Below are 60,948 nucleotides of genomic sequence, written 5' to 3'. Positions count from 1 at the left end.
ACTTTTGTGTGAGCATGAATGTGTACTTTTGTGTGTGTGAGCATGGATGTGTACTTTTGTGTGTGAACATGGATGTGTTATTGTGTGTATGTGTGAGTATGGATGTGTAATTGTGTGTGAACATGGATGTATGGTTTTGTGTGTGAGCATGGATGTGTACCTGTGTGTGAGCATGGATGTGTAATTGTGTAAGTGGGGTGAGATGGAGTATGTGTTAGTGAGTATGAGTAAGTGTGGGCAAAAAAGGCACAGACTAGCTGTTCAAGCTGGGGTGACCCAGAGTGAATTTTTGCATCAGGGCCCGGTGGTTTCTAGTTACGCCCCTGATTGAAGTTGCTGTTGACTGCTGGATTTAACATTTCCTAACTAATTGCTGCATCATGGTTCAATGATTCAAGGCCCCAAACAATTATTTAATTTGGCAAAATATTTTTGACAGGAAAACATCCCATACGACAAATGGGCACTGATGAAGTGTTGCCATAGAAATTGAGTATGTTTCTTAAGTTTTTGAATTGATTTTATATAATGAAACATTCAGAGGAAAGAATAAACTAACAGATATACTAAATGTTTTTGTTTAGCATACAGGACAACATAACTAAATATAAATGGGCATTTATACACAGTACGTTAAAAACAATTACGAAGGCTATTTTATTTCAGAAGACTATTATTAACCCATTCATGACCTAGGGTGTTTTGCACATCGAGGATCAGACCGAGACACAACATTTCTCTTTTTCTCATTGAGTGGTGTTATCTTTATACATTTTCCCTGTTTTGGTAATGTTTATGTGTAGTGGACATTGGGACTCCAGGGAAGGTGACAAGTTGCCATCTACTATAGACCTAGATAATGGTTAATGAGCTTGACAAAAGACATCAAGTCTGTCCTTACCAAGACATCCCCATGTATGTTAATCTGGTTAAAGGCAAGGAAAATCTACTTAAGATAATACCTTCTAATCAGGGCCGGCCGAAGACTTAACGCCGCCTGGGGCGAAGTTTAAAACGCCGCCCCCCCCCCCGGCGTCGGCGGGGGGGGGCGGCATTTTAAACTTCGCCGACGCCATAATCTACGATCCCCCCCCGGTACTTACCTTTAAACAGTCCTGCGGCGAGTCTCCCTGCTCTGCCACGGTGCCGGCTTGTAATGCTGAGCGCCGGAAATTGACGTCAAGGAGAGAGAGAGAGGCGCCGAGCGGGTAAGCGAAAACCACTCGGTGCCCCTCTCTCTCTCCTCCGCTTCAAAAAAAACAACAAAAAAAAAGCGCTTGGGGCGGCAAAGTGCCGCCCCTTCTAAAGTGCCGCCTGGGGCAATTGCCCCAGTCTGCCCCATTATAGGGCCGGCCCTGCTTCTAATGCTTTAGAAAGTAAAAAATTAACCATGACTTCCATAGGCAATCAGATTTTTAAAAAAGTGTGCTGAATGAATCCATCTCTTTGTAAGCATTCACATTATCTATATAACCACATCTCTATGTAGGCATTCCAGAGCTTTCCTGCCCTCGCTGTAAAAAAATATTTTAAGATAGAAATGTTGCCATAACAGTCTCAGGTATTGGTCTCCTGCAATATGCTCAGTCTGTGAGATGATCAGTTCCTCTAAAAAGAAATTATACTGACCTACTACGCCCAAATCGTTATACAACGGGAATTCCCTTAATCTAACCTAATTTTGTTTATTCACAGCATTATGCTTTTGCTTTTCAAATGCCTTATTTCACATTTATCACAACTAGGCACCTTAAATTAACTTTACTGAGTGTATGGGATTGGACTAGTCCAACCATTATTTGGCTCCCAACTACATGCACATATTCGTAATTGTGGGATTTATACCTACCCCTTGGGTTGGATCATAAATGACAGCCTTACCCTTTCTATACATTTATGTTCGATAAGGTTATTATAGTCTATGCCTTTTTACTTTTGATTTCCTATTAGGTTACACTTGATTTAGCTTTCTATGGATCTCCTTGTTATTATGGCCATACTTGTTTCATTAATATTCTGATTAACTCTAGGGACCTTAGAGCTATGTCTGATGGGGTTACTGCCAGACCAGTTTGCACCCCAAGCTCTCCTGAAGCAGAGGCATGGTGCTCCTATTGGTTCAATGCAACCAATAATTTTACCCCAGGAGGTAAGACATTACATCTATAATGTATGGGTAATGTGCATAATATGCTGCCTCAGTGAATGAATACAACTGTAATTAGGTCACCACTATCATTTGCATAATCATATGCAAAGCGGATAATATAATTATTGTTTCAGAAATACACCAACATATTATGAGACTGCAGGGCATTTAAAACATTCAACAATCCAGTATTTTTTATTATATCCACTTACAGCCAGAGTGCTGTACCAATTATAATACATTTGTACGCAATTTGATTATAATGCTACCAACCTATTATATCAGGTTATTTTCCCTTGATCTAAAAAAAGGGTCTGAATAATTCATTTCAAGGTATTGATGATTATGCATTTATTTTCCTTGTATTAATTAGTTGTTTCAGCCAGGTGATCACGTGCAAATCCAAATCAAAAGCACTACAGCAAAAATGATTCCCAGGATGAATATCACCGGCACCAGCATTTCAAATGGCTAAAGGGATTCTTTGTATCAAGGATGTGATTTCTGCCAAAATCTGTTTTAGCCTGTTCATAGCAACTCGTGTAATTGTGTAAGGCGTCTAGAAGAACGATATGTTTTGGTTGCAAAATTTATACTACACACACAATTTCTCCTGCTGTGACTTTTAGGACTGAAGAAGACTGTGATACAGTCATACTCACCAAACATTCCGAGCTCCTAAAAGAGAATCATAGACCCCATGATGTGTATTTAGTGCATCTGGAAATATGAACACACTGAGAATAGCCTTCAAATATATGCAATCCTTTAGCATAGTAAGAGATGCTATTTCTTATAAAGTCAGGAGCTGTATTAGCCCCAGAGAAAATTAGTCTCCAATTGAAGTTGCTACCATAAATTGGGCTAACACAGAGAAAATTAACCTTTTAGGACCAAACTTCAAACTTTGACTCCATTAGTCAGGAAACAATATGCAGAACTAGTTTACTGGTTCCCTTGCCACTTTTATACAAGCGGGATCTGTATACTGGGGTAGAAAGCACACAACAGGCATCTAGCAAATGCCCGGGGCCATATGTAATGCTCCCAAAGGCTCCCTGTTTTGGCAGAACAGTCTCTTTTTGGAACCCCTTTTTTATCCCTTGGTAACCTACTTTTTAGGAGTCTAAATGTTTGCCAGGTCTGTGGGTATTAAAGAGCTCCACAGCAATAAAACTGATGTTACTATATATGTTACTGAATATAGTATTAAGTGAGTTAATTGAGACTTACTACACCCTCCCACCCAACCTACTTTTTGGTGACTTTATACGGAGGGGGTATGCTACCTAGTATCAAAATAACTGTGATATACATTTTAGGGAAATCTCCCATGCTACATTTCAATTTCTAAACACCGTTGACAAACTGTGTCCATATCTGAATAGTCTTTAGCCACGCGATGCAAGTAGTTGGTAGAAAGAATGGCTGTGCTGTTTTAGCTATAGAAAAAGCCATACAAACGTTAATGGGCTTTTTTTTTACTCGATCTTCTTTGTTTAGCAAACTAAAGCACTTAGATCCTAATTTATGTAGGTGACAAAGTACTTTGTAAGCCTTTATTAGTAATATAAAGTTTTGTTTCAATCAATAGCAATCAAAGCAAGATTTGATCAATATATCTGAAATGTAAGCTATGTTATACAGATTTATTGACAAAAAAATAACTGCTGTTAAAGTTTACTTTTATCGTGTATCCAAGATTTGGTTTTCTTTAGGATGCATAACATTTCATGCTATAATGTACACTTATAAAAATGGTTTCTGATTTGAAGGGTTAACATTTGTATTTTACATGCATAATTTAAAATATTTAGAATTTACAAATAAAAATGCCAATTCTTATTTCAGTAAGTGATCTCCCAGGCATGGGAATATAACCCAGGAGCCGGAAACAATATTGACAAAAAAGAATCCTTACTTCTCCTTTAAATTATGAAATTTATCATGGAGATGATGGAAATAAGAGTTCTTGTTGTGGTCACACTATATATAAGATATATATGACATATATATGTCCTCATCTTGCCTAAAAATATAAAGCCTGAAGGTAAACCATAAATCTTTTATTCATGCACAACATTACCATGATCTTTGACCATGCATAGTGTCAACTAAATCCAATTCTATACCTCCCATGAAGATAGCATTATGAAGGATGGACTGTTTTATGCTCATGCTGGCTCATTTTACCTCCTAAATCCTGCTTCATAACTAAAATAATGTGATCCTGGACATTGTGTGGTCCATTCATTAAAGCTTAGATCGTCAGTCAAATTTAAAGGTTAACTCAGCTAACATTATTCAACGCAATGTACGTGCATGCCACAACTTGACTTTCACTTGACTGCAACTTGACAGCAACCGGTGCTAATGAGTTCCTAAGCTACAGTTGTTTTTCTGATGAGTTCAAGTCAAGTGTGCAATTGACTTGACATTGGTGTATAGCCCTCCCAATTCTGTATGATTACTAAGGATAAAATGTTGAAAAAAAGGTGAGCAGTTCAAAGACTGCAGTTTTATTTTAGCTATTATATACTCATCAGCCCCACTTCAATATATTAAGAATCATTAGTTCTGCTTTTTATTTCCTTCTGTACCATGAGGTTTTAAGATGATCAAATCATGACATGGCCCTGGGACATGAGAACTCACTAAAGGATGTCAGGCAATCTTGCTACAAAACGTTGAGACATCATGTACTGGGGCTGATCTCCTTCTCAGGCACTCGTGCATGCCCCAATTGGCTGCAGGGTCGAAGGCAAGAAATAACAGATCTCTGGCATGAAAACTCAACTTTGTAACAGATAAATGTTCAAGAATGATAATGTATTAAGTCATTGATTCAATTCTTGGCATAGGAGAGGAGCTCATTTTGTTTAGGACACAATGCTAAAATTCTCAGTGAATTAAAGAAGGTAAAAGGGTGGCGAGGGTAAAAGGCTGAGGGGAGATTAAGGGAGAAGTTAAAGAGCTGTAGTAAATGAGAGGGTAGTGAGAAACATAAGAATGTGGGAAGACTATGAGAGCAGTAGAATGAAGCAAAATGATCCACAGAAAACATCCCTCTTGAAAGAAAAAAAAATGAAAATACTTCCTATGAATCATTTCATTTCAGCTAAATATGCTGTGGAAAGCATGACATTTTTTTTATTTGAATGCTAATAAAACTTGAAAGTTACAGCGAAAGTGCAGAATACCTAAGTGGTAACTTAGAATACAGTTGGCTAGCAGTGGGAATGTTTCTATGTTTCTTTGCCTGTAAACATCCTAATGACAATTAACTGAACGGTGTAGTAACACAAAAGTATGTTTTATGTGAATGCTCACTAGCGTAATGTGTCTAACTACAATAGATTTGCATACACAGTACGTATGTAAATTATTTTTGCATTAAAAGAGCTCATATCTATTCATAACTGCCTTTATGTATTTAGTAAAATGCAGAGTACAATAAGCAGGAGTTAACCAGAAAAGATATGCCAAGACCAGTACCTGTGTTTGTTAACTGACTGGTTCTTCTCTTCTCCTTTACTGTTTACCACATGTGTATACTGTGTATTTGACTGGCAAATCCTTGCTGGGAACCAGTTCTCTATAGAGCGTTTGTGTTGAGCTCAGCTGATGCACACTATATGACCAAACGTATGTGGACACCCCTCCTAATTGTTGAGATAGGTGTTTCAGCCAAACGCATCGCTAACAGGTATATAAAATCAAACAGAATTGGTCTTGCTGGAGAGGTCATTGACCTTAAATGTGGCACTGTCTTAGGATGCCTCCTTTGCCACGAGTCAATTTGTGAAACTTCTGCTCTGCCAGATCTGCCCCTGTAAGTGCTATTAATGTGAAGTGGAAGTGTCCAGAACTAATAACAGTTCGGTCACGAAGCGATAGACCACGCACAGAAAGGGGCCACCAAGTGCATAGCGTGTAAAAATTGCCTGTCACCTGACGCATCACTCACTACAGAGTTCCAAACTTCCTCTGGAAACAACATCAGTACACGCTCTATGCGTCAGGAGCCACACAGAAGCTGAAGATCACTATGCGCAATGCCAAGTCTTAACCCCATAGTGTATCTGAATTTTTCCATCTCCATTTGTGACATCTTTCCCCAAAGGTTCCAACCACTGTCTGGTGATAATTTGTATTCCTAGTAGCTACAGATACATTAATCTGATTAATGCATTCTATTGCATTTCACAATAATTAAGAGTGCTTAAAATATTTGCTTAGTTAATGATTGTTATTCCCTATAAAACCATAGACATTAGTTCGAAGGCAACCATAGGGTGCATTCTAACTTTATGCTCCAACCTAAAGCAAAATCCCCTGTGCTGTATAATTTTTTGATCACAGTAAAAAAAAAAAAACTTTCTGATTGTGAAGAAAATGTATCTAAGGGCAGAGTGAAACCCACTGGCTGTTGTTTTGTTTTTGCTTGTCAACAAATCAATGTTTCATATACATGTAGACATGTTTTTGTCAAACAGATAATATTGCAAAATGATATAATTCCATTCATGGCAAAACAGCACCATCTACCGTATAAAAAGTATTATCGGGGAAAAAAATTTTTTTTTGAAGCTATGCTGATACTTTCTAATGTCGCGGAGGTTTGTATTGCTTCGTAATATGTTTTTAATTCCTTATAGATGTAGAGTGTTTTACATTGCTTATATGTAAGAAAAGAACAATTCAAGCACTTTTGGTATTTGTTTGTTTAACCGTAATTTCACCCAATTATTTAGATTGCCTACATAAATAATATGTTCTTTTTTTGGACGACAAATAAAGCTTTCTTTAGAAACCTTATTTAGTATGAATAGCACATAAACAAATAAGGGAAAAAATAATAGTTTCTCATAAAAAAAATATACATTGCAAACAAAAATCCTAAAGTATATTCATGTGTTTGTCCTGACTTTGGAAACAAATTCTAAATCGGGGATTTTAACATATTCTGACAACTGCAATATAAAAATATTTGAAAGCTAAATTAAATTTTGATATAGTGGGGCATTAACTTTTGCACCATTCACAGTGAACAAAAGTAAAGTTTTTTTGAAAGCAGTCAACCCAATGCCCATATGAAACTTCTCTGTGTGTTTTACTACAGTTCCTACGCTATAGCATAGTTAGTATAACTGATGTTTCAAAACCAAAGTTGGAGGTGGGGGTAAAGAAGACCATTGCAATACATTTGTGAAAAACAGGAATCACAGAATATTGTTACAATGTTTGAGATTTGGGTTTATGCACTAATGAAAGAGTTGTCATTTGAGTAACAGGAGAGTTGTAATTCCAACTCCCTCACTTCAATGTGCATTCTGAAGGACCAGTACTGGCGGGTTTCAGCAAGGAGGGCTCAGCTGCCCTGTATAATGCATAATTAAATGTGACTTTGGAGAAACACTGCCACTACTGAAACCACAACTCTCCTGCAAGCTCTCCTGACAACTTACCCTTTGGCAAATAAACCCCTGGTGCACTGGTGCAAACTTTCATAGATCACTGCCATAGTTCAAAGAAATCATATCTATTTTCCTATGCAGATAATTCAGGGTAGTAAAGTAACCTGTGTTGTATAAATCTTTCATCACAAGAATCCTTTTTGTTTTGTGCAGAAAATGTATGAAAGGTCAGTGAAACCCATTGGCAGTTGTGTTGCTTTGCTTGTCAAAAAATCAATGTTCCTGTACATGTTTATGACAAACACTTATTATTTCAAAATTACATAATCCCATTCATGATGAAACAGCACCATCTACTGGTTCCAGTATTAACTATTCTGGAAAATATAATTATTATTATTATTCTTTATTTCTAAAGCGCCAACAGATTCTGCAGTGCTGTACAAGGTGAAAGGGTTACAGATAATGACAGGTAACAATACAACAATTGACATACAGATACAGGAGGAATGACGGGCCCTGTTCCCGTAGGAACTTACAATCTAGGTGGATAAGGGGGTGAGAAACAGGAGGCGAGGACTGCGTGGTAGTGAATGACGTTAATGTAGGGCGAGATAAGGGTTGTAAGTGGGTGAGAGAGAAGTTTTGATGTTTATGTCAGTGGTAGGCTTTCCTGAAGTGAAAGGTTTTTAGGGAGCGTTTGAAGGAGGGTAGAGTTGGTGAGAGTCGGACAGCACGGAGAAGAGAGTTTCAGAGGGTTGGTGCTGCGTGAGAGAAGTCCTGTAGGCGGGCGTGGGAGGAGGTGATGAGTGAAGATGCGAGGAGCAGGTCATTGTTGGATCTTAGAGGGCGGGCTGGAGTATATTTTTGCTTTTCTCAACTCCCATGAACTCGACTCGCTTGCAGTTGAGTGTATGTGACAAGTTAATTTCTGCAATTCCAAATGATCATTATTAATAGTGAATTTACAAGTTGGACTTAAGCCCAAATTGTACAAGTTAACTACTGCAAACTCACAATTTTGACATCTTGAATGCACTTGCTGTGTAGTAAATAGACCTGCCAATGTGTGGCATTTTCTGTATGTAAACCAACAGTTGTACTACTCAAAACTTCTTCAGTGGCGTAACTAGAGGTGTCGCAGCGGTATCAACTGCGATGGGGGATATGCAGAGCCTTCTGCCAATCAAGAAAACTGTTATGTGAGTTAGGAACATAGTTTAGTGCAGTAATGTCATCACACAAACCGGTATCCTTCTCAAATTCATGGACATTGAGGACATTGATGAATCAAATGACCATGTGAAACGGTTCAGAATGTTGGCAGAGGAGTCACATTAATCAGATGGGAAGGGCCATAGTAGTCCCTATAAATGTTTTTACTTCGTTAGGTTCCACTTGTGCAAAGGGAGTTTGAGGACCTATGCATAATGAATAGTGTAGTATAAAATAATAATGATAAAAACATTGACTGAACTCTATACCTCTCTACCCATGTCCACTTTTTCGAGGATCTGGGGATCTCCTTGGGTGCACTTAGCCCTTTATCTACCATCATAGGTTTTTTATGGAACTCATTGTTGAACCTATCTATAGACAAATTGCCCATAAGAACAAAGAGATACTGTCTAAAATGTGCAAGCTAGTCACTCTTTTAAATGTGAGTTATTTACGTAAGTAGTTTGTGCCCAATAGACAAACCACCAGTAAGAACAAAGACAGATTTAGTCGGTTATCCCAAGCAGAAGTATCCCAAGCAGAAGTATAAATAGACCCAGAAGAATAATTCAAGTAATTAAGAAGAGCACTGAAACAGAAAAAGAATTCAAACGGAAAAAATAAGGACATATGGCAATAACAGAGGAAAAGATATAAAGAGAATAGAGATTTGCTTAAACTGAAACCAAAGTAACTGTGTTATTATAACCAGGCATGAAAAACCAATAAAGCAGTAACAAGAACAATACTGGAAAGATATTTAGAGATAAAAGGAAATGTAATTTTGCATATTACGATTGAAATGAAAGAAGAATTTAACGAGTTTAAAAACAATGAATAAAATAAGCCATTTCTTCAACCAAAACATAAAAATGTAATTTTATTTTTAAACTTATATAATGGAAAGTAAAGAAATATGTACATATTTATAACATATATATATATATAGAGAGAGAGAGAGAGCATATAGAGTATGCTTAATACTTAGTCCTTCCCGTCACACATTCATGAAAATGTAATGCATATAAACTATAATAAAGTGGTACTGATTTGATCTGAAATTATATAAATGTCCCTGCTTTACTAGAGCTGGGCAAAAAGTGAGATTATGTTGCTACAGGCATGCCATTTCACCCTTTGATGCTATAATTGTGACTTCATGCAAGGGGGTGCAGAAACAAACGTGGGAAAATTGCTGAATTATTTACCAGGACACCTTCTGTACAATAGTAGAGACTTTTCCCATCCGGCATGGTGTATTGGCAGTGGACTAATTAATAGCCTGCCCTTACAACTACCACCTGTTTGTACCCAATGACTCATCTTCATGCACAATGTAGGCACCAGGCAAGCATTTTGGCAAGTATTGGTACAGGAAAAGTGGAATAGTGTTTGTATATGTTGTTAGTGGTGGAGTTGGTTGTACCGCAATTAGCAAAGCAATTTTAAGGCAAGACAGGAGGCTTCCTATTTTGCATATCTCCCTTTTTTTCACCAACAGCAGCAAAAAAGTTAACGTAGAGTGCAGAAACAACCAATAAAAACAAGAAACCAGTGGTATATAAACCCTTAGACATTCACCCTGTTCCTCTTTCTTTGCTGCTCATCGTAGCTACAGGTCAGACCTTTTTCTATTCATATATCTCCTCTGATATATATATATTATATATTCGTATTGATATTGACTTTATAATCGTTCCCCTATTTACCGTCGGTGGGTTTGTTGCTCCCTGCTTTCATCCCCGTGGGTCTTTGTGCCCTACCTTCCTCTCCCCCCTCCCTCCCTGTTTCGCCTTTCGTTTTTATTTTCTTGCCGTTCTTTTTCCCCTTTGTTCCGGTACTTTTGGCCTCCTACCTCTTTATTGTTTCTTCCCCGGGACTTCCCTTCGCTTCTGAGCGGCAGCGGCACGTTTCTTCTTTCTCCGGCAGCCATCTTTTGGCAAGGTAACTTAATTTACTGTGAATTAATAATATAAAACGATTACTAGAGGTTAAAACATTTATATTTGCATTAAATACATTACACATCACCGAGTGTCTCCAGCGAAGTTAAAATATTTTATAGAGATTTGGGTCTCTTGTTGAATATCTTCATTTACGTGGAATTGTCTTGGACATTAGTGGGGCAGACATGGGGTAGAAGAGGGTTTGGGCAAAAAAGTCAGTAAATTGTAAATTAGATAAATTACTTTGTGTTTCCAGTTTTGGATGGATTTGGGGAATTGGTTTCCCCCGTGCGAGTCGTGGTGCAGCAGCAATTAATAATTGAAATATTTAGTTATTAAGCTTTATCCATCGCCCACTATGATCTGATTCGTTCTCTGCTAATACTTTAATTCCCCCTCCTAATATTTACATATTTGTTAAGTTTTCTGACAAATAATACATTTATTCCCCATTTTCTTTTGTTTTCTCCCCAGTTATTTGGATCAAACGAGAAAACTGTTCCCCCCGAGCCGGAGGAAGAGGTGAGTTCAGATTAGAAACCTCTAAAAGGTTTCTCGGTTATCGGTTACGATTCTTTTTGAAAGAGAACGACCTCCTCTCTCAGCCCTTCCTCGTAGGATATCAGATTTTTGTTTCTCTCTATATTAAAATAAACATTTTTGTTTTGTTTTTTGTCTCCCAGGTAATTGTTCAGATTAGAAGCCGCTGAAACCCGGTTACTCCCCTCTCAGCCCTTCCACAATGTGATGAGTTTTTTTATAACTATATACTTGAAAATAACCATTTTATTTTTTTATTTATATATCCAATGACATCATATCCCAGACGAGGTGAGAACACTGTTCTGAGGTCAACACGTTTAATGGGATCTTGTTAGTTCATATAATTATTTTATATCATTTTAAAAAATAAGGTGATATGCTGGGAATATTTATTCTGGGAATATTTTCCCAGAATAAGCAGAAAAGTCACATTTCTTTCTATTTCAGATTGTTTTATGTAAGGCAGAATGGCTTGAGGTCTTGAGCCCGCAGGACACAGAGGAGGCCGTTGACTCGGAGGAAGAGGCTGCGGAGGGCACCACGTGCAGTTTTGCAACAGCCACAAAAAACCTCTGTATCTGGTTCTTCACCTAATAAAAAATGCTTATTATTCTCCAAGTGTCCTTGTAAATGAGACCAACATTTCCTCCTGTCTTTGTCATGAAGATGGGACACAAAATGACATCAAATCTATTGGTTCTTCTTCTACTGTTTTGGAAATCTTGTGGGAAAGTTGAGATATTTTGCATAATGAGAAATATGCTAAACTAGTGGGCGTGGTTTACCTGTAGCCTTACCCACATCAAATCCCACCCACACGGAACTATACCTCGCCTCAAATCTCTCCCTACTCTTGCCAATACCTCATCCACACAGCGGTTTCCAACCTTCTTTATAATTACATTACATTGACGGGTCACATCATAGAAACATATAAACATAGAAAGTGATGGCAGATAAGAACCATTCAGCCCATCCAGTCTGCCCAACCTCTGAATACAGATGACTGCATTGACCCATCGCGCCCAAAGATTGTGTGCAGGAGTTACGGTGTAGGAGTTACGGTGCAGTAGCGGAGTTGGAGAGTTGGAGAGGCCCTGGTGCAGGGCGACCGCACTCACCCGGTTGTTGAGCACCTAGGGTTGTGCAGCCACATACCAGCGCCCTGACATAGCAGCAGATGTAGTCCAAAATGAAAATGAAAATGAAAGTGATATCCTGCAGGCACCCTGGAACATGCACGAGACATAGCACTGGAATCATGTGCAGGATGCTGCAGGCTGAGAGTATGGAAGCTAAGCAGAGTACAGGAGAAACATAGCAAGCAAGGGTGACAGAGAAAGGAGCATAACCCGACAAGATATACATGATACAGGGCACAATAGGAAACAAGACAAGGAATACTCAAGATCTGACACGAACAGGACAGGACAGGACACCCCTCTACCGGGGTTACAAGACAGGACACCCCTCTACCGGGGTTACAAGACAGGACACCCCTCTACCGGGGATACAAGACAGGACAGGACACCCCACAGGTTACATCACAGACTGACACACATAAATACAGCCTAGGACTGTATGATTACTAATGGAAATTCCGTCACTTCTTACGGCCATATTATGCTTAGCCCACCACTACCCCAAAGTACTCCAAAGACGGTGGGTCCTAACGCTAATCCCTGCTGACAGTGGTACACCTTATAAAGGAAACAGAGCTAAATCAAAGAGCAGAACTAAAAGCAAGGAATGGAAGATCAGAACAAAGCATACGGAAATCCAGGAATGAAACTGAAGCAAGACAGATATGCAGCTCTGCAGCCTGGGTAGAATGTGACACACCCCATCAACTTAGTTGTCTTTACCTTAGACAACTGAAATAGAACCTCCACCTCGATAAACTCATATGTATCAAATGATTTTTTTCCTGAGGTACATTTCTCTCATTTTCATTTGAAAAAACTGAACAGAACTATTAATTGAGGCAGTCAGCTAGACCTTTATCCTCTTCTACATACATTCCTTCTTTTGTTTTTAATCGAACCAATCCTTGTTTTAAATTCCCTTTCTCATTTATATATCTAGAAAATGTTTTATCTCCCTTTTTTACTGACAGGGAAATTCTCTCTTCTGCATGTGATTTGGCAGCTCTTATAACTTGCTTTGCTTCTTTCTGGCTAATCTTATAGATCTGTCTATCTTCCTCACTTTGGGTACTTTTGTATTTACTAAGGGCTAACTTCTTGTTTTTTTTACGATTTTGGCCACTTCTGCAGAGTACCTCGGCGGTTTCTTTAATTGTTTACTCTTACTGAACAGCCTAATACAATTTTCTGTTATCTTCAATAATTCAACTTTTAAATAATCCAATTTCTCCTGGACTCCATTTAAATGGCCCCAGTCCGATAATGACTCCTCTACACATATTCTCATTATAGAAAAGTCAGCTTTTCTAAAATCTAACTTTTGTTCTTGCGTGGAGTCACTCTTCGTATATTAAACCACACAGACTGATGATCACTAGATCCCGAACTTTCACCTACAGAAATATCGACGACCAAAGACAGTGAACGACCCAACTGCCCAACCCGAAATAATTGGTTGTGGAGTGCCAATAAGAACTTGTGCTCACCTTATGAGCTACTTAACCTGGACAACATGAAATTTTAAAGGTAAAAAAATAAGAGCATTTCATTAAGAGCTGTATGTGTATGTTTATGTAAGTGTATATATCTGTAACTTTATGTAAAAGTGTGTGTATGCAGGTGTCTATATGTATGTATGTATGTTTATGGTGTTAGAGTGGCTGTATGTAAGTATGAGTCTAGAGCTGCCCCTGGCCATCATCATTTTCATATCACCTAACATCTTATTCCTCCACACCATCATTTCTATACCCTTACATTATCAACCCATATTGAGCCACAATCACCCTCCATCTTCATGCTCTCTAACATAACTTGTCATCATCTTTATACCCATTCTTTATTTCCCAATCCAGGGGCGTACCTAGAGTATTTGGCACCCGGGGCGGATCCTGTATGTGGCACCCCCCCCACACTTTAAAACTACCTGGCCGAAATTGAATATGACCCCCCCCCCCACACACACCATAAAAAAATCTAACACTTTTATTTAAAGTAAGTAACACACCAAAATAGGACAAAACAATTAAATAACAATATATATATATATATATATATATATATATATATATATATATATATATAATTGTTAACAGCAATCACATTCCTATCATGCCCAGGCATACCCAGATTCCAGGAGGCACTCGCAGACTTGGCATGATAGGAGTATGATTGCCCTATCTACCCCTTCTCCCTCCCTTCTGCCCTATCTACCCCTTCTCACTCCCTTCTCCCTATCTACCCCTCCTAACTATCTACCCTCTCCCTCTTTGAAGTTCACTTACCTTTCAGGAGTCCTGCAGTGGGGGTGCAAGGCCTCTGCCACTGTATGGAACAGCATAGAGTGATGGGAGTTATGGTGTACTTTAGAGCATAATTATATAATGAAAAATACATTGGAAATGGTACAGCATAACACCCATCACTCTCACACACTTACCAATCCACACATATACTAATCCACACATACCAATCCACACATATACCAATCCACACGCATACCAATCCACACATATACCAATCCACAAATACCAATCCACACATATACCAATCCACACATACCAATCCACACGCATACCAATCCACACACATACCAATCCACATGCATACCAATCCACACGCATACCAATCCACAAGCATACCAATCCACACACATACCATCCACACGCATACCAATCCACACATATACACTAATCCACACTTACCAATCCACACATAACAATCCACAAACACATACCAATCCACACACATACCAATCCACACACATATACTTATCCACACACATACCAATCCACACACACATACCAATCCACACATATACTAATCCACACACATACACCAATCCACACACATACACCAATCCACACATATACACCAATCCACAAACATACCAATCCACACATATACTAATCCACACACATATACTAATCCACACACATACCAATCCACACACACATACTTATCCACACACACATACCAATCTACACACATACCAATCCACACACATACACCAATCCACACACATACACCAATCCACACATATACCAATCCACACACATACCAATCCACACACATACACCAATCCACACACATACCAATCCACACACATATACTAATCCACACACATATACTAATCCACACACATATACTAATCCACACACATACCAATCCACACACATATACCAATCCACACACATACACCAATCCACACACATACACCAATCCACACACATACACCAATCCACACACATAACAATCCACACATATACTAATCCACACACATACCAATCCACACACATATACCAATCCACACATACCAATCCACACATATACTAATCCACACACATTCACCAATCCACACACATACACCAATCCACACACACATACCAATCCACACATATACCAATCCACACATATACCAATCCACACACATACCAATCCACACACATACACCAATCCACACACATACACCAATCCACACACATACACCAATCCACACACATACCAATCCACACATACACCAATCCACACACATACCAATCCACACACACACACCAATCCACACACAACACTCTCACTGTATGCTTTCCTACCTTTCCTCTTTTCTTCTTACAGCTCCTTTTCCTGCTCTTCGCTCCTCTTCTTCTTCAGTTCTTCTGTCTTCTTCCGAGGGCACGGGGTTCAGAGGGCACGGACAGCGGTGGGCGCGGCTTCAGTGTTGTGCGCCGGGATCTGACAACAAACCCCGGCGCACAACAGCTGTTGCCGCGCGGATCGCAAGGGAGCGGTATCGGAGGTCTTTAACAGACCTCCGGCTCCCTTGAGTGATTTTAAGCCGGGTTCAAGGGAAATCCTTGAACCGGCTTAAAATCACTCAAGGGAGCCGGTGGTCTGTTAAAGACCTCCGATACCGCTCCCTTGCGAGCCTGCTCCTCCAGCGGCGGACATTACTGTCCGTCTCTGGAGGGGTGCCGGCAAGTTGGCACCCCCCTGATGAGCGGCACCCGGTGCGGACCACCCCCCCCGCCCCCCGCTAGGTACTCTACTGTCCCAAACATCTAAATACCTTCCCTTAACCACCCCCCCCCTTCATATCCATACTATACTTAACAATACTTTTCATTAATTCATACCATTTTACACAGCGGTGTTGATAAAAAACACAGGGTCCTGGTGTGAAAATTGCCCCCTGGCATTACAGCAACATGTCCCATAGTGCCATCTTTGTCCCCAAACACCTGTGAGGGCTATCCCCATTGAAAAGGACATATATCCTTAAGTGTCAACTGACTGAATTTAGTAAGTTTCACATGTTTTTTCTACAATCTCACACACTCACACTCAATATACTCAGGTATAATACACACCACTCGCTTCAGGACTCTTGAAAAAGGAGCAAATTGTGCGTATTAATCCTGAGATTTTACAGTATTTGTAATTGTATGGTGTCTACATTTACTTTGGTCAGGTCCAGTGGAGGTTAGCCACACTGCTTGTACACACCATGCACCTTATTGAATAGCTGTAAAGGCTTTATGGTTTATACCATCAACTGTACGATTGTTCTATGAAGTTCTGACAACTTTGTTTTCCCAGCAACCATCAGCCTTCATTCTTTGGACCGTGAAACACCTGTCTAGGTTTTAAGAGGATATTTTCCTACTTGGAGCTGACATCACTCTCTCACTGGATCCCAAGCGTGCCACTCTTTAACAGCAAATCTGCTCTTGAGCAAGTTTAGGTTTACTGAGTAACTACACTTGGTTATCTATAGAGATTATCCGAATACCATTACACTAAGCTTAGCAAATTTTTGGGGCACAAGTGCCACAATATTGCCCTTGGTTGGTACTTTTGGTGACATCCTCTTCCCCGATTCGATTTTGGCGGAAGTTGCCAGGTTATGTCATCGGAGAATATGGAAGAAAATGCGGAAGCAAAAGTGGTTTGGCGGAAGCGGAAACAGTCAGCAAAGACGGTAGGGAAACTACGTGAGAGAGTGAGTGACAGTGTGAGTGAATGACGGTAATGTGGGCATCGGGCAGCTTATTTCATTCCCAAATTAAATATGCCCCTGAAACGTTGTGCAAACCAAATAGGCAGAGAACGAAATTCATTGCCTTAAAGTGAATGGGCCAAAAAGGAACTGAAAATGTGTGTGAATTCTGTTCCACAAGGGTAGGCTCCAGGTAGCTGGAGCCCAAAAGTTCCTAGGTATGAGCATTAAGGAGACAAACAAAACGATATGCAGGTTTCTTTTACTTCTCTCCCTATGTGGAACAGCACCTTTAAACATCCTCAGTAGGCATAACCAGTCGCCATGAAAACCTAACCTCCAGGAAGTAAAGAAAGAGCCAGAGCAAGACATATTGACAGTTTGTCACAAGGTCCACCCAGTGTGGGTAAACCACATGGAGTGTATCTTCTCCACAGTCTGTTTTCTTAAACGCCGCTCAGGACTACCGGAGAACCATCAGCCAATCACAGTAAGCTTGCGTCATTGCCCGTCGCTGTGCTGCAAATGTTTTGACCTTCTCAATATGGCGCCACGCTTGTAGCGTTTTTAGCCCTCAGTTGCCGTCTAGTAGGTTGGGTGCGATCTCGCGAGATGTGAGCTGTCATGCTGGTGACCGCTGTACGGTGTGTGTTCTGTAGTGCCCTAAGGTCTCCCCGAAACTTTGCGGGGAAACTGAATTCAGATGGTTTGCGTTTGGTTATAGCAGGGCGCAGGCCCTTGAGTAGCCATGTGGGCCCAGTCAGTGAAACACGTCGCGCGTCGAGCTTGGAGAAAGTAACTTGTAGCGAGTCATGGACGAATTATCTGAGGCACCTGGAGAAACGGGGTGCCGCCAATGGAGACCTAATGTCCTTAGCGGAGGCTCCGGGCTCTGACAGGATGAAGAGATGGGAACTGCATCGGGTCGTCCCTGTTATCCAGGAGCTTAGGGCCAAGGAGAAGGAGCTGGAAGACCTGCAGCAGCTCCTTGCAGGTGAGAGCTGGGGGGTGCAGGCAAGGACTCTATGCTGTTCTAATTAGTGCCGAGTAAAGCGGATATGTTAAAAATATCAATAATTAGGATATTATTTTTAGCAACTGAATACCCCATTCTCAATACAGAGTAATCTGGAGGTGTTAGGATCTTAGAGTTTGCATAAAAAATGTTATTAGTCACTATATGTATATAGTATATATGTATATGTACTTGGGCTCAAGGGCAATCTTTTGCGTTTGCCGATCTCCGGTACAATTAATGACAGGTAGTAAGAATGCAGTTAATTAAACATTATAGGAAGAAAATAGTAATGAGCAGAAAAATAGAAAATCTGGCATTAGGAAGTACGGATTTGTTATGGGAAGGTTTTCAGTGAAGGAGTGAGAAGATTTCCTGTTTAGCTCACTTACTGGTGCTTCTTTAAGGCGACCATCGGAAATCTTGCGGTACAGTACTAACCTAAAGCACCTGGCCCCAAGGGCCAGCGAGGAGGCTTGTTACAGATAAGGGAAGCCGGACCCCCTACATGAGCACTGGTTATACCCCATGATCGGCCGACTAGCTTTAAAAGGACCATATGGTCACGAATCGACTTTTTTACAGCAGCGATATAGAAAAAAGAGGGGGAAAGTTGTCCCAAAGCTTCCAAAGAAATTAGTAAAAGCCAGACCAAAATATATGAAGAATATGAAAATCTTCTTTATTATTACATGTGAAAATATGAAAAAATATTAAATGGAATGGAGGAAAATAATGATACCTTCCATGCTGGTTGGACGAAACACGTCAGGTGTGTTTTGTCCAACCAGTGCACCAGTCATAGGTGAACTACATTACCCATAATGCCTTTATATGCCCAAAAATACTTAAAATCAAATATACAATGCGTTAAAATCACTAACTTTAAGCTTTATTTATAATGCCCCTCTATTCATTTAATATATCTGCAGTTAATGTGAAGATGGTCTAGTTGGTCCATGAATCCATTTATTTTGTCTTAATATGAATACTTTTGTTTATATTTATAGATGAAAATGAAGATTTAAAGGCCCTTGTCAATACAGAAATAACATTGTGTCAAGATGAGATAAACCAACTAAAAAATAAGGTAGTTTTTTTGGAACCTGTATGTAAGTTGTAATGTTAAACTGTGGTGATTTATAATCTAAAACGATAGGGTTGGAGGTTTAGATGTAATGTAAGAGTTTGTTTTACTGAGGGATGGTAGATACGTGGAAATGGCTCTCAGCCAAAGTTACATAGTAAATAAGGTTGAAAAAAAAAACTAGGTCAATCAAGTTCAACCCTTCTACCTAACCTTCCCACTCTTAACCCAAAAGAAGGCAAAAACCTTGGCTAGAAGCTCTGCAGCCCTGTATTCCTGATCACATTATGATTGGAATATTTGTTATTCTGTTAACCGGTTAAGAATGTTCTTGTTTTATGACCCTATTATGGTTTACTTGTTCTTTGTTGCATAGAATTAGCTTTAGTGATATGTTTGGCCATTTAAACTGTTTGTTTTTCATTATTTCTGGACAAACTCTTTGGTATTTACACCCACTACTACGCGCAACTGTTGGTGTTACCCATGGAACGTGTTCTCTCAAAAGCATTGTCGCCAGAAAGAAAAAAAGTTTGTATTCCGTGTTTAAAATGAAATCGTGCAAATAAAAGTGGGGTTTAATTGTATTTACAACAGTCTTACTTTGGCTACTGATATTCTCTTCTCATCCAGTTCTGCTTTTTTGTAGATCGCCTGGCTTTTAATACAGAGCGAGGAAGTAGATGACGGCGACCTCATCATGGAAGTAACAGCAGGTGTAGGTGGACAGGAGGCCATGCTCTTTACTGCAGAGATCTTTGATATGTACCAGCGTTACGCCTGCCATAAGACGTGGAGCTTTGATATACTGGAATATTACACCAGTGATATAGGTGAGTAAAAACGCAATGTGTTACCCCCCCCCCTTTTTTAAATTATTTCTTGGTTAAATGAATGGGTGCATGCAGAGCAGAGCTCTTCTTTTCTGAGGTGTAGATGATGGTATCTTTACCCAAGCTGAGAGATTTATTCAATAAACGGAGTTCAGAAAGTCTAAAACCTAATTACCTGCCGACTTGTTTGTTTCTTTTGCACACTAAAAGTTTCCAATAAACCAGAAAATGGAATGTGTATATTGTTAGATACACCACATCTATCTGCCAACTATGGAACTATGTGACTTGTTAGCAGCTATGACAACAGCTGTTGGAAAATGTACATTTATGCTGTAACTTTGCTAAAGGAAAGGATATGGGACCCATACTTTATTCACAAATATAATTCATAAAAATATGCGTGACTGCTCCTTTAGAATTATTTATTGAAAAACAAAATTTAAGAAGGTTTGTGATGACCTATTGGATGATCAAATATGAAGTAGTCAATGTCCTAACCTGTTGCTTTATTTATAGCAGCAATTATATATTTAATGCTCATATTTAATGGTTTGTTTTGTTTCTTCTCTGACTGGGAACTTCAGGTTTGCATGAAAGATTATTACTGTTGGAGTTTGCTTGTAATCTTTATCTATTATTGTTTTGTAATCTTCCAATACCATGTTTACTTTCCAAGGTGGTCTGCGACATGCAACAGCCAGCATAAGAGGCCATGATGCCTACAAGCATTTGAAATTTGAAGGAGGGGTACATAGGGTCCAACGTGTGCCAAAGACTGAGAAACAAGGCCGAATTCATACAAGCACAATGACTGTCGCTATATTGCCTCAACCAAGTGAGGTAATCTGCATGTGCATGTTTTTAATGTTTGCGATGCCACCAATCTATATATGTCAGAAAACTGAAAATCAATTTCAAACAAACTTTTCTTCTACTTGGTGCTTATAGGTTCTATAGAATTTTTTTATTTTTTTTTTATGATTGTGTTCCAAAACCCGTGAAAAACCCACACATGTGTTTGTGTAATCTGGAGATGCAGCCAAATACATTTTGCTGGGTTTCTCTGCTGTTGCAGGTAATAAAAGCAATGAAAATGAAAGTTTGCCTTTGCCAGAGATTGGCGATCAAATAAATGCTCCTTGTGAAATACCATTAGTTGTCTTCTCTCCAAAAATATACACTGCTAAACAGCGTCAGTCAAAATGAAACTTAGAAAATGTTAAATTTGGAAACAGGGAAGGGCGTTTTCCGTTTTGTACCCCATAACGTCTTAAAAACCTGTACATGTTGGGTATTTTTAAAATCAAGATGCTTACATTAATATATTTTGTGGTTGTTTTCTAGTCAAATATTAAAATGTTTGTTTTTTTTGGAAATATTTTCATTATTTTAATGTATTATCCAAGCTCTATATGTTCATATCATGTGTGCGTGGAAAATTAAAAAGGTGAATCATGGTTACAATGTGGAAAAATTCACGGGTTTTTTTTTTTGGTGCAAAACATACTTGGTAGAGAGGGTTCATTTTAGTAATTTATTAAGAAAACAAACTACTTGATTTTGCAGAAATAAAGTATACTGACATGTTTGCATATATTAAATTGATGGCTATTGAACAAAATATTTGAATATTAAAAGAAGATGTTTCCCATTGTCTCTTCAGATCAGTTTAATAATTAATCCCAAAGATTTACGCATTGAAACAAAAAGAGCAAGTGGAGCCGGTGGACAGCATGTCAATACAACTGACAGTGCAGTACGGATTGTACACATACCAACAGGTAGGTACAGGAGATGCCTCGCAGGAAATGTGTTCGCCTTTAGTCAGCTCCGGTGCTGGATTGGTGAATGCTTTTGTACAGGGGTCTGTTAAGACCCCCATGTGCATGTGTGGAGAGTGCTGCCATTGATTACAATGGGAGCTCTTTGCCTCGGGCAGCCAATCAGTGGCAAGATTAGTTGGACCACAGATGAGGAGGGAAGCTGCTGCAGCAGGACTGCAACTTCTAGGTCAGGTAAGTGCTTTATGGGTTGTATGTATGTTAGCAATATGGCTAGCGTAGTGTATTAATCACAATGTAAACCTTTTAAGTGTATGGAGTCGACAGTAGCAAGTTTGGGTCCAATGAATGCATGCTTTGACTAATGCTGGATGGCCACCTCTTTCTTCTGTAAACAGGCGTAGTGTCTGAATGCCAGCAGGAGAGATCCCAACTCAAAAACCGAGAGAAAGCAATGCAGGTACTCCGTGCAAAATTATACAGCATGAAGCTGGAAGAAGAGACTAGTAAAAGATACAATGCAAGAAAAATCCAGGTCTGTGTGTACATTCTTAGATATCCCATTTGTTAATACAGTGATGTGGGTTAACACTGACAAAAGTCTCATTTTGTTCTAAGTGAATCAATGAAATAAAAAATTATAATTTAAATATCTAAGTTTAAAACACAAGAAATCAAGTAGCTAAACAGTGATAAGAATCACAGGAGAATGATAAGAATGCAGCTTCTAGCTTAAGTAACTTTGCCCTCTAGCGTAAAAAACTCAGAGTTTTTGGTCAATTGAGACCAAGATAAGGCTTTTTTGTCTTGTTAAAATTGATAGAGAAAGATACCAGGAAACACTGCAAAAGAACGTAGGGTTCACTAAAATAAGACCGAGAGAAAATGCAGGGTTCCCAAGCACAAGATCAAGTCAACATTACTGCGGCTGAAGAACAAAAAACGATTCCCAGTCAAAGTCCTAATTTCAGTCCCATTGAGAATCTTTTTTTTTTCTTCTTAATACATTTTCACCAAAATAGAAACCTAGAATTTGTTTTTGACAGGAGATAAGAATCATTGCCTGTATTCTCCTGATGCCTGCAACATCCAACATCACTCTACAATAACTGATTTAGTGTTTCAATCTTTTAACATTTCATATATATTTTCATTATCTTGCATATTTGTTTCTTTTTTCTGCTAAGGGTATTCTTTCTAGTTATTGGGGCCTTATCAATGGAATCACTGCCTTTTCTGGGTTTACCCGTTCTGTACAAAGGGGAGGGAATATTGCAAGGAGCCCAGAACAGGCAAACTGGGAATGGGACCAGACCAAGGAGGCGCTTTCCCAGCTGCTGTGTAAGGAGAGTTAGAAAAAAAGAATAGGATTCTTTCATGTCCCGGTCCAGCCCTTAGTGCCTAAGCAAACGCATAAACTGGCAGTTGACCAAGGCAAACACGGAAAATTGGTTGCCCAGTGCCCATGTTCACTCTCCCTCACGCTTTCTCAATGTTGCCCTACCTTCTCTGGCGACCGCTTCCGCATCTTCTCCCTTCTCTTTTCTATTCTATCCTTAAACTTCTTCTGCATCTATGCGGACATAATCCGGCAGCTTCAGCCAAAATGGCGGCGCTGTAGTGACGTCCTCTTCCCCGATCCTCTGAGGTGAACTGAGGGCAATATGGTGGCTGTTGCAGTTACGTTCTCTCAGGGACAAGGTCACCACACCACCGCCATTTTGACAGAAGTTGCCGGTTATGTCTGCGAAGATAGAAGATCCCAGATTAAGGACTGAAGATAGAATGGAGAAGGTAGGGAAACATTTCGTGAGAGAGAGTGACTTGAGTGAATGCGGACCCACAAATGTCAGAAGAAAATTCTGAGCTTTTTGCTTCGTTTTCATCCGATTTGGGGGAATCTGGCCTAATTTTTTCGGGGCTTTGTACCGATCTCTGAATATACTGTGAACTTGCAGTTCGTAAAATATCTGAATGCACGAGGTGATTATGGTCATAAGGTTGTGCTACAACACCAAAAGAAAAGACGCTGTGAGGCGAAAGATTTAGATCTCATGTGGTAATTGAGGAATCTTGCTTAAGGGTTTGTGGGGCTTTGTGGCATCATTTATATTTGTAAAATGAAACAAAATGTACCCTGGGGAGAGAAATATAACAATAGTTCAATGTACTATTTGTAATTCTGTAATCAGAACAGGTAATTGTTCACTTTCACATGTGAGATTTAGCTGCTTTTGGAAGATGCAGTTTGACCACATACTAAGGCAAACAATTACCTGAACAGGAGATCTGAAAGTACCTGTTGAATTACCACCTATTGTTCTCACACAAAAAACTTTGGACAGGACAGTGAGTTTTTATTGTGTAGCACAGTTGTTTGGTGTAAAGGAACTTTACTGTCTTAAGTGTCTCAAAAAGCTCATTTCGTTAAGGTTTAATGACTTGTACATCCTAACCAGTAGCCTTCAGAGGTTTAATAATTAACTCATTTGCATTTGCCCTAGGCAGGGACAAAAGGTGGCATGTCTAATTTGCTCCTGAATAGAATGCATGTACATTTTTCTCCAGTCTGTAGCTAAAAGACAGTACGGAGTATTTTAAATTTGGATATCATATAACTGACTGTGTAAGAAAGGAAGAGGAACACTTCTTTCATGGTTGGGTCCATATGTGGTGGATAGGTTGTGATACCAGTCTGGCTACATTTCCAGCATGTTCAGTATCCAGCCTGTTAATATTTCTTTTTTTATTTTAGTAATGTTGAGTTTATGGAAGCATTAAGTTAGTCTGAATCTGGCTCAACTCAGACATGCTTAAAACTGGCTAGTGGACCAAATAAATCCTCTGCAATTTGTTCCAGAAGGATACAATGTTATTTCTGATGTTTTAGTAGTACATCATGTCTGACTTTCCGCATTAATATGTTTTTACCTCCCTGTTTATAGATTGGTACTAGAGGAAGATCAGAGAAAATCCGTACATATAACTTTCCTCAAGACCGTGTTACAGACCATCGAATCGGCAAATCTTTACATGACATTGACGGATTTTTATTTGGTGAAGAACTTTTAGATGAAATGATTCTATCCCTCAGCGAGTTTTCAGACTGTGAATCTCTGCTTGAAATTATTGAAGACTCGTCTACAGATCATAAATAAATTCCCATGACTGGACTCCGTTTTTCCCTGTGCACAGTCCTTCTTTCTGTTGGTGGTATATTTATTTTGGATGTAGGGGTACCTGGTAACATGTACTATTCTTATTAGAAGAGCAGGAAAACAATATTTTCTATGGGTGTCCTTGCTTCCGGCGTTTCCCTGTGTGAATAGACTGCAGAATATCTATTCTTCAGTGCATTGTTAGAATTGCCAATCGTCAAACATTCACATGCAAAATAAATATAGAAAGATTTTACAACTGCCTGGTTAATTATGGGATATCTGCTTTGGCCTGGAACCTCAGATGAATGCTAGGCAGTCTTGCTATCCTCAGATCTGAACAAGCAGAAAGGACTGGTTCAGTTCAAGCAATTACCACATGCTGTCCATTGCAGCCTTACTAAGGAACAGTGTGAGGACTTTTAATATGCATTCTTCCACAAAAGGAAAAAATGTTTACCTGATGTAGAAGCTGTAGCCCTGCTGCCCTCCTCCGACGTAGTCTGGCTGGTCTTGACAATTATTGGCTGCTCTAAACAGACCACTGCCTGCAGCAGGCCGTCATACTAGCGGTAAAGTATGTCTCCTTTAAGATGGTTTGTTAACTGGGGGTTGGGAAAGGCAAATGCATATGGTGAAGTGCCCCCCCTCTGCCATTTGCCAAAAGGGCACAATGCGAGTTTAAAGGGATCTCCCAGCTATCACATGCATTCAAGTGCAAATGATGGGTGGAGTGTCTGTCTAATATTCTGTAAATATTCTTTAATATGGGAGGGTTGGTAGGGGGCTTGTGGTTTCTCTCACTTTACTATTCATTTAAACGACCAACAGATGCAGGTTTCTCCAGCATGAAGGGTTGAGTTGGCCGTGTATGATGCATATCAATGTGTAAGAAAAGTTTGAAGACATCTTCCACTATCATCATAACTATTATAGAAGGGCCAGCCAATCGCTTCACTGAGCAGAAAGTCATCGGTGTTGGCACTTTATAATGTGTAGTGAAGGAGCTGAAATTTAACTATCCCTTTAATATGTGCGTTTGAGTTTCTATGCAGCAGTGACTTGTCCAGTTTCAAATACTGTAAATATGACAAGCCGAGCAGCTTGGGCTCTTATTCTCCCATTTTTGTTTGTGAAAATCTGAATTCTTCAATGAATTGTTAAAAAATGCACCACCTATCAAAGCCATATTAAGCCCTGATGAGTCTTGGACAATGTATCTGTATAGAGAGTTCCCCAACTCCCACCTTCAGTTACTTCTTACTGAAGAGGTGGACTGTCTTTTGTAGAAGAGACATAGACATCATTAAGATATTTCATGTGCTTGCACTCCATAAACAGTGGGTGGTACAGAGAAGCACGTAAGATCACTTTGTTCGAGCACAAGGATTCCTATGATTATCAGGCAGCTTGCATCTATCTGGGATTTCCTGAAGGCTGATGAGATACATGTTGGCTGCTCAAGTGGTGTGCCTGAGCATATGCAGTGCCTACTTTGTATAGGTGGTAGAGGCTTTATGTAAGTAAAGCGCCATATCGCCATTTATTGTTGGCAGAGCGCTGTAGCCTTTTGTACCAATTAACCAAGACCGGAAAGTTGGTAAGTATGAGCATAGACTCTTCCATTGATGTGTACAGTGCACTGCCTAGTTTGTGAATGTCTACTAAAACTGATTTACAGAATTTCCAAGGTGAACATCAGTGGCTTGGTATTCTGGGACTGCAGCGTCTTACAAATTTGCCAGTACTACAGATGGAGGTACAGCCACAAGCCACCCTTATTAATAAAATGAACCTTACCAGATATTTTAACCCATTCCCTACCCTATATAGAACTACTGGCATACCCACGCCAGGTGAGGGGAAATGCATCTTAGAGCATACTGGTACATCATGACTTGGCACTTTATTCACTTTCTTCTCTGCCGCTACATGGCACATAAGGCTGGCTAATGAAAGCCTGGGGGGCCACCACCCGGTCAGCAGAAGCCAGCATCGTAGATAAAGTGTAACTGCCCTCAAAGCAAGTGCCGTACACTGCTACAATATGAATGTTAGGTGTTATATACCGGTATATATAATATATATATATAATATATATATATAAAGCAAAGCAAATCTGGTATATTGGTAGCTCAGTGATGTCGCTGTGAAATCACAGGTATTCATAAGCTACAAGAGAGATCCCCAAAAGGATCTCTATCTATTTTGCACTGGTACTGGAAGTAAAGAATTGTAATTAAAAAAAAAACAAAACACTACTCCCAGACCCACGCCCTTTTAGCCAGGTAAGAAGGGATGGATGTGGCGCTCTAAATTTTCGAATATGGAAGTAGGGTATTACTGTAATCAGGATCTGTTGAATATAAATTGGTTTAGTTTAGCGGTGGCATCTACTGTGTAGAGGAAATCCTAATTGATTCTATTTTAGTACCCCCTCTTACATATTAGCACATATTAAGGCATACTGATGCCTTTTTATGGACTGGTGGGCAAGTCAGGACAGCTGGCAAGTGGCAACTATGCTCGAAAATGTAAGACTGATTAATCATCATAACCCAGACACACTTTCGCTGTTACCAAGTACAAAAATAAATTCCACAGCATGTTTACGAAAACGATGAGATATGATATTCGATCTAAAAAAAACTTTTTATTTTTTGCCAGATTCCAAAATGGCCGTTTAAGCTTTCCTCTAGACCGACAGCTGATTTCCCTACCTTCCCTTTCTCTAAGACAAAGCAAGCTGTGGGCGAAGCCTTTTACGAAAGAAAAGAGGAGGCCCGCCGAATAATCACTTCAGGAACAGGACGCCTACTTATGACGCGTCTACTGAGCTTGATATTGATTGGGTAACCAGTTTTGGACACGAAATTTAAAGTGTCTTGAAAGTTGCTCGGGCAGATGCTGGCGCCATTTATTTGTATAGCAGCAGTCACTGCTTGCTGTCGCTTTATGCAGCCCCAAATGACCTTTGGGCATTGGGGGTTTTATTATTTTTACATGTTGAATTTATAGAGATTTTTTTAACCTCATTTTATGTATTAACGAAGAGTTTCTACGTGGAAGCGTTTTTATAAAAGCGATCCATATCCAGGAAGCGGGTACATTCCAGTCACACAGTAAGTATGCGGCCAAGTTTTAATTTACGTTTTTACGCTGAGGGCTCTGTATGGGCTTTTATTAGACGAAATAATACAATTTTTACTCCTTACGTATAGAGAATGAAAGCGAGTGCGCAGAAAAGGAGGGAAGAAACATTTGTTGTTTTTTATTATTGCTCGAAAAGCACCCAATCGCCGTATAAAATCACCAATAAACCACTTAGTTTTCATTATATTTATACCTATTTTATATTAGTTGGATTCTGGTGCTTTAGTGTATCTGTAGAGCTTGATAATCGGTGACCCCCCCCCCTATTCAGGGGCTCATACGACCCCTAAGGTGAAGATGGTGATCGGGAACTATTAACATAGCATTTTTGTTTTTGGGGTACCCTTCTTTAGCCCCTCGGTATAGCTGACCCTTTATCCAGCTTGTAAAACTTTATCGATTAGAAGTATCTCACCCGCCAAAACTTTCCCTCCTACTCCACCATATTGGAATGGGGGGGGGGAGGGTGATTAGCGGCTGCTCTTATAGTTATTCTCAGGAATAAATATAAATGTCTGGTCGGTATGCGTTTAGAATGAATCCATTATTTGTTTGTGACATTGTGTGCAGCTCCTGGAATTCAGTACATGGCAGATGGTTTTTACACAGGGGGCTGACAGAAAATGGCGCTGAAAGGGAAGGCTGTGGGGGTTGTGCACTGATACTTTGGGGGATTTATTGTACTTCTTCCCTTATTTATTCACTGATCATATATCATTTAATTGTGTGTATTTTTAGTTCATGCCCAATGTCTAGAAGACAAATAATTTGCAATATATATAGTGTCCTAGCCCTTCTGTGGTGGGATAATGTAGCTGCGGATAATGGGAGTTCAGCAGCTTGACATGTGCATTTCTTTCAGATCAACGTTTGCAGTATTTTAAATATTTGGGTTTTTTTTTTAAATATTTATGGTCTGTTTTCATTAATGGCTCTTGGTAGGTAAATATTTTTCTCCAAAATCCAGTGTACATTTTATAATCTTGTAACCCTATAAATTGCTTTTTTGTTTTTTTTTTCACCCTCTTCGCCAGTGTTTATTGCACTGTTTAAAAATGACTATATAATCAAGATATTGGGCTTTCTCACAAATTGCTCCTATTACTACCCCTTTACAAGATACTGAGTTGGTTAATTTAGTATTTTGGGGCAGAGGCATCAAATATTCATATATAATGTCTTAGCTTGATTTCTGCGCCTTTTGAGTCCCAGCCCTAATTTTTGGCGCACATGTCATAAGCAAGAAATCTGTCGCAAACTAAGTGGTTAGGGACGCAAACCACCAACACGTTGAAAACCTCACCGCCTCTCGATTTTCCAAAAGTGCCTTGGGAAAGCCAATGGCTAAACACACGTTGACTTTGGCAAAGTAAACTGTTAGTTTACCCACCAACCCCATCTGCAAATCTGCCCTGTTCCACAGCACCTTATCACCAGAGGGTGGCTGGTGTGGTCATTGTAAATAAGATATGGGTGTGGAAGGTGGTTCCTATACAATGATCACCCAGAGCTGGAGAAGTTATGGTGCTGCTTTTTAATTCAAGTATCTGTTATTTTGTGTTACCATGCTAGGTTCTGTTTATGTACATAATGGGGGTGGGGTAGTAATGCTTATGTGGGATCATTATCATAACTACTTGCTTCAAAGTTTACTAAAAGTTGCCTATGACTAAATGTTGCTGATTTATGCCCCTTTGATGTTTAACAATTTTTCTTTTTTCTCTCCCTGTAGGATACTAAAAACATCACCATCAAAATGAAGTGTGGGTTTAAGAGTAATCAAACTCCAACTAAGATGACCCCTAAGAAACTAAGCATGGAATATGCTAAAGTAGAAGGTAGCCCACTGAAGTATGACCAAGAGCCTTGCAAAAGCTGTGAAAAGGCACAAGAAGGTCACCATCGAGAAGATAGCATTAAGAAGTTGTCCCCAAAGCGGTTAGATTTTATTTCACAAGACAGACCTTTATACAACAAGGAAAATCTTTCTCATAGGTTTAAAGAGGCTGACCCTCATGATGGAGATACCAGCGTATTGCAAGACAGTGGTTATTCCTCGATTCTCCAAAGTGAATCACCATACCGAGATGATGAGGATGCAATCGCACTGGATCTTCTGGAATATGAAACCCCAAAACAGATCTCTGCACAAAACCAACCAAATAAACCTGCCACATCAGCAAGACTTTTTCCAGTTCTTCACTTTGAAGAAGTAGTTTGTTCAACTTTGAAGAAAAGTGCAAAAAGAAGTCCAAAAGTTGACTGGGACATAGTTGATGATGTGGTTTCCAAAGGAGCCTTTGGTCTTGAGAACCTGATCGGTAAAAAAATGGGTTTGGAGAGAATGGATATTCTTGGAGAGCTTTTCCAAAGGGACTTCAAACATCTGCTTGCTGAAATTCTAAGGCATCTCAGTGCAGTAGACTTAATAAAGTGAGTAATAGCACTTCTTGTACTAACACTGTAACCAATGCATTTGAGGATTAATGCTTGAGGGCTATTAGACTATCATGCATATGGTCTTTATTTGCCTATGAGATTGTTTTTTGTTTTTTAAACTAGGCATTCTGTAGCACTGTTATCACTGTTCTTAGTCTCACTCATTTTCTCCAACACTAGTTATTAAATGAGTTTTACGCATGGCAAAGCAGCCTGCTTTTATAAAAGTTACATTTTAACTTGTTTGGAGATCCTAAACATTGTTTCCAATTTTATCTTGCAGTGTCATATGTGTGAGCACAACCTGGAGAAAAATCTTGCAGGGGGATGATGCTTACAATGTTTATAAACTAGCTTGGAAAGAATGTTGTGTAAGTATCTATCTCTTTGTTACTCTTATGAATAAAGCATTTATTGCCTTGAGTTGCTTTGGTTCATGGGCCATAATACTTTACTGTGGGTATACAATCCTCCTTTATTTATTTATAATTGCCTCTGGCTCTAAAACCATGTAACTTGTAACCATGTTCAGCCAAGTATTAGGGATAGCTAATGATGGATGCTCCTGCTAAAGTCCACCCAAGCAAATAATGCAATTTTACCTCTTTCTTATGTTTGCTGTTGAAATTGCTCATGAATCACAAGACTGATTAACCCCAGTCTCTTCTGAAACACAGGAAAAGGAAGCAAAGCTAACAGAACAAGCTGCAACACGTGACGCTTCCTTGTTTCGCATACCTCTGGCTTGTGTCCAGAAAGTGGCCAGCGCATCTTGTTGTGTTTCTTCAAAAAAGAAGTCCAGCAAGAAAACTAAGATCGGCAGCTCCTCATACAGCAGACATGCAGAATTTAGCGAGGTACATTTTTAAAATGTTAAAAAAAAACAAACCTGTGTTTTTGTGACTTGTAGCCGTTGGGGGTGTTCGGTAGACCAGCAGATCTCGTGATATTACAAGCTAGAAGAATTAATCAAGTTTCTTATCACCTAGCTTCGAAACAATGGAATGGGGTGATATGTTTACCCACTTGTGACCTTTGTTAAGTTTTGGGCTCAACTTATCCTTGTGAAAGGTCTCAGACACTGGTAAAAGTGTGTATGTAGAGGTTTCTTCCCTTTATTCATTTATGTTCTCTCCTAAATAAATTCAAAGTAAAGCTAAAATGGACTTGGTCCCAAAAAAACATATGTAGTTTGACATATTGCATTAAATTGCTAGATAGATATATATAAATCATTTTATTTATGTTTTGTTTACATCTTTTTTTGGTTAACCAAGTTTTCTAATCCGCTATATATATTTCGTTTTGACAGATTGGAAAAACACTAAAAAATGACCAGGGCCTAAAAGCTTGCAGGGACTGTGGATCTCCAGCCAAGTATGATTCCTACCTTCACAGAGCAATATGCACTCGAGCAAACTGTAAACTTGACTTTTGCACACTCTGCCTTTGTGACTATCACTTTTCAAAAAGCTGCACAACCATCAAACCACAGAGCCATCGATACTTATCAGAACCTCTTCCTGGAAGTAAAAAGAGCAAACAGAACTTGAGAAGGCTGTAAATTTCAAAGAATGGACACTAATAACATAAGTTATGAACTATGAAAAAATAAAAAGGCAACACATTTAAAAAAAAAAAAAAAACACATGGGAGGTAATCTTAATAGGAATATGGTTTTAAACTACCATATTTTTCAAGTTTTAATAAGTTTCTAAATTTATTGCGTTTTTGCATTCTTATGGCTTCCAGATTTATTTATATTTGGTTAAAAAAAGAGACAAACTTTTAAATGTTGGTAACGTTTTATATTTTAAAGATTTGTTTGTTCTAATTTGGAAATACGTTGTCTATGAACAAGACTTTTTGCCGATACAACCTACCGGTCCCAAACTTGTTTTATCCTAAGGCCTCAAAGGATGAATTTATGAAATGTGATTGCCAAACGATTTTGTACATAGCTGTAAATATTTTTAATGTGTGTCTGTCCTTTTTTATGTCTGCTTTTGTGCGATATTCCCTTTTGCACTGTTAAATAAATTATTACAATTTGACTGCAAGAACGGCTATATTCTCAATACTCTTAGCCTTGTTTTTCAGTTGGGTTAATGGTGTATGCCATATTCAATTATTTAACAATTCTGTTAGGGAGACATTGTTTTCCTTGACATATTCATACCAAATGTTTGAATGATGTAGTACTTGATATTTAATGATTTCTGTGATTTTATAGCTCTAAGTTTGCAAAGCCAGAACATATTCTGATACTGTTAACGCTAGGTCTTGAATTGGCTGGGATCGGATGTCAAAAACCAGACTTATTGAATTGTCTTTAAACGTGACACAATCTGTCAACATAGGTATGGAGTACCAATCTGGCACCCACAGCTGAATAGCCAATACACCCAGGCTTTGGATTTCCACCTAAAAATCGCCTTTCCACAGTCCGACATTATCGTCTTCAACTGGAAAATGGTCTGGTGTAACATGCTTCCTATTAATTCCATATATGCCTTCATCCACTTTACAAATCATTTAACGAACAATGTCATCTGCCATGAAATATAAAGGTAAGTGTCCTGCAGTCAAATCAGTTATTCTGCAATAACACTTCATCCAAAAATGAACATGTGGATTAAAGAGTTATGTATAAACCAGAGTTTTAATGAATTTAGAGTGCATGTTCATGGCCGTAGGGGTATCGTTCACTTTAACAAAGTCTGCAAAATGCTCTTTGCCTCTCGCTTTCCAGATCGATGGCACCAATTTCCCTTTTTGAGTCCTTGAATTTCATTTTATTGAAACTGACATTGTGGCAAACACGGCTGCACCAATTGGCTGTACGGTGCCTTGTACAAGTATTCACCTGCTGTTCCTATTTTGTTGCCTTACAATCTGGAATTAAAATGGATTTTTATTTGGAATTCATGTAATGTACATACACCAAATAGTCCAAAATTGTGGAAATGAAACGCAAAACAGAAGAAAAAAAAAAGTGCATATGTATTCATCCCCTTTATAATCAAGCCCCTGCACAAGATCTGGTGCAGCCAATTACCTTCAGTAGTCAGTTAATGTCTGCCTGTGTGCAACGTAAGTAACACATGATCTCTGTGTGTGTATATGTATTTTATATATATTTTTATATATATATATATAATCTATATTGTATTTGCTCGATTATAAGACAAGGTTTTTTTCAGAGCAAATGCTCTGAAAAATACCCCTCGTCTTATAATCGGGGTCGTCTTAAAATCAGACCTCAAATAGGTCTGACTATGAGACGACTAAGATCCAGATCCCCCGCAGCTGCAGGGGACCTGGATCCACACTTTTTTTGTTTTCGGTTTTACTTCCACAATTTTGGGCTATTTGGTGTATGTACATGTGCGGCACCGGTGCGGGGAATTCTCTCTGACGGTCGGGGACGGACTGCGCGATGGACGCAGACAACCCCCGCTGCTAGCCACACCTCCTTCCGGCTGCAGCGTAAGTTGTCTACACGCTTCCCTGGCTGCATGACGGGAGTCAGAAGCACCGGTAAGTTTGGGGGAGGGAGTGTTAAATGGGGGGCATAAGGCATTTCTGGAGGCAGAGTGTTCTATGAAATGCCTTTTAACCCCCTTAATGCCACTCTGCCTCCAGAAATGCCTTTTTAACTCTCTATACGCCACTCTGCCTCCTGAAATGCCTTAAACCTCCCTATATGCCACTCTGCCCCATAATATGCCTTTTAACCCCCTTAATGCCAGAGTGGCATATAGGGGTATAAGGCATTTCTGGAGGCAGCGGCACATAGGGGGTCAAAAGGCATATCATGGGGCACAGTGGCATATAGAGTTAAAAGGCATATCATGGGGCACAGTGGCATATAGGGGGTATAGGGCATTTTTGGGGCAGATGTATTGCTCGATTATAAGACAAGGGTTTCTCCAGAGCAAATGCTCTGAAAAATACCCCTCGTCTTATAATCAGACCTCAAATAGGTCTGAATATGAGACTAAGATCCGGATCTGCAGCGCTGCATGGGACCCGGATCTTCCTGTCTCCTTCACCCCCCCCCCCAACTTCCCGGTGCTTTTGAGTCTCTGGTGTGTAGCCGGGGCACCATAGAGCTCTACGCAATTCGCGTAGACAACTTCCGCTGCAGCCAGAAGGAGGTGCGGTTAACAGCGGGGGTTGTCTGCGTCCATCGCGCAGACCTTCCCCGGCTGTCAGAGATCAGAGTTCTCTCTGACAGTCGGAGGGTGCCTGGACAACACACCGGGAGTCAGAAGCACCGGTAAGTTGTTTTTTTTTTGGGGGGGGGGTTAAATGGGGGGTATAAGGCATTTCTGTAGGCAGAGTGCTCTATGAAATGCTTTTTAACCCCCTTAATGCCACTCTGCCGCTAGAAATTTCTTTTAACCCTCTATACGCCACTCTGCCTCCTGAAATGCCTTCTACCTCCCTATATGCCACTCTGCCCCATAATATGCCTTTTAACCCCCTAAATGCCAGAGTGGCATATAGTGTTATAAGGCATTTCTGGAGGCAGAGTGGCACATAGGGGGTGAAAAGGCATATCATGGGGCACAGTGGCATATAGAGGGTTAAAAGGCATATCATGGGGCACAGTGGCATTTAGAGGGTTAAAAGGCATATCATGGGGCACAGTGGCATATAGGGGGTTTAAGGCATTTATGAGGTAGAGTGACAAGCCTGGGGGCAGGTGTGCATAACTGGGGGGGCAGGTTGCAAAATAAAAGGAAATAAAAACAAAAAAAATATTTTTCTCAATCGTAGCTTTTATTTAAAAAAATGTAATAAACAAATTATGTTAAATACAAACAGCAGAATAAAAAAAAACTTTGATAAAATGCATTTCTTGTCTTTATTTCCCAACCAGCCCCTCCAATTTATGCACATTTGAGCCCAGGCTTGTCACGCTGCCTCCCAGACATGCCACACTGCCTCCCACATATGCCACGCTGCCTCCCACATATGCCACTCCACGCTGTCGCCCACATATACCACTCCACTCTACCCCCACATATGCCACTCCACGCTGCCTCCCACATATGTCACTGCACTCTACCCCCATATATGCCACTGTGCCTGATACGCCTTATACCCCCTGATACACCACTCCATCCTCCCCAGACATGCCACACTGCCTCCCAGACATGCCACACTGCCTCCCAGACATGCCACACTGCCCTCCCCACATGCCTTATATACCGTATATGCCATATATACCCTATATGCCTTATACCCCCAGATATGTCTCTCCATCCTCCCCAGATATGCCTTATACCCAGGGGCATAACTAGAAACCTCAGGGCCCCGGTGCGAGAATCTGTTAAGGCCCCCCCCACTCCCAACCCATCTATCCCTTTCTCACTATCTACCCTCTCCCTCTCTACCCCCCCTTTTCACGATCTACCCTCTCCCTCCCTAACCCCCCTTCTCACAATCTCCCCTCTCCCTCCCTAACCCCCCTCTCACGATCTACCCTCTCTCTCCCTACACCCCTTCTCACGATCTACCCTCTCCCTCCCTACCCCCCTTCTCACGATCTATCCTCCCCCCCCCCCTTTGTAGGTCACTTACCATCAACTCCTGTGTTGGGAGCGTGAGGCGCTTGTCTCGGGTGCTGGCGCTTCACTGCTGAGCGCCAGCATATGACGTCAAACACCTCACGCTCCCAACACTGCACTCTGGGCAGCGCTGAGGCAGGCGACGGCGGCAGCAGCAGCGGGGAGTAGAGGCATCCTGGATTTCTGTCAGTCAGGGGGGCCCAAGAGTTTTCAGCAACCGCTCGGCACCCCTTGGGCCCCCCTGACTGGCAGAACTCCAGGGCCCGGTCGCAGTCGCGACCCCTGCGACCCCGGTAGTTCCGCCACTGCTTATACCCCCCAGATATCTCATAGTCCCCTCATAGAGTCTCAGACCCGTTCGCATCACACTGACACCACACTTTTATAAATAATCTTCACTGCCCCCAGATTTAGATTCCCCTTAGTCTGCCCCCCTTTACCTCTAACTGCACCTTAAGTTAACTTTATTAAATTAAATTAACCCTCAGTCCTCATCATTAAATTAACCCTAAACAACCCATTAACCATAACTACCCCTAAATTAACTCTAAATACCCCATCAAACACAACTACCCTAAATTAACCCTAAAGACCCCATTAACCACAGCTTCCCCTAAATTAACCCTAAAGACCCCATCAACCACAACAGCCCCTAAATTAACCCCAAACACCCCATTAACCACAGCCGCTCCTATATTAACCCTAAACACCCTATTAACCATAACTGCCCCTAAATTAACCCTGAACACCCCATTAACCATAGCTGCCCCTAAATTAACCCTAAACACCCCATTAACCATAACTGCCTCTAAATTAACCCCCACCTCCCCTAACTTTCAGCAGCCCAAATATTAATTTTATACTTACAGTTAGATGAGTGTCACAGCCATGTGGTTCTGGCCTTCTGGGAGAAGGAAGGGGCGGGGCCAGTTGTCACAGTGATTACAGGGAGGGACTGGTAAGTAGGAGCTGCTGCTGTGAGTCAGACTAAACGGATTATATAATGACGGGTATTTTTCAGAGCGTTTGCTCTTTAAAAACCCTCATTTTATAATCGATAAAAATTGATTCAACTAATCGATAATGAAATTCGTTGGCAACGATTTTCATGATCGATTATTATCGATTTTATCGATTAGTTGTTGCAGCCCTAATGTATATATAATTTATGTATGTATATATATGTCTCTGTTCTGAAAGGCCCCAGAGTCTGCAACGCCATTGAGCAAGAGATCCTACGAAGCAGGTGGCATCATGAAGACCAATGAGCTCCTCCAAACAGGTCAGAGACAAAGTTGTGGAGAAGTACAGATCAAAAAAAAAAACTGATACTTTGAACATCCCACAAAGCACCATTAAATCCATTATTAAGAAATGGAAAGAATATGACACCGCCCCCACTTTGAACCTAACCCACATTTTCTGTGAATACTGCCCAAAAAACTAATCATAAATGCCTCATCTATAGCAGCAGTTTAGCCATTCCTATAGCTTGTTTAATTGGGGGTCCCTCCTCATTATCAGAAATTCATACGAATGCATGAAATAGACAATTTTCATTAATTGTACCAATCCAAAAGCACAAGTCTAATGTTTTTTATAGTTTGTGTATAATAAGAGTGCGCTATACGAGTTGCAAGTTAATTACTTTAAACGTATATGGGGAATTGAATAATACCAGAAAATATTAAGATATATTTAATATATATATATTTAGTTATATTTATTTGTGTGAATTTTAGACACTAATTGAAGAATGATTTTGATGTATTGCAAATGTTATATGTGATATTCACTTTCATAGTTTCACACATTCCTTAAAGGCTTGAGAAAGATCCCGTAGCAGGATCAAAACGTTGCCACTCATGGTGGAATAAACGTCACTTTGAACTGGGTTATATATCCATTTATTTGTAAATTTGATTTTGTATTGGCTTTTGCACCTGGCTTTTCTGTGGTGTTCCACATCAAATTTCTTTCTCTATTGCTCCTGAATCTCAGAAGTATTCATCATCGGCTGCTCCAAGCACTTCCCTTTAGCATGTCTTCAGCTTCTCAGGTCTTCACAAAGATCAAAAGGCTCTTACATGGTAGCCCCCGATATGGACAGTAATGTAAATAGATATAACACTTTGGGGGTTATCCATAAAAGGCCTTTTTTTGTCGAAGGCACCTGGTCTTCCCAAGAAAGTAACCTTTCTATAAGAATTTCGGAACTGTTAGTTGTATGGAGAGCAATAAGGACCTGGTAGGGTAGGCTGTTCAGGAAGCCAAAACATCTGACAATCACACATTGGTCACTTGTGTGAATCACCTTACGAACAAAGGAAACAAACAGGTCATCTCATGGCTGCCCGGTAGTTGCCAAATGCAAATTTCAGCAGCCTAAAAAAATATGAATAATAACAGCTTTTAGTGCTATTGAGGGAATTTGTCTTTTATATAAAAGAGCTGCCGATTTGTGGATTTCTTCTCTCAGGCTTGGAATTCCAAGCTGTCGCATGTCTTTCATCTGTGGTCTCTGACTGAGAGTGCTATCAGACAGATCATAGATGACAGAGCCCTTGTGATCCTGGTAGTACTAGATTGACCCACAAGCATCTGGTACCAAGAGCTCATTGGTTGGATTCTAAATTTTCAACGTGGGTTTGTTAAAGCATTGTTTCCTAAGATAAAAAGGAGGGTGTGAGCTGCTCACTGTACTGGAAATATTACATAATGAAAACACTTACAGACTTCATCTCAAGGGCAAGTAAAATAGAATCCTACCCTGAAGCTAGGACGGATGACCTGTTCCATGGATGTTCTATTAAGGCCTTCTGTGTTCATGACTCCCTCTCATTAATAATTGAGGAGTGGAAGCACAAACAAAAAATTTCCTTTGATATTCCCCAAAAATATATTAATCTTAAATGTATATGGATGATGTAGTCAAACTTCAAATGTTTGGATAGACATGAAACAGAAGAAAACATGAAATACATAGTGAAGTTATGCAAATATATCAGAAATGGGTGCTGTTATATAATGTGCTCACATATGGATGAAAATGTATAGGCTCCTTAATGGCAATAGTGCTGGTCTTCTTGTCCCCCAGTGTGGCACCCCAGAAAATGTAAAAATAATATGAAGAAATATATAATTGTAATAGGCAAATGTATTCCAAAAAAAAAATAATAGAAAGATAGATTAAAATATGCAGCATCCATAGCATAAGTAAAAACATGAAACAAAACAAAAATAAAATGAAAAGTTTTGCCCTGTCCGGTCTTCTGCCTGGCATATAATGAGCTTTAAATAGGGGGTGTCTTTTATAGCAAATTATGTGATAGTTGAACATTTGGGTTACGAGTGATGAAATAAAAATATTAAAAGCTTGGAAATATAAAATTCTTTATATGAATAATTTATGTATAAAAATGTATATATATATATATATAATATAACAAATACATGCTGTAAATGTTTTCATGAATGGTGAAAGTTAAAGATCAAACGCTGCATTTAATCCCCCAGGTTATAAAGTGTCTAGATAAAAAAGCCATTTCATTTCTTTTTTCCTCATCTTCGTGATGTTATTCGCTCCTTATCAAAGTATTTTTTCTAGCTCCTGACAATATCTGACCAGTTTTAAATCATCTTAATCTGATGATAGATATATTCAGCAGTTTGAGATGGTTTATCAATTATCCCATGGCATCCTTGACTGCAGAGAAAGGAGTGTCAAACGTTTATCCATGATTTTATTTGCAGGATATGACATTTTATGTCTCCAGACAAATAAAGACTAATATTATTCACCTTCTGAACTGCAAGAATTCCTCTTTTCTTGGTCTTCAGCCTGATGGCTTACCAAGGCTTGTGGTTCCTTGGGGCCATTCCTTCTCTAGAGCTAGGACAAGCATGACTGCCAGGGCAGGTCAAAGCTTCTTTTGATTGTTGGTTTGAGACACTGTGCTCTCAAGAGGTTTCCCCTGGCAACCTATCTAGTGGGTGTCTGTCGCCCATTTCAACAAGCAAAGTTGCACAAGATGCAACAGTTTCAATGTAGAGTTTCAATGGGTAGAGGTATTCCTGAAAAAAAAACCACTCACAGTGGTCCATAGCTAGGAACTTCCAAATATCAAGAAATACTTTCTCAGCCATTAAACTTCCTGCAGGTGGAAACGAGTCTTTATTCAGATGCATCCATTCTGATATGCCAAAAAGGGCCTTCTACATGTAGACCTGATGGCAGCAAAGGCAGAATTTGTCGGTCTATGTTAATTGGTGAAACAAAGAAAACCTTGATATAACCTTGAAATATCTTGAAAACAAATTTTGGTCTGATACTAGTAATACAAAAATAATGGAAGTTTGTGTCCATAGATAAACACAGCATACTGCCACAAGATGGCACTCTTAAGACACCAAAGAAAACCCCAAACATTTGTACTAAGTTTGCTTTGAATGTCTCTCAGCATAACTTACTGGAAGGCGAGAGTAGTTGTAGCCTCTCAATTTCTGGTCCTCAAGTTATCCACCTTCAGTTTCTGCCAGAATGAATCAACAACAAATAGCTGCAAAGGCACACTCCAGACATGGTATGCCCTTTAATACATATCATAGCCAAGTTATACAGTATTTTAGCTTTTTTTCTTTTTGCATTAAAATGGAACGTTTGGGGGGAGGTTGAATAGTAAATTGGGACTCCCACAATTTTTTACTAATCATAATTTTAAAAATAACAAATTAACCCAATAGAGTGCTAGCTATGTAGGAGATATGTAGCTGGCTGAGTGGGCTCGAATGGCCAGCCTCATATCTTCAAGTAGTATGGTAGTTTTTTTTTTTAGGGATATATTTTTCCACTGCTAACAGGTCCCAACTATACTTTTAAACTTGTATAAAAATCAATTCTAGTGCAAAGTGTGAGTTGCTATGTATATGAAACAAAATGTAATATTTTACTCCAAGGCATACTGAAAAGACAGGAAAAGATATGTAAATCCACTTACACAAGTCACTCACACTCATACTCACTAACATACACGCCATCTCACCCTACTTACACAATTACACATCCATGCTCACACACAGACACAAAAGTCCACATCTATGCTCATACACAAGTCCACATCTATGCTCATACACAAGTCCACATCCATGATCACACAGGTACACATCCGTGATCACCATCCCTGGGAACTCTCCGGGTTTGACCCGGAGATTGCCGGGTGAGCACTGCTTCTCTGGTTCTCCGGGTCAAGACCTGAATACTCCAAGAGCGGGGTCTTGACACATTCCATTTTTCCTTTAAATGGAACACCCCCGAAGTCAGAGAGAACTCTCACCGACGTCAACGGGACCGCCCACCGACATCACAGGACCACTACTGACGTCAGTGTGTAGTGCTGGCCGCGTCCCGTAAGGAAGTTCCCAGGTATGATGGTCACACATGTACACACAAGAAAGGAGATTTAGTCTAAAGCAGAGGAAAGGGGTTTTTTACAGTAAGAACAATAAGGATGTGGAAGTCTCTGCCTGCAGAGGTAGTTTTATCGGAGTCTGTACAGACATTTAAACAGCAACTGGATGGATACTTGGAAAAACATTACATTCGGGGATATAATCTTTAATTATGGGGAAACAGCTTATTGATCCAAGGAGCAATCTGACTGCCATTGTGGGGTCAAGAAGGATTTTTTTTCCGTGGTTAGTGCAAAATTGGAAAAAGACAAACTGGGGTTTTTTTGCCTTCTTTTGGATCAACAGCAACAAATGAACAGATATAGGAAAGGCTGAACTTGATGGACGCATGTCTTTTTTCAGCCTATATAACTATGTAATATCCATGCTCATACACACATACACATCCATGATCACACACACATAAGTACACATCCATGACCAAACACACACACACATATAGATATATATATACAACCCTCCTGCCCCCGCTTATCTCTCTCCACTCCCCCAACCCAATCTACCCCCTTCTCACACTATCTACCCCCTCTCCCCCCTTCTCAGGCTATCTACACCCTCTCCCTACCCCTTTTCACTATCAACCCTCTCCCTACCCCCCTTCTCACTATCTACCCTCTCCCTACCCCCTTCTCACTATCTACCCTCCCCCCTTCCCACTATCTACCCTCCCCCCCTTCCCACTATCTACCCTCTCCCTACCCCCCTTCTCACTATCTACCCTCTCCCTACCCCACTTTGTAGGTCACTTACCATGCAGTCCTGTGGTGGGCATGCAAGGCCTCTGTCTCGCTGCTCTGCCACGGTGTGGCAATAGTATTGATTTTAAATAAAATAGGAATAGTTGTTTATTTGTTTTAAATTTTACCACTCACCTAAATTCTACATGATTTTAATCTTCCAACTAAAAGTGACGATCTGACTAGTAATAGTGATGGTCACACATCAAAGAACGTGTTTGCGAGTCAAATCAAATACATGTATACAAGGGCAACTACTCAATGACACCATGTTACATGTTAAAGAGATTCACTCTGGTTCTGTTAACCTGCATGAGATTCACACCTAACATATGCATATGGACACATCATGGAGGACACTGACTCATCCACACAGTTGTCTAAGCTCCCATAAAAAGTAATGCTTTCGAGAAATTTCCTCTGCTAACTTCCTCTTATGTTCGATGACTTCAAGTTAAGAAAATTTAAGTTTCTTGCAAATTCCTCATCTATGTGAAGGAAGCTTTACTTGATAGATAAAGGAATATAAATGTTTATTTTACCATTATGTAATATTTTGAGACATTATGTAAATGTCTTTAAAGTGCTTTATAGATCTTTTTGCATCATTCTTGTGTTTTTTATGACATACAGCTGCCTATTTGAATCAATTTATTTTCATAATGGTTGGAAGATTTAGTATGTTATAAGCATATATTGGAATTCACTGTATTTTCCACAGTAGAATATATGATTAGTAGATCATAAACAGGTCATACCCTCAGTTTTGTTCAACTGTGATGGTCTGATAGGGAGACTAAATACTGAATTGTCCATTTCAAAATCAGATGCCCTACTGCCAAATGAAGAGAAAGGCTGAGGTCCACAAGTTAAACCACGTGAAAATGTCACAAGTAGGATAATAAACAAGACAATGAGTACATTTGAACTTTAAGATTATAGTATTTATTAGAAAAAATCGGTAGTTGAAAGTTACAAGTAAGTACCACCTAGCATAATGTGGTTTTTGATATTCTCTACAAAAAGCCTGGTCAAGTACATTAAGTAGGACTCGAGAGTACAGAAAACGCCCTCTGGACTCACTTAGAGTCATCCTCCAGCACTCAGGAGAGGAAAAACCCCATGGGGGAAACCTCTGGGGATCCATGGCTAAAAGGACTGCCATCCCTCTAGGCAATAAGAGGTTAGTAATTAAACTGAGGTTGCAAGCACAATTGTGCTGGAAGTAGAATGGACTTGGTGAAGGTGGCTCTGTGGATCTTATTATTATACAATTGGAACTTTATAACTTGTTCAGGTAATGTTGAAGGAAAGATGATCATCATGCTCACTTCTAAAAGGGAAAGCAACATAAAGAGTTAGAATAACAGCTCTATGTACTAGCTACTGAAAAAAAACATAACTCTTTTGGAATATAGAGCTATAGAGGTAATCTTTATATTAACTCTGTACCCCTACTACAAAACATGTGTCTTTAGGGATGTTAGTGTGTGTATGTATGTGTTCCAAAGTATGTTAGTGTTTGTGGGTATGTTGGCATGTGTGTGGATATTTTAGCATGTGCTTGTGTCTGGATATCTGTGTGTTAATGTAGCTGTCCCTTCTGCGATCAGTGCATGGATCTACCATGCTCTTTTGCATTTAAGAACTCAAGCCTTACAACGTAAGATAAGCGCCTTCCTTACCTGGTTCTACCTGCATCTCTCCTCAGTGAGTATGTCATGTAAGGCCTCTGGCCTTACCCTTCAGGTGATTCTTTGTCTATCCTGCGGTCCTAAGGGTGTATAGTATTGTAAGCACCCTCCTTACAGGGTTCTAACTGCACCTGTCTACTGTCTGTGTCTCTTCAGGCTATGAGTGATAATTTCATGTAAGGACTCTGGCCTTACCCTTCAGGTGATTCTTTGTCTCTGACTATCCTGCGGTCCTAAGGGTATATAGTACTAAGCGCTATTATCAGGAACCACGACAGGTCGAAATCCACCTGTCTGGAAACTTTCTCTCTATCAGGTTCCTGCAACGCTGGTCCTCCAAGTGTTACACTATCCGTGTTTGTGTTGGTAGCTTGGTATATGTTAGTGTGAGTGTCTGTGTGTGTTAGTGTAACTGTCACCTCCGCGATAAGTCTCTGGATCTGCCAATTGTTACATCTGCCATCGCTAACAGGCTCTCACCAGGCAATCTATTTTGCATTTAAAAACGCAAGCCTTTACAGACAAAGTAAGACGAGCACCCTCCGTATAGGGTTCTAACTGCACCTGTCCACCTGTCTGTGTCTCTTCAGGCTATGAGGTATAATGTCATTTAAGGACTCTGGCCTTACCATTCAGGTGATTCTTTGTCTCTGACTATCCTGCGGTCCTAAGGGTGTATAGTATTGAGCGCTATTATCAGGAACCACGACAGGTCAAAGCCCACCTGTCTGGAAACTTTCTCTTAATCAGGTTCCTGCAACGCTGGTCCTCCAAGTGTTACACTATACGTGTTTGTGTCTAGGTGTTTGTGTTAGTGGCTTGGTATATGTTAGTGTGAGTGTCTGTGTGTGTTAGTGTAACTATCCCCTCCGCGATAAGTCTATGGATCTGCCAATTGATGCATCTGCCATCGCTAACAGGCTCTCAACAGGGAATCTTTTTTGCATTTAAAAACTCAACCCTTTACAGACAAAGTAAGACAAGCACCCTCCTTACAGGGTTCTAACTGCACCTGTCCACCTGTCTGTGTCTCTTCAGGCTATGAGTGATAATTTCATGTAAGGACTCTGACCTTACCCTTCACGTGATTCTTTGTCTCTGACTATCCTGCGGTCCTAAGGGTGTATAATACTGAGCGCTATTATCAGGAACCACGACAGGTCAAAGCCCACCTGTCTGGAAACTTTCTCTCTATCAGGTTCCTGCAACGCTGGTCCTCCAAGTGTTACACTATACGTGTTTGTGTCTAGGTGTTTGTGTTAGTGGCTTGGTATATGTTAGTGTGAGTGTCTGTGTGTGTTAGTGTAACTGTCCCCTCCGCGATAAGTCTCTGGATCTGCCAATTGTTACATCTGCCATCGCTAACAGGCTCTCAACAGGGAATCTTTTTTGCATTTAAAAACTCAAGCCTTTACAGACAAAGTAAGACAAGGACCGTCCTTACAGGGTTCTAACTGCACCTGTCCACCTGTCTATCTCTCTTCAGGCTATGAGTGATAATTTCATGTAAGGACTCTGGCCTTACCCTTCAGGTGATTCTTTGTCTCTGACTATCCTGCGGTCCTAAGGGTGAATAGTACTGAGCGCTATTATCAGGAACCACAACAGGTCAAAGCCCACCTGTCTGGAAACTTTCTCTCTATCAGGTTCCTGCAACGCTGGTCCTCCAAGTGTTACACTATACGTGTTTGTGTCTAGGTGTTTGTGTTGGTAGCTTGGTATATGTTAGTGTGAGTGTCTGTGTGTGTTAGTGTAACTGTCCCCTCCGCGATAAGTCTCTGGATCTGCCAATTGTTACATCTGCCATCGCTAACAGGCTCTCACCAGGCAATCTATTTTGCATTTAAAAACGCAAGCCTTCACAGACAAAGTAAGACAAGCACCCTCCGTATAGGGTTCTAACTGCACCTGTCCACCTGTCTATCTCTCTTCAGGCTATGAGGTATAATGTCATTTAAGGACTCTGGCCTTACCCTTCAGGTGATTCTTTGTCTCTGACTATCCTGCGGTCCTAAGGGTATATAGTACTGAGCGCTATTTTCAGGAACCACGACAGGTCGAAATCCACCTGTCTGGAAACGTTCTCTCTATCAGGTTCCTGCAACGCTGGTCCTCCAAGTGTTACACTATACGTGTTTGTGTCTAGGTGTTTGTGTTGGTAGCTTGGTATATGTTAGTGTGAGTGTCTGTGTGTGTTAGTGTAACTATCCCCTCCGGGATAAGTCTCTGGATCTGCCAATTGTTACATCTGCCATCGCTAACAGGCTCTCAACAGGGAATCTTTTTTGCATTTAAAAACTCAAGCCTTTACAGACAAAGTAAGACAAGGACCCTCCTTACAGGGTTCTAACTGCACCTGTCCACCTGTCTGTGTCTCTTCAGGCTATGAGTGATAATTTCATGTAAGGACTCTGGCCTTACCCTTCAGGTGATTCTTTTTCTCTGACTATCCTGCGGTCCTAAGGGTATATAGTACTGAGCGCTATTATCAGGAACCACAACAGGTCAAAGCCCACCTGTCTGGAAACTTTCTCTTTATCAGGTTCCTGCAACGCTGGTCCTCCAAGTGTTACACTATACGTGTTTGTGTCTAGGTGTTTGTGTTAGTGGCTTGGTATATGTTAGTGTAAGTGTCTGTGTGTGTTAGTGTAACTATCCCCTCCGCGATAAGTCTCTGGATCTGCCAATTGATGCATCTGCCATCGCTAACAGGCTCTCAACAGGGAATCTTTTTTGCATTTAAAAACTCAACCCTTTACAGACAAAGTAAGACGAGCACCCTCCTTACAGGGTTCTAACTGCACCTGTCTACTGTCTGTGTCTCTTCAGGCTATGAGTGATAATTTCATGTAAGGACTCTGGCCTTACCCTTCAGGTGATTCTTTGTCTCTGACTATCCTGCGGTCCTAAGGGTATATAGTACTGAGCGCTATTATCAGGAACCACGACAGGTCGAAATCCACCTGTCTGGAAACTTTCTCTCTATCAGGTTCCTGCAACGCTGGTCCTCCAAGTGTTACACTATACGTGTTTGTGTCTAGGTGTTTGTGTTAGTAGCTTGGTACATGTTAGTGTGAGTGTCTGTGTGTGTTAGTGTAACTGTCCCCTCCGGGATAAGTCTCTGGATCTGACAATTGTTACATCTGCCATCGCTAACAGGCTCTCAACAGGGAATCTTTTTTGCATTTAAAAACTCAAGCCGTTACAGACAAAGTAAGACAAGCACCCTCCGTATAGGGTTCTAACTGCACCTGTCCACCTGTCTGTGTCTCTTCAGGCTATGAGGTATAATGTCATTTAAGGACTCTAGCCTTACCCTTCAGGTGATTCTTTGTCTCTGACTATCCTGCGGTCCTAAGGGTGTATAGTATTGAGCGCTATTATCAGGAACCACGACAGGTCAAAGCCCACCTGTCTGGAAACTTTCTCTTTATCAGGTTCCTGCAACGCTGGTCCTCCAAGTGTTACACTATACGTGTTTGTGTCTAGGTGTTTGTGTTAGTGGCTTGGTATATGTTAGTGTGAGTGTCTGTGTGTGTTAGTGTAACTATCCCCTCCGCGATAAGTCTCTGGATCTGCCAATTGTTGCATCTGCCATCGCTAACAGGCTCTCAACAGGGAATCTTTTTTGCATTTAAAAACTCAAGCCTTTACAGACAAAGTAAATCAAGCACCCTCCTTACAGGGTTCTAACTGCACCTGTCCACCTGTCTATCTCTCTTCAGGCTATGAGTGATAATTTCATGTAAGGACTCTGGCCTTACCCTTCAGGTGATTCTTTGTCTCTGACTATCCTGCGGTCCTAAGGGTGAGTAGTACTGAGCGCCATTATCAGGAACCACGACAGGTCAATGCCCACCTGTCTGGAAACTTTCTATCAGGTTCCTGCAACGCTGGTCCTCCAAGTGTTACACTATACGTGTTTGTGTCTAGGTGTTTGTGTTAGTGGCTTGGTATATATTAGTGTGAGTGTCTGTGTGTGTTAGTGTAACTGTCCCCTCCGCAATAAGTCTCTGGATCTGCCAATTGTTACATCTGCCATCGCTAACAGGCTCTCAACAGGGAATCTTTTTTGCATTTAAAAACTCAAGCCTTTACAGACAAAGTAAGACAAGCACCCTCCTTACAGGGTTCTAACTGCACCTGTCCACCTGTCTATCTCTCTTCAGGCTATGAGTGATAATTTCATGTAAGGACTCTGGCCTTACCCTTCAGGTGATTCTTTGTCTCTGACTATCCTGCGGTCCTAAGGGTGAATAGTACTGAGCGCTATTATCAGGAACCACAACAGGTCAAAGCCCACCTGTCTGGAAACTTTCTCTCTATCAGGTTCCTGCAACGCTGGTCCTCCAAGTGTTACACTATACGTGTTTGTGTCTAGGTGTTTGTGTTGGTAGCTTGGTATATGTTAGTGTGAGTGTCTGTGTGTGTTAGTGTAACTGTCCCCTCCGCGATAAGTCTCTGGATCTGCCAATTGTTACATCTGCCATCGCTAACAGGCTCTCACCAGGCAATCTATTTTGCATTTAAAAACGCAAGCCTTCACAGACAAAGTAAGACAAGCACCCTCCGTATAGGGTTCTAACTGCACCTGTCCACCTGTCTATCTCTCTTCAGGCTATGAGGTATAATGTCATTTAAGGACTCTGGCCTTACCCTTCAGGTGATTCTTTGTCTCTGACTATCCTGCGGTCCTAAGGGTGTAGAGTATTGAGCGCTATTATCAGGAACCACGACAGGTCAAAGCCCACCTGTCTGGAAACTTTCTCTTTATCAGGTTCCTGCAACGCTGGTCCTCCAAGTGTTACACTATACGTGTTTGTGTCTAGGTGTTTGTGTTAGTAGCTTGGTATATGTTAGTATGAGTGTCTGTGTGTGTTAGTGTAACTATCCCCTCCGGGATAAGTCTCTGGATCTGCCAATTGTTACATCTGCCATCGCTAACAGGCTCTCAACAGGGAATCCTTTTTGCATTTAAAAACTCAAGCCTTTACAGACAAAGTAAGACGAGCACCCTCGTTACAGGGTTCTAACTGCACCTGTCCACCTGTCTGTGTCTCTTCAGGGTATGAGTGATAATTTCATGTAAGGACTCTGGCCTTACCCTTCAGGTGATTCTTTGTCTCTGACTATCCTGCGGTCCTAAGGGTGAATAGTATTGAGCGCTATTATCAGGAACCACGACAGGTCAAAGCCCACCTGTCTGGAAACGTTCTCTCTATCAGGTTCATGCAACGCTGGTCCTCCAAGTGTTACACTATACGTGTTTGTGTCTAGGTGTTTGTGTTAGTAGCTTGGTATATGTTAGTGTGAGTGTCTGTGTGTGTTAGTGTAACTATTCCCTCCGGGATAAGTCTCTGGATCTGCCAATTGTTACATCTGCCATCGCTAACAGGCTCTCAACAGGGAATCTTTTTTGCATTTAAAAACTCAAGCCGTTACAGACAAAGTAAGACAAGCACCCTCCTTACAGGGTTCTAACTGCACCTGTCCACCTGTCTGTGTCTCTTCAGGGTATGAGTGATAATTTCATGTAAGGACTCTGGCCTTACCCTTCAGGTGATTCTTTGTCTCTGACTATCCTGCGGTCCTAAGGGTGAATAGTACTGAGCGCTATTATCAGGAACCACAACAGGTCAAAGCCCACCTGTTTGGAAACTTTCTCTCTATCAGGTTCCTGCAACGCTGGTCCTCCAAGTGTTACACTATACGTGTTTGTGTCTAGGTGTTTGTGTTAGTAGCTTGGTATATGTTAGTATGAGTGTCTGTGTGTGTTAGTGTAACTGTCACCTCCGCGATAAGTCTCTGGATCTGCCAATTGTTACATCTGCCATCGCTAACAGGCTCTCACCAGGCAATCTATTTTGCATTTAAAAACGCAAGCCTTCACAGACAAAGTAAGACAAGCACCCTCCGTATAGGGTTCTAACTGCACCTGTCCACCTGTCGGTGTCTCTTCATGCTATGAGTGATAATTTCATGTAAGGACTCTGACCTTACCCTTCAGGTGATTCTTTGTCTCTGACTATCCTGCGGTCCTAAGGGTGAATAGTACTGAGCGCCATTATCAGGAACCACGACAGGTCAATGCCCACCTGTCTGGAAACTTTCTATCAGGTTCCTGCAACGCTGGTCCTCCAAGTGTTACACTATACGTGTTTGTGTCTAGGTGTTTGTGTTAGTGGCTTGGTACATGTTAGTGTGAGTGTCTGTGTGTGTTAGTGTAACTATCCCCTCAGCGATAAGTCTCTGGATCTGCCAATTGTTACATCTGCCATCGCTAACAGGCTCTCAACAGGGAATCTTTTTTGCATTTAAAAACTCAAGCCTTTACAGACAAAGTAAGACGAGCACCCTCGTTACAGGGTTCTAACTGCACCTGTCCACCTGTCTGTGTCTCTTCAGGGTATGAGTGATAATTTCATGTAAGGACTCTGGCCTTACCCTTCAGGTGATTCTTTGTCTCTGACTATCCTGCGGTCCTAAGGGTATATAGTACTGAGCGCTATTATCAGGAACCACGACAGGTCGAAATCCACCTGTCTGGAAACGTTCTCTCTATCAGGTTCCTGCAACGCTGGTCCTCCAAGTGTTACACTATACGTGTTTGTGTCTAGGTGTTTGTGTTAGTAGCTTGGTATATGTTAGTGTGAGTGTCTGTGTGTGTTAGTGTAACTATCCCCTCCGGGATAAGTCTCTGGATCTGCCAATTGTTACATCTGCCATCGCTAACAGGCTCTCAACAGGGAATCTTTTTTTGCATTTAAAAACTCAAGCCGTTACAGACAAAGTAAGACAAGGACCGTCCTTACAGGGTTCTAACTGCACCTGTCCACCTGTCTATCTCTCTTCAGGCTATGAGTGATAATTTCATGTAAGGACTCTGGCCTTACCCTTCAGGTGATTCTTTGTCTCTGACTATCCTGCGGTCCTAAGGGTATATAGTACTGAGCGCTATTATCAGGAACCACAACAGGTCAAAGCCCACCTGTCTGGAAACTTTCTCTCTATCAGGTTCCTGCAACGCTGGTCCTCCAAGTGTTACACTATACGTGTTTGTGTCTAGGTGTTTGTGTTAGTGGCTTGGTATATGTTAGTGTGAGTGTCTGTGTGTGTTAGTGTAACTGTCCCCTCCGCGATAAGTCTCTGGATCTGCCAATTGTTACATCTGCCATCGCTAACAGGCTCTCACCAGGCAATCTATTTTGCATTTAAAAACGCAAGCCTTCACAGACAAAGTAAGACAAGCACCCTCCTTACAGGGTTCTAACTGCACCTGTCCACCTGTCTGTGTCTCTTCAGGCTATGAGGTATAATGTCATTTAAGGACTCTGGCCTTACCCTTCAGGTGATTCTTTGTCTCTGACTATCCTGCGGTCCTAAGGGTGTATAGTATCGAGCGCTATTATCAGGAACCACGACAGGTCAATGCCCACCTGTCTGGAAACTTTCTCTCTATCAGGTTCCTGCAACGCTGGTCCTCCAAGTGTTACACTATACGTGTTTGTGTCTAGGTGTTTGTGTTAGTAGCTTGGTATATGTTAGTGTGAGTGTCTGTGTGTGTTAGTGTAACTATCCCCTCCGGGATAAGTCTCTGGATCTGCCAATTGTTACATCTGCCATCGCTAACAGGCTCTCAACAGGGAATCTTTTTTGCATTTAAAAACTCAAGCCTTTACAGACAAAGTAAGACGAGCACCCTCGTTACAGGGTTCTAACTGCACCTGTCCACCTGTCTGTGTCTCTTCAGGGTATGAGTGATAATTTCATGTAAGGACTCTGGCCTTACCCTTCAGGTGATTCTTTGTCTCTGACTATCCTGCGGTCCTAAGGGTATATAGTACTGAGCGCTATTATCAGGAACCACAACAGGTCAAAGCCCACCTGTCTGGAAACTTTCTCTCTATCAGGTTCCTGCAACGCTGGTCCTCCAAGTGTTACACTATACGTGTTTGTGTCTAGGTGTTTGTGTTAGTAGCTTGGTACATGTTAGTGTGAGTGTCTGTGTGTGTTAGTGTAATTATCCCCTCCGGGATAAGTCTCTGGATCTGCCAATTGTTACATCTGCCATCGCTAACAGGCTCTCAACAGGGAATCTTTTTTGCATTTAAAAACTCAAGCCGTTACAGACAAAGTAAGACAAGCACCCTCCTTACAGGGTTCTAACTGCACCTGTCCACCTGTCTGTGTCTCTTCAGGCTATGAGTGATAATTTCATGTAAGGACTCTGGCCTTACCCTTCAGGTGATTCTTTGTCTCTGACTATCCTGCGGTCCTAAGGGTGAATAGTACTGAGCGCTATTATCAGGAACCACAACAGGTCAAAGCCCACCTGTTTGGAAACTTTCTCTCTATCAGGTTCCTGCAACGCTGGTCCTCCAAGTGTTACACTATACGTGTTTGTGTCTAGGTGTTTGTGTTAGTAGCTTGGTATATGTTAGTATGAGTGTCTGTGTGTGTTAGTGTAACTATCCCCTCCGGGATAAGTCTCTGGATCTGCCAATTGTTACATCTGCCATCGCTAACAGGCTCTCACCAGGCAATCTATTTTGCATTTAAAAACGCAAGCCTTCACAGACAAAGTAAGACAAGCACCCTCCGTATAGGGTTCTAACTGCACCTGTCCACCTGTCGGTGTCTCTTCATGCTATGAGTGATAATTTCATGTAAGGACTCTGACCTTACCCTTCAGGTGATTCTTTGTCTCTGACTATCCTGCGGTCCTAAGGGTGAATAGTACTGAGCGCCATTATCAGGAACCACGACAGGTCAATGCCCACCTGTCTGGAAACTTTCTATCAGGTTCCTGCAACGCTGGTCCTCCAAGTGTTACACTATACGTGTTTGTGTCTAGGTGTTTGTGTTAGTGGCTTGGTACATGTTAGTGTGAGTGTCTGTGTGTGTTAGTGTAACTATCCCCTCAGCGATAAGTCTCTGGATCTGCCAATTGTTACATCTGCCATCGCTAACAGGCTCTCAACAGGGAATCTTTTTTGCATTTAAAAACTCAAGCCTTTACAGACAAAGTAAGACGAGCACCCTCCTTACAGGGTTCTAACTGCACCTGTCCACCTGTCTGTGTCTCTTCAGGGTATGAGTGATAATTTCATGTAAGGACTCTGGCCTTACCCTTCAGGTGATTCTTTGTCTCTGACTATCCTGCGGTCCTAAGGGTATATAGTACTGAGCGCTATTATCAGGAACCACAACAGGTCGAAATCCACCTGTCTGGAAACGTTCTCTCTATCAGGTTCCTGCAACGCTGGTCCTCCAAGTGTTACACTATACGTGTTTGTGTCTAGGTGTTTGTGTTAGTAGCTTGGTATATGTTAGTGTGAGTGTCTGTGTGTGTTAGTGTAACTATCCCCTCCGGGATAAGTCTCTGGATCTGCCAATTGTTACATCTGCCATCGCTAACAGGCTCTCAACAGGGAATCATTTTTGCATTTAAAAACTCAAGCCGTTACAGACAAAGTAAGACAAGCACCCTCCTTACAGGGTTCTAACTGCACCTGTCCACCTGTCTATCTCTCTTCAGGCTATGAGTGATAATTTCATGTAAGGACTCTGGCCTTACCCTTCAGGTGATTCTTTGTCTCTGACTATCCTGCGGTCCTAAGGGTATATAGTACTGAGCGCTATTATCAGGAACCACAACAGGTCAAAGCCCACCTGTTTGGAAACTTTCTCTCTATCAGGTTCCTGCAACGCTGGTCCTCCAAGTGTTACACTATACGTGTTTGTGTCTAGGTGTTTGTGTTAGTAGCTTGATATATGTTAGTGTGAGTGTCTGTGTGTGTTAGTGTAACTGTCACCTCCGCGATAAGTCTCTGGATCTGCCAATTGTTACATCTGCCATCGCTAACAGGCTCTCACCAGGCAATCTATTTTGCATTTAAAAACGCAAGCCTTCACAGACAAAGTAAGACAAGCACCCTCCGTATAGGGTTCTAACTGCACCTGTCCACCTGTCTGTGTCTCTTCAGGCTATGAGGTATAATGTCATTTAAGGACTCTGGCCTTACCCTTCAGGTGATTCTTTGTCTCTGACTATCCTGCGGTCCTAAGGGTGTATAGTATCGAGCGCTATTATCAGGAACCACGACAGGTCAAAGCCCACCTGTCTGGAAACGTTCTCTCTATCAGGTTCATGCAACGCTGGTCCTCCAAGTGTTACACTATACGTGTTTGTGTCTAGGTGTTTGTGTTAGTAGCTTGGTACATGTTAGTGTGAGTGTCTGTGTGTGTTAGTGTAACTATCCCCTCCGGGATAAGTCTCTGGATCTGCCAATTGTTACATCTGCCATCGCTAACAGGCTCTCAACAGGGAATCTTTTTTGCATTTAAAAACTCAAGCCGTTACAGACAAAGTAAGACAAGCACCCTCCTTACAGGGTTCTAACTGCACCTGTCCACCTGTCTATCTCTCTTCAGGCTATGAGTGATAATTTCATGTAAGGACTCTGGCCTTACCCTTCAGGTGATTCTTTGTCTCTGACTATCCTGCGGTCCTAAGGGTGAATAGTACTGAGCGCTATTATCAGGAACCACAACAGGTCAAAGCCCACCTGTTTGGAAACATTCTCTCTATCAGGTTCCTGCAACGCTGGTCCTCCAAGTGTTACACTATACGTGTTTGTGTCTAGGTGTTTGTGTTAGTGGCTTGGTATATGTTAGTGTGAGTGTCTGTGTGTGTTAGTGTAACTGTCCCCTCCGCGATAAGTCTCTGGATCTGCCAATTGTTACATCTGCCATCGCTAACAGGCTCTCACCAGGCAATCTATTTTGCATTTAAAAACGCAAGCCTTCACAGACAAAGTAAGACAAGCACCCTCCGTATAGGGTTCTAACTGCACCTGTCCACCTGTCGGTGTCTCTTCATGCTATGAGTGATAATTTCATGTAAGGACTCTGACCTTACCCTTCAGGTGATTCTTTGTCTCTGACTATCCTGCGGTCCTAAGGGTGAATAGTACTGAGCGCCATTATCAGGAACCACGACAGGTAAATGCCCACCTGTCTGGAAACTTTCTATCAGGTTCCTGCAACGCTGGTCCTCCAAGTGTTACACTATACGTTTTTGTGTCTAGGTGTTTGTGTTAGTGGCTTGGTACATGTTAGTGTGAGTGTCTGTGTGTGTTAGTGTAACTATCCCCTCCGCGATAAGTCTCTGGATCTGCCAAATGTTACATCTGCCATCGCTAACAGGCTCTCAACAGGGAATCTTTTTTGCATTTAAAAACGCAAGCCTTCACAGACAAAGTAAGACAAGCACCCTCCTTACAGGGTTCTAACTGCACCTGTCCACCTGTCTGTGTCTCTTCAGGCTATGAGTGATAATTTCATGTAAGGACTCTGGCCTTACCCTTCAGGTGATTCTTTGTCTCTGACTATCCTGCGGTCCTAAGGGTATATAGTACTGAGCGCTATTATCAGGAACCACAACAGGTCAAAGCCCACCTGTCTGGAAACTTTCTCTCTATCAGGTTCCTGCAACGCTGGTCCTCCAAGTGTTACACTATACGTGTTTGTGTCTAGGTGTTTGTGTTAGTAGCTTGGTACATGTTAGTGTGAGTGTCTGTGTGTGTTAGTGTAACTATCCCCTCCGCGATAAGTCTCTGGATCTGCCAATTGTTACATCTGCCATCGCTAACAGGCTCTCAACAGGGAATCTTTTTTGCATTTAAAAACTCAAGCCGTTACAGACAAAGTAAGACAAGCACCCTCCTTACAGGGTTCTAACTGCACCTGTCCACCTGTCTCTCTCTCTTCAGGCTATGAGTGATAATTTCATGTAAGGACTCTGGCCTTACCCTTCAGGTGATTCTTTGTCTCTGACTATCCTGCGGTCCTAAGGGTGAATAGTACTGAGCGCTATTATCAGGAACCACAACAGGTCAAAGCCCACCTGTTTGGAAACTTTCTCTCTATCAGGTTCCTGCAACGCTGGTCCTCCAAGTGTTACACTATACGTGTTTGTGTCTAGGTGTTTGTGTTAGTAGCTTGGTATATTTTAGTATGAGTGTCTGTGTGTGTTAGTGTAACTATCCCCTCCGGGATAAGTCTCTGGATCTGCCAATTGTTACATCTGCCATCGCTAACAGGCTCTCACCAGGCAATCTATTTTGCATTTAAAAACGCAAGCCTTCACAGACAAAGTAAGACAAGCACCCTCCGTATAGGGTTCTAACTGCACCTGTCCACCTGTCGGTGTCTCTTCATGCTATGAGTGATAATTTCATGTAAGGACTCTGACCTTACCCTTCAGGTGATTCTTTGTCTCTGACTATCCTGCGGTCCTAAGGGTGAATAGTACTGAGCGCCATTATCAGGAACCACGACAGGTCAAAGCCCACCTGTCTGGAAACTTTCTATCAGGTTCCTGCAACGCTGGTCCTCCAAGTGTTACACTATACGTGTTTGTGTCTAGGTGTTTGTGTTAGTGGCTTGGTACATGTTAGTGTGAGTGTCTGTGTGTGTTAGTGTAACTATCCCCTCCGCGATAAGTCTCTGGATCTGCCAAATGTTACATCTGCCATCGCTAACAGGCTCTCAACAGGGAATCTTTTTTGCATTTAAAAACTCAAGCCTTTACAGACAAAGTAAGTCGAGCACCCTCGTTACAGGGTTCTAACTGCACCTGTCCACCTGTCTGTGTCTCTTCAGGGTATGAGTGATAATTTCATGTAAGGACTCTGGCCTTACCCTTCAGGTGATTCTTTGTCTCTGTCTATCCTGCGGACCTAAGGGTGAATAGTACTGAGCGATATTATCAGGAACCACAACAGGTCAAAGCCCACCTGTCTGGAAACGTTCTCTCTATCAGGTTCCTGCAACGCTGGTCCTCCAAGTGTTACACTATACGTGTTTGTGTCTAGGTGTTTGTGTTAGTAGCTTGGTATATGTTAGTGTGAGTGTCTGTGTGTGTTAGTGTAACTATCCCCTCCGGGATAAGTCTCTGGATCTGCCAATTGTTACATCTGCCATCGCTAACAGGCTCTCAACAGGGAATCTTTTTTTGCATTTAAAAACTCAAGCCGTTACAGACAAAGTAAGACAAGGACCGTCCTTACAGGGTTCTAACTGCACCTGTCCACCTGTCTATCTCTCTTCAGGCTATGAGTGATAATTTCATGTAAGGACTCTGGCCTTACCCTTCAGGTGATTCTTTGTCTCTGACTATCCTGCAGTCCTAAGGGTATATAGTACTGAGCGCTATTACCAGGAACCACAACAGGTCAAAGCCCACCTGTCTGGAAACTTTCTCTCTATCAGGTTCCTGCAACGCTGGTCCTCCAAGTGTTACACTATACGTGTTTGTGTCTAGGTGTTTGTGTTAGTAGCTTGGTATATGTTAGTGTGAGTGTCTGTGTGTGTTAGTGTAACTATCCCCTCCGGGATAAGTCTCTGGATCTGCCAATTGTTACATCTGCCATCGCTAACAGGCTCTCAACAGGGAATCATTTTTGCATTTAAAAACTCAAGCCGTTACAGACAAAGTAAGACAAGCACCCTCCTTACAGGGTTCTAACTGCACCTGTCCACCTGTCTCTCTCTCTTCAGGCTATGAGTGATAATTTCATGTAAGGACTCTGGCCTTACCCTTCAGGTGATTCTTTGTCTCTGACTATCCTGCGGTCCTAAGGGTGAATAGTACTGAGCGCTATTATTAGGAACCACAACAGGTCAAAGCCCACCTGTTTGGAAACATTCTCTCTATCAGGTTCCTGCAACGCTGGTCCTCCAAGTGTTACACTATACGTGTTTGTGTCTAGGTGTTTGTGTTAGTAGCTTGATATATGTTAGTGTGAGTGTCTGTGTGTGTTAGTGTAACTGTCACCTCCGCGATAAGTCTCTGGATCTGCCAATTGTTACATCTGCCATCGCTAACAGGCTCTCACCAGGCAATCTATTTTGCATTTAAAAACGCAAGCCTTCACAGACAAAGTAAGACAAGCACCCTCCGTATAGGGTTCTAACTGCACCTGTCCACCTGTCTGTGTCTTTTCAGGCTATGAGGTATAATGTCATTTAAGGACTCTGGCCTTACCCTTCAGGTGATTCTTTGTCTCTGACTATCCTGCGGTCCTAAGGGTGTATAGTATCGAGCGCTATTATCAGGAACCACAACAGGTCAAAGCCCACCTGTTTGGAAACATTCTCTCTATCAGGTTCCTGCAACGCTGGTCCTCCAAGTGTTACACTATACGTGTTTGTGTCTAGGTGTTTGTGTTAGTAGCTTGGTATATGTTAGTGTGAGTGTCTGTGTGTGTTAGTGTAACTATCCCCTCCGGGATAAGTCTCTGGATCTGCCAATTGTTGCATCTGCCATCGCTAACAGGCTCTCAACAGGGAATCTTTTTTGCATTTAAAAACTCAAGCCTTTACAGACAAAGTAAGACGAGCACCCTCGTTACAGGGTTCTAACTGCACCTGTCCACCTGTCTGTGTCTCTTCAGGCTATGAGTGATAATTTCATGTAAGGACTCTGACCTTACCCTTCAGGTGATTCTTTGTCTCTGACTATCCTGCGGTCCTAAGGGTGAATAGTACTGAGCGCCATTATCAGGAACCACGACAGGTCAATGCCCACCTGTCTGGAAACTTTCTATCAGGTTCCTGCAACGCTGGTCCTCCAAGTGTTACACTATACGTGTTTGTGTCTATGTGTTTGTGTTAGTAGCTTGGTACATGTTAGTGTGAGTGTCTGTGTGTGTTAGTGTAACTATCCCCTCCGCGATAAGTCTCTGGATCTGCCAATTGTTACATCTGCCATCGCTAACAGGCTCTCAACAGGGAATCTTTTTTGCATTTAAAAACTCAAGCCTTTACAGACAAAGTAAGACGAGCACCCTCGTTACAGGGTTCTAACTGCACCTGTCCACCTGTCTGTGTCTCTTCAGGGTATGAGTGATAATTTCATGTAAGGACTCTGGCCTTACCCTTCAGGTGATTCTTTGTCTCTGACTATCCTGCGGTCCTAAGGGTATATAGTACTGAGCGCTATTATCAGGAACCACGACAGGTCGAAATCCACCTGTCTGGAAACGTTCTCTCTATCAGGTTCCTGCAACGCTGGTCCTCCAAGTGTTACACTATACGTGTTTGTGTCTAGGTGTTTGTGTTAGTAGCTTGGTATATGTTAGTGTGAGTGTCTGTGTGTGTTAGTGTAACTATCCCCTCCGGGATAAGTCTCTGGATCTGCCAATTGTTACATCTGCCATCGCTAACAGGCTCTCAACAGGGAATCTTTTTTTGCATTTAAAAACTCAAGCCGTTACAGACAAAGTAAGACAAGGACCGTCCTTACAGGGTTCTAACTGCACCTGTCCACCTGTCTGTGTCTCTTCAGGGTATGAGTGATAATTTCATGTAAGGACTCTGGCCTTACCCTTCAGGTGATTCTTTGTCTCTGACTATCCTGCAGTCCTAAGGGTATATAGTACTGAGCGCTATTACCAGGAACCACGACAGGTCAAAGCCCACCTGTCTGGAAACTTTCTCTCTATCAGGTTCCTGCAACGCTGGTCCTCCAAGTGTTACACTATACGTGTTTGTGTCTAGGTGTTTGTGTTAGTAGCTTGGTACATGTTAGTGTGAGTGTCTGTGTGTGTTAGTGTAACTATCCCCTCCGGGATAAGTCTCTGGATCTGCCAATTGTTACATCTGCCATCGCTAACAGGCTCTCAACAGGGAATCTTTTTTGCATTTAAAAACTCAAGCCTTTACAGACAAAGTAAGACAAGCACCCTCCTTACAGGGTTCTAACTGCACCTGTCCACCTGTCTGTGTCTCTTCAGGCTATGAGTGATAATTTCATGTAAGGACTCTGGCCTTACCCTTCAGGTGATTCTTTGTCTCTGACTATCCTGCGGTCCTAAGGGTATATAGTACTGAGCGCTATTATCAGGAACCACGACAGGTCAAAGCCCACCTGTCTGGAAACTTTCTCTCTATCAGGTTCCTGCAACGCTGGTCCTCCAAGTGTTACACTATACGTGTTTGTGTCTAGGTGTTTGTGTTAGTAGCTTGGTATATGTTAGTGTGAGTGTCTGTGTGTGTTAGTGTAACTATCCCCTCCGGGATAAGTCTCTGGATCTGCCAATTGTTACATCTGCCATCGCTAACAGGCTCTCAACAGGGAATCTTTTTTGCATTTAAAAACTCAAGCCTTTACAGACAAAGTAAGACGAGCACCCTCGTTACAGGGTTCTATCTGCACCTGTCCACCTGTCTGTGTCTCTTCAGGGTATGAGTGATAATTTCATGTAAGGACTCTGGCCTTACCCTTCAGGTGATTCTTTGTCTCTGACTATCCTGCGGTCCTAAGGGTGAATAGTACTGAGCGCTATTATCAGGAACCACAACAGGTCAAAGCCCACCTGTCTGGAAACTTTCTCTCTATCAGGTTCCTGCAACGCTGGTCCTCCAAGTGTTACACTATACGTGTTTGTGTCTAGGTGTTTGTGTTAGTAGCTTGGTACATGTTAGTGTGAGTGTCTGTGTGTGTTAGTGTAACTGTCCCCTCCGGGATAAGTCTCTGGATCTGCCAATTGTTACATCTGCCATCGCTAACAGGCTCTCAC

General features: G+C 41.3%; 2 protein-coding genes and 1 long non-coding RNA gene across 3 annotated transcripts; 2 read left to right on the top strand and 1 right to left on the bottom strand.

Moving 5' to 3' along the window:
- Positions 1–17,957: 17,957 nt before the first annotated feature.
- Positions 17,958–25,415, top strand: MTRF1L (mitochondrial translation release factor 1 like). Its single transcript, XM_053459911.1, has 7 exons — positions 17,958–18,408; positions 19,440–19,519; positions 20,166–20,349; positions 21,029–21,192; positions 22,016–22,133; positions 22,532–22,668; positions 25,079–25,415. Exons 1-7 carry the CDS (start codon positions 18,039–18,041, stop codon positions 25,289–25,291), a joined length of 1,266 nt encoding a protein of 421 aa, XP_053315886.1. The 5' UTR covers positions 17,958–18,038; the 3' UTR covers positions 25,292–25,415.
- Positions 25,416–28,194: 2,779 nt separating this feature from the next.
- Positions 28,195–32,946, top strand: FBXO5 (F-box protein 5). Its single transcript, XM_053458885.1, has 5 exons — positions 28,195–28,413; positions 30,177–30,877; positions 31,167–31,254; positions 31,561–31,740; positions 32,196–32,946. Exons 2-5 carry the CDS (start codon positions 30,201–30,203, stop codon positions 32,445–32,447), a joined length of 1,197 nt encoding a protein of 398 aa, XP_053314860.1. The 5' UTR covers positions 28,195–28,413; positions 30,177–30,200; the 3' UTR covers positions 32,448–32,946.
- A 10,684-nt stretch (positions 32,947–43,630) lies between these two features.
- Positions 43,631–44,387, bottom strand: LOC128483847 (uncharacterized). The gene is made up of 2 exons (XR_008351115.1): positions 44,354–44,387; positions 43,631–44,001 (listed from the first exon to the last, which is right to left on the bottom strand). It is a non-coding gene; the product is annotated as an uncharacterized LOC128483847 (long non-coding RNA).
- Positions 44,388–60,948: the final 16,561 nt, after the last annotated feature.

Source organism: Spea bombifrons, chromosome 3, assembly GCF_027358695.1.
Source record: "Spea bombifrons isolate aSpeBom1 chromosome 3, aSpeBom1.2.pri, whole genome shotgun sequence".
NCBI classification, from domain to species: Eukaryota; Metazoa; Chordata; class Amphibia; order Anura; family Pelobatidae; genus Spea; species Spea bombifrons.
Note: the sequence above shows the minus strand (reverse complement) of the source record. Positions and strands in the feature narration are given on the sequence as shown.

Excerpts from the sequence above, each read along its gene's own strand:
- FBXO5 (XM_053458885.1), top strand. The coding sequence starts at position 30,201 with ATGAAGTGTGGGTTTAAGAGTAATCAAACTCCAACTAAGATGACCCCT. Across the intron at positions 31,255-31,560 it reads TAGCTTGGAAAGAATGTTGT|GAAAAGGAAGCAAAGCTAAC; the intron begins GTAAGTATCTAT and ends TCTGAAACACAG. Across the intron at positions 31,741-32,195 it reads GACATGCAGAATTTAGCGAG|ATTGGAAAAACACTAAAAAA; the intron begins GTACATTTTTAA and ends TCGTTTTGACAG.
- MTRF1L (XM_053459911.1), top strand. The coding sequence starts at position 18,039 with ATGCTGGTGACCGCTGTACGGTGTGTGTTCTGTAGTGCCCTAAGGTCT. Across the intron at positions 21,193-22,015 it reads TATTGCCTCAACCAAGTGAG|ATCAGTTTAATAATTAATCC; the intron begins GTAATCTGCATG and ends TTGTCTCTTCAG. Across the intron at positions 22,669-25,078 it reads ACAATGCAAGAAAAATCCAG|ATTGGTACTAGAGGAAGATC; the intron begins GTCTGTGTGTAC and ends CCCTGTTTATAG.